General features: G+C 41.1%; 1 protein-coding gene and 2 non-coding genes across 4 annotated transcripts; 1 reads left to right on the top strand and 2 right to left on the bottom strand.

The window, feature by feature from the left end:
* Positions 1–27,210: 27,210 nt before the first annotated feature.
* trnah-gug (transfer RNA histidin (anticodon GUG)) lies at positions 27,211–27,282 on the bottom strand. Its single transcript has one exon. It is a non-coding gene; the product is annotated as a tRNA-His (tRNA).
* A 1,378-nt stretch (positions 27,283–28,660) lies between these two features.
* On the top strand, positions 28,661–28,732 carry trnae-cuc (transfer RNA glutamic acid (anticodon CUC)). The gene has a single exon. It is a non-coding gene; the product is annotated as a tRNA-Glu (tRNA).
* Positions 28,733–34,806: 6,074 nt separating this feature from the next.
* LOC133398680 (zinc finger protein OZF-like) lies at positions 34,807–38,785 on the bottom strand. Of its 2 annotated transcripts, none has more exons than XM_061670014.1 (3): positions 38,504–38,785; positions 37,928–38,084; positions 34,807–37,155 (listed from the first exon to the last, which is right to left on the bottom strand). In XM_061670014.1, exons 2-3 carry the CDS (start codon positions 38,052–38,054, stop codon positions 35,882–35,884), a joined length of 1,401 nt encoding a protein of 466 aa, XP_061525998.1. In that variant the 5' UTR covers positions 38,055–38,084; positions 38,504–38,785; the 3' UTR covers positions 34,807–35,881. The 2 variants fall into 2 exon arrangements, with proteins under 2 accessions (XP_061525998.1, XP_061525999.1); XM_061670015.1 differs by having other exon boundaries at positions 37,928–38,079.
* Between the last annotated feature and the right edge of the window lie 14,379 nt (positions 38,786–53,164).

Below are 53,164 nucleotides of genomic sequence, written 5' to 3'. Positions count from 1 at the left end.
TACAGGCAGTTTTTTGAATCCAAAAGCTTTGGTTGGAGTTTTACACACATTTGCAGTTTTTTATTGCTTAAAAACGCTTCCCAGCGCCTGCTGTACACGTTTTCTATTTTGACTCATAACTTCAAAAAGGATGCTTTCCCAGTAAAATCTCTGGCTATTTAGAGTAGAACTCTGCCCTTTATACTAGTTACAGGCAGTTTTTTGAATCCAAAAGCTTTGGTTGGAGTTTTACACACATTTGCAGTTTTTTATTGCTTAAAAACGCTTCCCAGCGCCTGCTGTACACGTTTTCTATTTTGACTCATAACTTCAAAAAGGATGCTTTCCCAGTAAAATCTCTGGCTATTTAGAGTAGAACTCTGCCCTTTATACTAGTTACAGGCAGTTTTTTGAATCCAAAAGCTTTGGTTGGAGTTTTACACACATTTGCAGTTTTTTATTGCTTAAAAACGCTTCCCAGCGCCTGCTGTACACGTTTTCTATTTTGACTCATAACTTCAAAAAGGATGCTTTCCCAGTAAAATCTCTGGCTATTTAGAGTAGAACTCTGCCCTTTATACTAGTTACAGGCAGTTTTTTGAATCCAAAAGCTTTGGTTGGAGTTTTACACACATTTGCAGTTTTTTATTGCTTAAAAACGCTTCCCAGCGCCTGCTGTACACGTTTTTCTATTTTGACTCATAACTTCAAAAAGGATGCTTTCCCAGTAAAATCTCTGGCTATTTAGAGTAGAACTCTGCCCTTTATACTAGTTACAGGCAGTTTTTTGAATCCAAAAGCTTTGGTTGGAGTTTTACACACATTTGCAGTTTTTTATTGCTTAAAAACGCTTCCCAGCGCCTGCTGTACACGTTTTTCTATTTTGACTCATAACTTCACAAAGGATGCTTTCCCAGTAAAATCTCTGGCTATTTAGAGTAGAACTCTGCCCTTTATACTAGTTACAGGCAGTTTTTTGAATCCAAAAGCTTTGGTTGGAGTTTTACACACATTTGCAGTTTTTTATTGCTTAAAAACGCTTCCCAGCGCCTGCTGTACACGTTTTCTATTTTGACTCATAACTTCAAAAAGGATGCTTTCCCAGTAAAATCTCTGGCTATTTAGAGTAGAACTCTGCCCTTTATACTAGTTACAGGCAGTTTTTTGAATCCAAAAGCTTTGGTTGGAGTTTTACACACATTTGCAGTTTTTTATTGCTTAAAAACGCTTCCCAGCGCCTGCTGTACACGTTTTCTATTTTGACTCATAACTTCAAAAAGGATGCTTTCCCAGTAAAATCTCTGGCTATTTAGAGTAGAACTCTGCCCTTTATACTAGTTACAGGCAGTTTTTTGAATCCAAAAGCTTTGGTTGGAGTTTTACACACATTTGCAGTTTTTTATTGCTTAAAAACGCTTCCCAGCGCCTGCTGTACACGTTTTCTATTTTGACTCATAACTTCAAAAAGGATGCTTTCCCAGTAAAATCTCTGGCTATTTAGAGTAGAACTCTGCCCTTTATACTAGTTACAGGCAGTTTTTTGAATCCAAAAGCTTTGGTTGGAGTTTTACACACATTTGCAGTTTTTTATTGCTTAAAAACGCTTCCCAGCGCCTGCTGTACACGTTTTCTATTTTGACTCATAACTTCAAAAAGGATGCTTTCCCAGTAAAATCTCTGGCTATTTAGAGTAGAACTCTGCCCTTTATACTAGTTACAGGCAGTTTTTTGAATCCAAAAGCTTTGGTTGGAGTTTTACACACATTTGCAGTTTTTTATTGCTTAAAAACGCTTCCCAGCGCCTGGCTGTACACGTTTTTTTATTTTGACTCATAACTTCACAAAGGATGCTTTCCCAGTAAAATCTCTGGCTATTTAGAGTAGAACTCTGCCCTTTATACTAGTTACAGGCAGTTTTTTGAATCCAAAAGCTTTGGTTGGAGTTTTACACACATTTGCAGTTTTTTATTGCTTAAAAACGCTTCCCAGCGCCTGCTGTACACGTTTTCTATTTTGACTCATAACTTCAAAAAGGATGCTTTCCCAGTAAAATCTCTGGCTATTTAGAGTAGAACTCTGCCCTTTATACTAGTTACAGGCAGTTTTTTGAATCCAAAAGCTTTGGTTGGAGTTTTACACACATTTGCAGTTTTTTATTGCTTAAAAACGCTTCCCAGCGCCTGCTGTACACGTTTTCTATTTTGACTCATAACTTCAAAAAGGATGCTTTCCCAGTAAAATCTCTGGCTATTTAGAGTAGAACTCTGCCCTTTATACTAGTTACAGGCAGTTTTTTGAATCCAAAAGCTTTGGTTGGAGTTTTACACACATTTGCAGTTTTTTATTGCTTAAAAACGCTTCCCAGCGCCTGCTGTACACGTTTTCTATTTTGACTCATAACTTCACAAAAGGATGCTTTCCCAGTAAAATCTCTGGCTATTTAGAGTAGAACTCTGCCCTTTATACTAGTTACAGGCAGTTTTTTGAATCCAAAAGCTTTGGTTGGAGTTTTACACACATTTGCAGTTTTTTATTGCTTAAAAACGCTTCCCAGCGCCTGCTGTACACGTTTTTCTATTTTGACTCATAACTTCAAAAAGGATGCTTTCCCAGTAAAATCTCTGGCTATTTAGAGTAGAACTCTGCCCTTTATACTAGTTACAGGCAGTTTTTTGAATCCAAAAGCTTTGGTTGGAGTTTTACACACATTTGCAGTTTTTTATTGCTTAAAAACGCTTCCCAGCGCCTGCTGTACACGTTTTTCTATTTTGACTCATAACTTCAAAAAGGATGCTTTCCCAGTAAAATCTCTGGCTATTTAGAGTAGAACTCTGCCCTTTATACTAGTTACAGGCAGTTTTTTGAATCCAAAAGCTTTGGTTGGAGTTTTACACACATTTGCAGTTTTTTATTGCTTAAAAACGCTTCCCAGCGCCTGCTGTACACGTTTTCTATTTTGACTCATAACTTCACAAAAGGATGCTTTCCCAGTAAAATCTCTGGCTATTTAGAGTAGAACTCTGCCCTTTATACTAGTTACAGGCAGTTTTTTGAATCCAAAAGCTTTGGTTGGAGTTTTACACACATTTGCAGTTTTTTATTGCTTAAAAACGCTTCCCAGCGCCTGCTGTACACGTTTTTCTATTTTGACTCATAACTTCAAAAAGGATGCTTTCCCAGTAAAATCTCTGGCTATTTAGAGTAGAACTCTGCCCTTTATACTAGTTACAGGCAGTTTTTTGAATCCAAAAGCTTTGGTTGGAGTTTTACACACATTTGCAGTTTTTTATTGCTTAAAAACGCTTCCCAGCGCCTGCTGTACACGTTTTCTATTTTGACTCATAACTTCAAAAGGATGCTTTCCCAGTAAAATCTCTGGCTATTTAGAGTAGAACTCTGCCCTTTATACTAGTTACAGGCAGTTTTTTGAATCCAAAAGCTTTGGTTGGAGTTTTACACACATTTGCAGTTTTTTATTGCTTAAAAACGCTTCCCAGCGCCTGCTGTACACGTTTTTCTATTTTGACTCATAACTTCAAAAAGGATGCTTTCCCAGTAAAATCTCTGGCTATTTAGAGTAGAACTCTGCCCTTTATACTAGTTACAGGCAGTTTTTTGAATCCAAAAGCTTTGGTTGGAGTTTTACACACATTTGCAGTTTTTTATTGCTTAAAAACGCTTCCCAGCGCCTGCTGTACACGTTTTCTATTTTGACTCATAACTTCAAAAAGGATGCTTTCCCAGTAAAATCTCTGGCTATTTAGAGTAGAACTCTGCCCTTTATACTAGTTACAGGCAGTTTTTTGAATCCAAAAGCTTTGGTTGGAGTTTTACACACATTTGCAGTTTTTTATTGCTTAAAAACGCTTCCCAGCGCCTGCTGTACACGTTTTCTATTTTGACTCATAACTTCAAAAAGGATGCTTTCCCAGTAAAATCTCTGGCTATTTAGAGTAGAACTCTGCCCTTTATACTAGTTACAGGCAGTTTTTTGAATCCAAAAGCTTTGGTTGGAGTTTTACACACATTTGCAGTTTTTTATTGCTTAAAAACGCTTCCCAGCGCCTGCTGTACACGTTTTCTATTTTGACTCATAACTTCAAAAAGGATGCTTTCCCAGTAAAATCTCTGGCTATTTAGAGTAGAACTCTGCCCTTTATACTAGTTACAGGCAGTTTTTTGAATCCAAAAGCTTTGGTTGGAGTTTTACACACATTTGCAGTTTTTTATTGCTTAAAAACGCTTCCCAGCGCCTGCTGTACACGTTTTTCTATTTTGACTCATAACTTCAAAAAGGATGCTTTCCCAGTAAAATCTCTGGCTATTTAGAGTAGAACTCTGCCCTTTATACTAGTTACAGGCAGTTTTTTTGAATCCAAAAGCTTTGGTTGGAGTTTTACACACATTTGCAGTTTTTTATTGCTTAAAAACGCTTCCCAGCGCCTGCTGTACACGTTTTTTATTTTGACTCATAACTTCAAAAAGGATGCTTTCCCAGTAAAATCTCTGGCTATTTAGAGTAGAACTCTGCCCTTTATACTAGTTACAGGCAGTTTTTTGAATCCAAAAGCTTTGGTTGGAGTTTTACACACATTTGCAGTTTTTTATTGCTTAAAAACGCTTCCCAGCGCCTGCTGTACACGTTTTTCTATTTTGACTCATAACTTCAAAAAGGATGCTTTCCCAGTAAAATCTCTGGCTATTTAGAGTAGAACTCTGCCCTTTATACTAGTTACAGGCAGTTTTTTTGAATCCAAAAGCTTTGGTTGGAGTTTTACACACATTTGCAGTTTTTTATTGCTTAAAAACGCTTCCCAGCGCCTGCTGTACACGTTTTTCTATTTTGACTCATAACTTCAAAAAGGATGCTTTCCCAGTAAAATCTCTGGCTATTTAGAGTAGAACTCTGCCCTTTATACTAGTTACAGGCAGTTTTTTGAATCCAAAAGCTTTGGTTGGAGTTTTACACACATTTGCAGTTTTTTATTGCTTAAAAACGCTTCCCAGCGCCTGCTGTACACGTTTTCTATTTTGACTCATAACTTCAAAAAGGATGCTTTCCCAGTAAAATCTCTGGCTATTTAGAGTAGAACTCTGCCCTTTATACTAGTTACAGGCAGTTTTTTGAATCCAAAAGCTTTGGTTGGAGTTTTACACACATTTGCAGTTTTTTATTGCTTAAAAACGCTTCCCAGCGCCTGGCTGTACACGTTTTTCTATTTTGACTCATAACTTCAAAAAGGATGCTTTCCCAGTAAAATCTCTGGCTATTTAGAGTAGAACTCTGCCCTTTATACTAGTTACAGGCAGTTTTTTGAATCCAAAAGCTTTGGTTGGAGTTTTACACACATTTGCAGTTTTTTATTGCTTAAAAACGCTTCCCAGCGCCTGCTGTACACGTTTTCTATTTTGACTCATAACTTCAAAAAGGATGCTTTCCCAGTAAAATCTCTGGCTATTTAGAGTAGAACTCTGCCCTTTATACTAGTTACAGGCAGTTTTTTGAATCCAAAAGCTTTGGTTGGAGTTTTACACACATTTGCAGTTTTTTATTGCTTAAAAACGCTTCCCAGCGCCTGCTGTACACGTTTTCTATTTTGACTCATAACTTCAAAAAGGATGCTTTCCCAGTAAAATCTCTGGCTATTTAGAGTAGAACTCTGCCCTTTATACTAGTTACAGGCAGTTTTTTTGAATCCAAAAGCTTTGGTTGGAGTTTTACACACATTTGCAGTTTTTTATTGCTTAAAAACGCTTCCCAGCGCCTGCTGTACACGTTTTCTATTTTGACTCATAACTTCAAAAAGGATGCTTTCCCAGTAAAATCTCTGGCTATTTAGAGTAGAACTCTGCCCTTTATACTAGTTACAGGCAGTTTTTTGAATCCAAAAGCTTTGGTTGGAGTTTTACACACATTTGCAGTTTTTTATTGCTTAAAAACGCTTCCCAGCGCCTGCTGTACACGTTTTCTATTTTGACTCATAACTTCAAAAAGGATGCTTTCCCAGTAAAATCTCTGGCTATTTAGAGTAGAACTCTGCCCTTTATACTAGTTACAGGCAGTTTTTTTGAATCCAAAAGCTTTGGTTGGAGTTTTACACACATTTGCAGTTTTTTATTGCTTAAAAACGCTTCCCAGCGCCTGCTGTACACGTTTTTCTATTTTGACTCATAACTTCAAAAAGGATGCTTTCCCAGTAAAATCTCTGGCTATTTAGAGTAGAACTCTGCCCTTTATACTAGTTACAGGCAGTTTTTTGAATCCAAAAGCTTTGGTTGGAGTTTTACACACATTTGCAGTTTTTTATTGCTTAAAAACGCTTCCCAGCGCCTGCTGTACACGTTTTCTATTTTGACTCATAACTTCAAAAAGGATGCTTTCCCAGTAAAATCTCTGGCTATTTAGAGTAGAACTCTGCCCTTTATACTAGTTACAGGCAGTTTTTTGAATCCAAAAGCTTTGGTTGGAGTTTTACACACATTTGCAGTTTTTTATTGCTTAAAAACGCTTCCCAGCGCCTGCTGTACACGTTTTCTATTTTGACTCATAACTTCAAAAAGGATGCTTTCCCAGTAAAATCTCTGGCTATTTAGAGTAGAACTCTGCCCTTTATACTAGTTACAGGCAGTTTTTTGAATCCAAAAGCTTTGGTTGGAGTTTTACACACATTTGCAGTTTTTTATTGCTTAAAAACGCTTCCCAGCGCCTGCTGTACACTTTTTTCTATTTTGACTCATAACTTCAAAAAGGATGCTTTCCCAGTAAAATCTCTGGCTATTTAGAGTAGAACTCTGCCCTTTATACTAGTTACAGGCAGTTTTTTGAATCCAAAAGCTTTGGTTGGAGTTTTACACACATTTGCAGTTTTTTATTGCTTAAAAACGCTTCCCAGCGCCTGCTGTACACGTTTTTCTATTTTGACTCATAACTTCAAAAAGGATGCTTTCCCAGTAAAATCTCTGGCTATTTAGAGTAGAACTCTGCCCTTTATACTAGTTACAGGCAGTTTTTTTGAATCCAAAAGCTTTGGTTGGAGTTTTACACACATTTGCAGTTTTTTATTGCTTAAAAACGCTTCCCAGCGCCTGCTGTACACGTTTTCTATTTTGACTCATAACTTCAAAAAGGATGCTTTCCCAGTAAAATCTCTGGCTATTTAGAGTAGAACTCTGCCCTTTATACTAGTTACAGGCAGTTTTTTGAATCCAAAAGCTTTGGTTGGAGTTTTACACACATTTGCAGTTTTTTATTGCTTAAAAACGCTTCCCAGCGCCTGCTGTACACGTTTTCTATTTTGACTCATAACTTCAAAAAGGATGCTTTCCCAGTAAAATCTCTGGCTATTTAGAGTAGAACTCTGCCCTTTATACTAGTTACAGGCAGTTTTTTTGAATCCAAAAGCTTTGGTTGGAGTTTTACACACATTTGCAGTTTTTTATTGCTTAAAAACGCTTCCCAGCGCCTGCTGTACACGTTTTCTATTTTGACTCATAACTTCAAAAAGGATGCTTTCCCAGTAAAATCTCTGGCTATTTAGAGTAGAACTCTGCCCTTTATACTAGTTACAGGCAGTTTTTTGAATCCAAAAGCTTTGGTTGGAGTTTTACACACATTTGCAGTTTTTTATTGCTTAAAAACGCTTCCCAGCGCCTGCTGTACACGTTTTTCTATTTTGACTCATAACTTCACAAAAGGATGCTTTCCCAGTAAAATCTCTGGCTATTTAGAGTAGAACTCTGCCCTTTATACTAGTTACAGGCAGTTTTTTGAATCCAAAAGCTTTGGTTGGAGTTTTACACACATTTGCAGTTTTTTATTGCTTAAAAACGCTTCCCAGCGCCTGCTGTACACGTTTTCTATTTTGACTCATAACTTCAAAAAGGATGCTTTCCCAGTAAAATCTCTGGCTATTTAGAGTAGAACTCTGCCCTTTATACTAGTTACAGGCAGTTTTTTGAATCCAAAAGCTTTGGTTGGAGTTTTACACACATTTGCAGTTTTTTATTGCTTAAAAACGCTTCCCAGCGCCTGCTGTACACTTTTTCTATTTTGACTCATAACTTCAAAAAGGATGCTTTCCCAGTAAAATCTCTGGCTATTTAGAGTAGAACTCTGCCCTTTATACTAGTTACAGGCAGTTTTTTGAATCCAAAAGCTTTGGTTGGAGTTTTACACACATTTGCAGTTTTTTATTGCTTAAAAACGCTTCCCAGCGCCTGCTGTACACGTTTTCTATTTTGACTCATAACTTCAAAAAGGATGCTTTCCCAGTAAAATCTCTGGCTATTTAGAGTAGAACTCTGCCCTTTATACTAGTTACAGGCAGTTTTTTGAATCCAAAAGCTTTGGTTGGAGTTTTACACACATTTGCAGTTTTTTATTGCTTAAAAACGCTTCCCAGCGCCTGCTGTACACGTTTTTCTATTTTGACTCATAACTTCAAAAAGGATGCTTTCCCAGTAAAATCTCTGGCTATTTAGAGTAGAACTCTGCCCTTTATACTAGTTACAGGCAGTTTTTTGAATCCAAAAGCTTTGGTTGGAGTTTTACACACATTTGCAGTTTTTTATTGCTTAAAAACGCTTCCCAGCGCCTGCTGTACACGTTTTTCTATTTTGACTCATAACTTCAAAAAGGATGCTTTCCCAGTAAAATCTCTGGCTATTTAGAGTAGAACTCTGCCCTTTATACTAGTTACAGGCAGTTTTTTTGAATCCAAAAGCTTTGGTTGGAGTTTTACACACATTTGCAGTTTTTTATTGCTTAAAAACGCTTCCCAGCGCCTGCTGTACACGTTTTTCTATTTTGACTCATAACTTCAAAAAGGATGCTTTCCCAGTAAAATCTCTGGCTATTTAGAGTAGAACTCTGCCCTTTATACTAGTTACAGGCAGTTTTTTGAATCCAAAAGCTTTGGTTGGAGTTTTACACACATTTGCAGTTTTTTATTGCTTAAAAACGCTTCCCAGCGCCTGCTGTACACGTTTTCTATTTTGACTCATAACTTCAAAAAGGATGCTTTCCCAGTAAAATCTCTGGCTATTTAGAGTAGAACTCTGCCCTTTATACTAGTTACAGGCAGTTTTTTTGAATCCAAAAGCTTTGGTTGGAGTTTTACACACATTTGCAGTTTTTTATTGCTTAAAAACGCTTCCCAGCGCCTGCTGTACACGTTTTTCTATTTTGACTCATAACTTCAAAAAGGATGCTTTCCCAGTAAAATCTCTGGCTATTTAGAGTAGAACTCTGCCCTTTATACTAGTTACAGGCAGTTTTTTTGAATCCAAAAGCTTTGGTTGGAGTTTTACACACATTTGCAGTTTTTTATTGCTTAAAAACGCTTCCCAGCGCCTGCTGTACACGTTTTCTATTTTGACTCATAACTTCAAAAAGGATGCTTTCCCAGTAAAATCTCTGGCTATTTAGAGTAGAACTCTGCCCTTTATACTAGTTACAGGCAGTTTTTTTGAATCCAAAAGCTTTGGTTGGAGTTTTACACACATTTGCAGTTTTTTATTGCTTAAAAACGCTTCCCAGCGCCTGCTGTACACGTTTTCTATTTTGACTCATAACTTCAAAAAGGATGCTTTCCCAGTAAAATCTCTGGCTATTTAGAGTAGAACTCTGCCCTTTATACTAGTTACAGGCAGTTTTTTTGAATCCAAAAGCTTTGGTTGGAGTTTTACACACATTTGCAGTTTTTTATTGCTTAAAAACGCTTCCCAGCGCCTGCTGTACACGTTTTCTATTTTGACTCATAACTTCAAAAAGGATGCTTTCCCAGTAAAATCTCTGGCTATTTAGAGTAGAACTCTGCCCTTTATACTAGTTACAGGCAGTTTTTTGAATCCAAAAGCTTTGGTTGGAGTTTTACACACATTTGCAGTTTTTTATTGCTTAAAAACGCTTCCCAGCGCCTGCTGTACACGTTTTCTATTTTGACTCATAACTTCAAAAAGGATGCTTTCCCAGTAAAATCTCTGGCTATTTAGAGTAGAACTCTGCCCTTTATACTAGTTACAGGCAGTTTTTTGAATCCAAAAGCTTTGGTTGGAGTTTTACACACATTTGCAGTTTTTTATTGCTTAAAAACGCTTCCCAGCGCCTGCTGTACACGTTTTCTATTTTGACTCATAACTTCAAAAAGGATGCTTTCCCAGTAAAATCTCTGGCTATTTAGAGTAGAACTCTGCCCTTTATACTAGTTACAGGCAGTTTTTTGAATCCAAAAGCTTTGGTTGGAGTTTTACACACATTTGCAGTTTTTTATTGCTTAAAAACGCTTCCCAGCGCCTGCTGTACACGTTTTCTATTTTGACTCATAACTTCAAAAAGGATGCTTTCCCAGTAAAATCTCTGGCTATTTAGAGTAGAACTCTGCCCTTTATACTAGTTACAGGCAGTTTTTTGAATCCAAAAGCTTTGGTTGGAGTTTTACACACATTTGCAGTTTTTTATTGCTTAAAAACGCTTCCCAGCGCCTGCTGTACACGTTTTCTATTTTGACTCATAACTTCAAAAAGGATGCTTTCCCAGTAAAATCTCTGGCTATTTAGAGTAGAACTCTGCCCTTTATACTAGTTACAGGCAGTTTTTTTGAATCCAAAAGCTTTGGTTGGAGTTTTACACACATTTGCAGTTTTTTATTGCTTAAAAACGCTTCCCAGCGCCTGCTGTACACGTTTTTCTATTTTGACTCATAACTTCAAAAAGGATGCTTTCCCAGTAAAATCTCTGGCTATTTAGAGTAGAACTCTGCCCTTTATACTAGTTACAGGCAGTTTTTTGAATCCAAAAGCTTTGGTTGGAGTTTTACACACATTTGCAGTTTTTTATTGCTTAAAAACGCTTCCCAGCGCCTGCTGTACACGTTTTCTATTTTGACTCATAACTTCAAAAAGGATGCTTTCCCAGTAAAATCTCTGGCTATTTAGAGTAGAACTCTGCCCTTTATACTAGTTACAGGCAGTTTTTTGAATCCAAAAGCTTTGGTTGGAGTTTTACACACATTTGCAGTTTTTTATTGCTTAAAAACGCTTCCCAGCGCCTGCTGTACACGTTTTCTATTTTGACTCATAACTTCAAAAAGGATGCTTTCCCAGTAAAATCTCTGGCTATTTAGAGTAGAACTCTGCCCTTTATACTAGTTACAGGCAGTTTTTTGAATCCAAAAGCTTTGGTTGGAGTTTTACACACATTTGCAGTTTTTTATTGCTTAAAAACGCTTCCCAGCGCCTGCTGTACACGTTTTCTATTTTGACTCATAACTTCAAAAAGGATGCTTTCCCAGTAAAATCTCTGGCTATTTAGAGTAGAACTCTGCCCTTTATACTAGTTACAGGCAGTTTTTTGAATCCAAAAGCTTTGGTTGGAGTTTTACACACATTTGCAGTTTTTTATTGCTTAAAAACGCTTCCCAGCGCCTGCTGTACACGTTTTCTATTTTGACTCATAACTTCAAAAAGGATGCTTTCCCAGTAAAATCTCTGGCTATTTAGAGTAGAACTCTGCCCTTTATACTAGTTACAGGCAGTTTTTTGAATCCAAAAGCTTTGGTTGGAGTTTTACACACATTTGCAGTTTTTTATTGCTTAAAAACGCTTCCCAGCGCCTGCTGTACACGTTTTCTATTTTGACTCATAACTTCAAAAAGGATGCTTTCCCAGTAAAATCTCTGGCTATTTAGAGTAGAACTCTGCCCTTTATACTAGTTACAGGCAGTTTTTTGAATCCAAAAGCTTTGGTTGGAGTTTTACACACATTTGCAGTTTTTTATTGCTTAAAAACGCTTCCCAGCGCCTGCTGTACACGTTTTCTATTTTGACTCATAACTTCAAAAAGGATGCTTTCCCAGTAAAATCTCTGGCTATTTAGAGTAGAACTCTGCCCTTTATACTAGTTACAGGCAGTTTTTTGAATCCAAAAGCTTTGGTTGGAGTTTTACACACATTTGCAGTTTTTTATTGCTTAAAAACGCTTCCCAGCGCCTGCTGTACACGTTTTCTATTTTGACTCATAACTTCAAAAAGGATGCTTTCCCAGTAAAATCTCTGGCTATTTAGAGTAGAACTCTGCCCTTTATACTAGTTACAGGCAGTTTTTTTGAATCCAAAAGCTTTGGTTGGAGTTTTACACACATTTGCAGTTTTTTATTGCTTAAAAACGCTTCCCAGCGCCTGCTGTACACGTTTTCTATTTTGACTCATAACTTCAAAAAGGATGCTTTCCCAGTAAAATCTCTGGCTATTTAGAGTAGAACTCTGCCCTTTATACTAGTTACAGGCAGTTTTTTGAATCCAAAAGCTTTGGTTGGAGTTTTACACACATTTGCAGTTTTTTATTGCTTAAAAACGCTTCCCAGCGCCTGCTGTACACGTTTTCTATTTTGACTCATAACTTCAAAAAGGATGCTTTCCCAGTAAAATCTCTGGCTATTTAGAGTAGAACTCTGCCCTTTATACTAGTTACAGGCAGTTTTTTGAATCCAAAAGCTTTGGTTGGAGTTTTACACACATTTGCAGTTTTTTATTGCTTAAAAACGCTTCCCAGCGCCTGCTGTACACGTTTTCTATTTTGACTCATAACTTCAAAAAGGATGCTTTCCCAGTAAAATCTCTGGCTATTTAGAGTAGAACTCTGCCCTTTATACTAGTTACAGGCAGTTTTTTGAATCCAAAAGCTTTGGTTGGAGTTTTACACACATTTGCAGTTTTTTATTGCTTAAAAACGCTTCCCAGCGCCTGCTGTACACGTTTTCTATTTTGACTCATAACTTCAAAAAGGATGCTTTCCCAGTAAAATCTCTGGCTATTTAGAGTAGAACTCTGCCCTTTATACTAGTTACAGGCAGTTTTTTGAATCCAAAAGCTTTGGTTGGAGTTTTACACACATTTGCAGTTTTTTATTGCTTAAAAACGCTTCCCAGCGCCTGCTGTACACGTTTTTCTATTTTGACTCATAACTTCAAAAAGGATGCTTTCCCAGTAAAATCTCTGGCTATTTAGAGTAGAACTCTGCCCTTTATACTAGTTACAGGCAGTTTTTTTGAATCCAAAAGCTTTGGTTGGAGTTTTACACACATTTGCAGTTTTTTATTGCTTAAAAACGCTTCCCAGCGCCTGCTGTACACGTTTTCTATTTTGACTCATAACTTCAAAAAGGATGCTTTCCCAGTAAAATCTCTGGCTATTTAGAGTAGAACTCTGCCCTTTATACTAGTTACAGGCAGTTTTTTGAATCCAAAAGCTTTGGTTGGAGTTTTACACACATTTGCAGTTTTTTATTGCTTAAAAACGCTTCCCAGCGCCTGCTGTACACGTTTTTCTATTTTGACTCATAACTTCAAAAAGGATGCTTTCCCAGTAAAATCTCTGGCTATTTAGAGTAGAACTCTGCCCTTTATACTAGTTACAGGCAGTTTTTTTGAATCCAAAAGCTTTGGTTGGAGTTTTACACACATTTGCAGTTTTTTATTGCTTAAAAACGCTTCCCAGCGCCTGCTGTACACGTTTTCTATTTTGACTCATAACTTCAAAAAGGATGCTTTCCCAGTAAAATCTCTGGCTATTTAGAGTAGAACTCTGCCCTTTATACTAGTTACAGGCAGTTTTTTGAATCCAAAAGCTTTGGTTGGAGTTTTACACACATTTGCAGTTTTTTATTGCTTAAAAACGCTTCCCAGCGCCTGCTGTACACGTTTTCTATTTTGACTCATAACTTCAAAAAGGATGCTTTCCCAGTAAAATCTCTGGCTATTTAGAGTAGAACTCTGCCCTTTATACTAGTTACAGGCAGTTTTTTGAATCCAAAAGCTTTGGTTGGAGTTTTACACACATTTGCAGTTTTTTATTGCTTAAAAACGCTTCCCAGCGCCTGCTGTACACGTTTTCTATTTTGACTCATAACTTCAAAAAGGATGCTTTCCCAGTAAAATCTCTGGCTATTTAGAGTAGAACTCTGCCCTTTATACTAGTTACAGGCAGTTTTTTTGAATCCAAAAGCTTTGGTTGGAGTTTTACACACATTTGCAGTTTTTTATTGCTTAAAAACGCTTCCCAGCGCCTGGCTGTACACGTTTTTCTATTTTGACTCATAACTTCAAAAGGATGCTTTCCCAGTAAAATCTCTGGCTATTTAGAGTAGAACTCTGCCCTTTATACTAGTTACAGGCAGTTTTTTTGAATCCAAAAGCTTTGGTTGGAGTTTTACACACATTTGCAGTTTTTTATTGCTTAAAAACGCTTCCCAGCGCCTGCTGTACACGTTTTCTATTTTGACTCATAACTTCAAAAAGGATGCTTTCCCAGTAAAATCTCTGGCTATTTAGAGTAGAACTCTGCCCTTTATACTAGTTACAGGCAGTTTTTTGAATCCAAAAGCTTTGGTTGGAGTTTTACACACATTTGCAGTTTTTTATTGCTTAAAAACGCTTCCCAGCGCCTGGCTGTACACGTTTTTTATTTTGACTCATAACTTCACAAAGGATGCTTTCCCAGTAAAATCTCTGGCTATTTAGAGTAGAACTCTGCCCTTTATACTAGTTACAGGCAGTTTTTTGAATCCAAAAGCTTTGGTTGGAGTTTTACACACATTTGCAGTTTTTTATTGCTTAAAAACGCTTCCCAGCGCCTGCTGTACACGTTTTCTATTTTGACTCATAACTTCAAAAAGGATGCTTTCCCAGTAAAATCTCTGGCTATTTAGAGTAGAACTCTGCCCTTTATACTAGTTACAGGCAGTTTTTTTGAATCCAAAAGCTTTGGTTGGAGTTTTACACACATTTGCAGTTTTTTATTGCTTAAAAACGCTTCCCAGCGCCTGCTGTACACGTTTTTCTATTTTGACTCATAACTTCAAAAAGGATGCTTTCCCAGTAAAATCTCTGGCTATAGCCAGAGAATTTTACTGGGAAAGCATCCTTTTTGAAGTTATGAGTCAAAATAGAAAAACGTGTACAGCAGGCGCTGGGAAGCGTTTTTAAGCAATAAAAAACTGCAAATGTGTGTAAAACTCCAACCAAAGCTTTTGGATTCAAAAAACTGCCTGTAACTAGTATAAAGGGCAGAGTTCTACTCTAAATAGCCAGAGATTTTACTGGGAAAGCATCCTTTTTGAAGTTATGAGTCAAAATAGAAAACGTGTACAGCAGGCGCTGGGAAGCGTTTTTAAGCAATAAAAAACTGCAAATGTGTGTAAAACTCCAACCAAAGCTTTTGGATTCAAAAAAACTGCCTGTAACTAGTATAAAGGGCAGAGTTCTACTCTAAATAGCCAGAGATTTTACTGGGAAAGCATCCTTTTTGAAGTTATGAGTCAAAATAGAAAAAGTGTACAGCCAAGGCGCTGGGAAGCGTTTTTAAGCAATAAAAAACTGCAAATGTGTGTAAAACTCCAACCAAAGCTTTTGGATTCAAAAAACTGCCTGTAACTAGTATAAAGGGCAGAGTTCTACTCTAAATAGCCAGAGATTTTACTGGGAAAGCATCCTTTTTGAAGTTATGAGTCAAAATAGAAAACGTGTACAGCAGGCGCTGGGAAGCGTTTTTAAGCAATAAAAAACTGCAAATGTGTGTAAAACTCCAACCAAAGCTTTTGGATTCAAAAAACTGCCTGTAACTAGTATAAAGGGCAGAGTTCTACTCTAAATAGCCAGAGATTTTACTGGGAAAGCATCCTTTTTGAAGTTATGAGTCAAAATAGAAAACGTGTACAGCAGGCGCTGGGAAGCGTTTTTAAGCAATAAAAAACTGCAAATGTGTGTAAAACTCCAACCAAAGCTTTTGGATTCAAAAAACTGCCTGTAACTAGTATAAAGGGCAGAGTTCTACTCTAAATAGCCAGAGATTTTACTGGGAAAGCATCCTTTTTGAAGTTATGAGTCAAAATAGAAAAACGTGTACAGCAGGCGCTGGGAAGCGTTTTTAAGCAATAAAAAACTGCAAATGTGTGTAAAACTCCAACCAAAGCTTTTGGATTCAAAAAACTGCCTGTAACTAGTATAAAGGGCAGAGTTCTACTCTAAATAGCCAGAGATTTTACTGGGAAAGCATCCTTTTTGAAGTTATGAGTCAAAATAAAAAACGTGTACAGCCAAGGCGCTGGGAAGCGTTTTTAAGCAATAAAAAACTGCAAATGTGTGTAAAACTCCAACCAAAGCTTTTGGATTCAAAAAACTGCCTGTAACTAGTATAAAGGGCAGAGTTCTACTCTAAATAGCCAGAGATTTTACTGGGAAAGCATCCTTTTTGAAGTTATGAGTCAAAATAGAAAACGTGTACAGCAGGCGCTGGGAAGCGTTTTTAAGCAATAAAAAACTGCAAATGTGTGTAAAACTCCAACCAAAGCTTTTGGATTCAAAAAACTGCCTGTAACTAGTATAAAGGGCAGAGTTCTACTCTAAATAGCCAGAGATTTTACTGGGAAAGCATCCTTTTTGAAGTTATGAGTCAAAATAGAAAACGTGTACAGCAGGCGCTGGGAAGCGTTTTTAAGCAATAAAAAACTGCAAATGTGTGTAAAACTCCAACCAAAGCTTTTGGATTCAAAAAAACTGCCTGTAACTAGTATAAAGGGCAGAGTTCTACTCTAAATAGCCAGAGATTTTACTGGGAAAGCATCCTTTTTGAAGTTATGAGTCAAAATAGAAAACGTGTACAGCAGGCGCTGGGAAGCGTTTTTAAGCAATAAAAAACTGCAAATGTGTGTAAAACTCCAACCAAAGCTTTTGGATTCAAAAAAACTGCCTGTAACTAGTATAAAGGGCAGAGTTCTACTCTAAATAGCCAGAGATTTTACTGGGAAAGCATCCTTTTTGAAGTTATGAGTCAAAATAGAAAACGTGTACAGCAGGCGCTGGGAAGCGTTTTTAAGCAATAAAAAACTGCAAATGTGTGTAAAACTCCAACCAAAGCTTTTGGATTCAAAAAACTGCCTGTAACTAGTATAAAGGGCAGAGTTCTACTCTAAATAGCCAGAGATTTTACTGGGAAAGCATCCTTTTTGAAGTTATGAGTCAAAATAGAAAACGTGTACAGCAGGCGCTGGGAAGCGTTTTTAAGCAATAAAAAACTGCAAATGTGTGTAAAACTCCAACCAAAGCTTTTGGATTCAAAAAACTGCCTGTAACTAGTATAAAGGGCAGAGTTCTACTCTAAATAGCCAGAGATTTTACTGGGAAAGCATCCTTTTTGAAGTTATGAGTCAAAATAGAAAACGTGTACAGCAGGCGCTGGGAAGCGTTTTTAAGCAATAAAAAACTGCAAATGTGTGTAAAACTCCAACCAAAGCTTTTGGATTCAAAAAACTGCCTGTAACTAGTATAAAGGGCAGAGTTCTACTCTAAATAGCCAGAGATTTTACTGGGAAAGCATCCTTTTTGAAGTTATGAGTCAAAATAGAAAACGTGTACAGCAGGCGCTGGGAAGCGTTTTTAAGCAATAAAAAACTGCAAATGTGTGTAAAACTCCAACCAAAGCTTTTGGATTCAAAAAACTGCCTGTAACTAGTATAAAGGGCAGAGTTCTACTCTAAATAGCCAGAGATTTTACTGGGAAAGCATCCTTTTTGAAGTTATGAGTCAAAATAGAAAAACGTGTACAGCAGGCGCTGGGAAGCGTTTTTAAGCAATAAAAAACTGCAAATGTGTGTAAAACTCCAACCAAAGCTTTTGGATTCAAAAAACTGCCTGTAACTAGTATAAAGGGCAGAGTTCTACTCTAAATAGCCAGAGATTTTACTGGGAAAGCATCCTTTTTGAAGTTATGAGTCAAAATAGAAAACGTGTACAGCAGGCGCTGGGAAGCGTTTTTAAGCAATAAAAAACTGCAAATGTGTGTAAAACTCCAACCAAAGCTTTTGGATTCAAAAAAACTGCCTGTAACTAGTATAAAGGGCAGAGTTCTACTCTAAATAGCCAGAGATTTTACTGGGAAAGCATCCTTTTGTGAAGTTATGAGTCAAAATAGAAAACGTGTACAGCAGGCGCTGGGAAGCGTTTTTAAGCAATAAAAAACTGCAAATGTGTGTAAAACTCCAACCAAAGCTTTTGGATTCAAAAAACTGCCTGTAACTAGTATAAAGGGCAGAGTTCTACTCTAAATAGCCAGAGATTTTACTGGGAAAGCATCCTTTTTGAAGTTATGAGTCAAAATAGAAAACGTGTACAGCAGGCGCTGGGAAGCGTTTTTAAGCAATAAAAAACTGCAAATGTGTGTAAAACTCCAACCAAAGCTTTTGGATTCAAAAAAACTGCCTGTAACTAGTATAAAGGGCAGAGTTCTACTCTAAATAGCCAGAGATTTTACTGGGAAAGCATCCTTTTTGAAGTTATGAGTCAAAATAGAAAACGTGTACAGCAGGCGCTGGGAAGCGTTTTTAAGCAATAAAAAACTGCAAATGTGTGTAAAACTCCAACCAAAGCTTTTGGATTCAAAAAAACTGCCTGTAACTAGTATAAAGGGCAGAGTTCTACTCTAAATAGCCAGAGATTTTACTGGGAAAGCATCCTTTTTGAAGTTATGAGTCAAAATAGAAAACGTGTACAGCAGGCGCTGGGAAGCGTTTTTAAGCAATAAAAAACTGCAAATGTGTGTAAAACTCCAACCAAAGCTTTTGGATTCAAAAAACTGCCTGTAACTAGTATAAAGGGCAGAGTTCTACTCTAAATAGCCAGAGATTTTACTGGGAAAGCATCCTTTTTGAAGTTATGAGTCAAAATAGAAAAACGTGTACAGCAGGCGCTGGGAAGCGTTTTTAAGCAATAAAAAACTGCAAATGTGTGTAAAACTCCAACCAAAGCTTTTGGATTCAAAAAAACTGCCTGTAACTAGTATAAAGGGCAGAGTTCTACTCTAAATAGCCAGAGATTTTACTGGGAAAGCATCCTTTTTGAAGTTATGAGTCAAAATAGAAAACGTGTACAGCAGGCGCTGGGAAGCGTTTTTAAGCAATAAAAAACTGCAAATGTGTGTAAAACTCCAACCAAAGCTTTTGGATTCAAAAAACTGCCTGTAACTAGTATAAAGGGCAGAGTTCTACTCTAAATAGCCAGAGATTTTACTGGGAAAGCATCCTTTTTGAAGTTATGAGTCAAAATAGAAAAACGTGTACAGCCAGGCGCTGGGAAGCGTTTTTAAGCAATAAAAAACTGCAAATGTGTGTAAAACTCCAACCAAAGCTTTTGGATTCAAAAAAACTGCCTGTAACTAGTATAAAGGGCAGAGTTCTACTCTAAATAGCCAGAGATTTTACTGGGAAAGCATCCTTTTTGAAGTTATGAGTCAAAATAGAAAACGTGTACAGCAGGCGCTGGGAAGCGTTTTTAAGCAATAAAAAACTGCAAATGTGTGTAAAACTCCAACCAAAGCTTTTGGATTCAAAAAACTGCCTGTAACTAGTATAAAGGGCAGAGTTCTACTCTAAATAGCCAGAGATTTTACTGGGAAAGCATCCTTTTTGAAGTTATGAGTCAAAATAGAAAACGTGTACAGCAGGCGCTGGGAAGCGTTTTTAAGCAATAAAAAACTGCAAATGTGTGTAAAACTCCAACCAAAGCTTTTGGATTCAAAAAAACTGCCTGTAACTAGTATAAAGGGCAGAGTTCTACTCTAAATAGCCAGAGATTTTAGTGGGAAAGCATCCTTTTTGAAGTTATGAGTCAAAATAGAAAAACGTGTACAGCAGGCGCTGGGAAGCGTTTTTAAGCAATAAAAAACTGCAAATGTGTGTAAAACTCCAACCAAAGCTTTTGGATTCAAAAAAACTGCCTGTAACTAGTATAAAGGGCAGAGTTCTACTCTAAATAGCCAGAGATTTTAGTGGGAATGCATCCTTTTTGAAGTTATGAGTCAAAAATAGAAAACGTGTACAGCAAGGCGCTGGGAAGCGTTTTTAAACAATAAAAAACTGCAAATGTGTGTAAAACTCCAACCAAAGCTTTTGGATTAAAAAAACTGCCTGTAACTAGTATAAAGGGCAGAGTTCTACTCGACATAGCCAGAGATTTTAGTGGGAAAGCATCCTTTTTGAAGTTATGAGTCAAAATAGAAAACGTGTACAGCAGGCGCTGGGAAGCGTTTTTAAGCAATAAAAAACTGCAAATGTGTGTAAAGCTCCAACCAAAGCTTTTGGATGCAAAAAAACTGCCTGTAACTAGTATAAAGGGCAGAGTTCTACTCTAAATAGCCAGAGATTTAAGTGGGAAAGCATCCTTTTTGAAGTTATGAGTCAAAAAAAAAAAACTGTACAGCCAAGGCGCTGGGAAGCGTTTTTAAGCAATAAAAATCTGCAAATGTGTGTAAAACTCCAACCAAATCTTTTGGATGCAAAAAACTGCCTGTAACTAGTATAAAGGGCAGAGTTCTACTCTAAATAGCCAGAGATTTTAGTGGGAAAGCATCCTTTTTGAAGTTATGAGTCAAAAAAAAAAAAGGGTACAGCCAAGGCGCTGGGAAGCGTTTTTAAACAATAAAAAACTGCAAATGTGTGTAAAACTCCAACCAAAGCTTTTGGATTAAAAAAACTGCTTGTAACTAGTATAAAGGGCAGAGTTCTACTCGACATAGCCAGAGATTTTAGTGGGAAAGCATCCTTTTTGAAGTTATGAGTCAAAATAGAAAACGTGTACAGCAGGCGCTGGGAAGCGTTTTTAAGCAATAAAAAACTGCAAATGTGTGTAAAGCTCCAACCAAAGCTTTTGGATGCAAAAAACTGCCTGTAACTAGTATAAAGGGCAGAGTTCTACTCTAAATAGCCAGAGATTTAAGTGGGAAAGCATCCTTTTTGAAGTTATGAGTCAAAAAAAAAAAACTGTACAGCCAAGGCGCTGGGAAGCGTTTTTAAGCAATAAAAATCTGCAAATGTGTGTAAAACTCCAACCAAAGCTTTTGGATGAAAAAAACTGCCTGTAACTAGTATAAAGGGCAGAGTTCTACTCTAAATAGCCAGAGATTTAAGTGGGAAAGCATCCTTTTTGAAGTTATGAGTCAAAATAAAAAAAGTGTACAGCCAAGGCGCTGGGAAGCGTTTTTAAGCAATAAGAAAACTGCAAATGTGTGTAAAACTCCAACCAAAGCTTTTGGATGAAAAAAACTGCCTGTAACTAGTATAAAGGGCAGAGTTCTACTCTAAATAGCCAGAGATTTTAGTGGGAAAGCATCCTTTTTGAAGTTATGAGTCAAAATAAAAAAAGTGTACAGCCAAGGCGCTGGGAAGCGTTTTTAAGCAATAAAAAACTGCAAATGTGTGTAAAACTCCAACCAAAGCTTTTGGATGCAAAAAACTGCCTGTAACTAAGTATAAAGGGCAGAGTTCTACTCGAAATAGCCAGAGATTTTAGTGGGAAAGCATCCTTTTTGAAGTTATGAGTCAAAATAGAAAAACGTGTACAGCCAAGGCGCTGGGAAGCGTTTTTAAGCAATAAAAAACTGCAAATGTGTGTAAAACTCCAACCAAAGCTTTTGGATGCAAAAAACTGCCTGTAACTAAGTATAAAGGGCAGAGTTCTACTCGAAATAGCCAGAGATTTTAGTGGGAAAGCATCCTTTTTGAAGTTATGAGTCAAAATAGAAAACGTGTACAGCAGGCGCTGGGAAGCGTTTTTAAGCAATAAAAAACTGCAAATGTGTGTAAAACTCCAACCAAAGCTTTTGGATGCAAAAAACTGCCTGTAACTAGTATAAAGGGCAGAGTTCTACTCTAAATAGCCAGAGATTTTAGTGGGAAAGCATCCTTTTTGAAGTTATGAGTCAAAATAGAAAACGTGTACAGCAGGCGCTGGGAAGCGTTTTTAAGCAATAAAAAACTGCAAATGTGTGTAAAACTCCAACCAAAGCTTTTGGATGAAAAAAACTGCCTGTAACTAGTATAAAGGGCAGAGTTCTACTCTAAATAGCCAGAGATTTTAGTGGGAAAGCATCCTTTTTGAAGTTATGAGTCAAAATAGAAAACGTGTACAGCAGGCGCTGGGAAGCGTTTTTAAGCAATAAAAAACTGCAAATGTGTGTAAAACTCCAACCAAAGCTTTTGGATGCAAAAAACTGCCTGTAACTAGTATAAAGGGCAGAGTTCTACTCTAAATAGCCAGAGATTTTAGTGGGAAAGCATCCTTTTTGAAGTTATGAGTCAAAATAGAAAACGTGTACAGCAAGGCGCTGGGAAGCGTTTTTAAGCAATAAAAAACTGCAAATGTGTGTAAAACTCCAACCAAAGCTTTTGGATGCAAAAAACTGCCTGTAACTAGTATAAAGGGCAGAGTTCTACTCTAAATAGCCAGAGATTTTAGTGGGAAAGCATCCTTTTTGAAGTTATGAGTCAAAATAGAAAAAGTGTACAGCCAAGGCGCTGGGAAGCGTTTTTAAGCAATAAAAAACTGCAAATGTGTGTAAAACTCCAACCAAAGCTTTTGGATGAAAAAAACTGCCTGTAACTAGTATAAAGGGCAGAGTTCTACTCTAAATAGCCAGAGATTTTAGTGGGAAAGCATCCTTTTTGAAGTTATGAGTCAAAATAAAAAAAGTGTACAGCCAAGGCGCTGGGAAGCGTTTTTAAGCAATAAAAAACTGCAAATGTGTGTAAAACTCCAACCAAAGCTTTTGGATGCAAAAAACTGCCTGTAACTAGTATAAAGGGCAGAGTTCTACTCTAAATAGCCAGAGATTTTAGTGGGAAAGCATCCTTTTTGAAGTTATGAGTCAAAATAAAAAACGTGTACAGCCAAGGCGCTGGGAAGCGTTTTTAAGCAATAAAAAACTGCAAATGTGTGTAAAACTCCAACCAAAGCTTTTGGATGAAAAAAACTGCCTGTAACTAGTATAAAGGGCAGAGTTCTACTCTAAATAGCCAGAGATTTAAGTGGGAAAGCATCCTTTTTGAAGTTATGAGTCAAAATAGAAAAAGTGTACAGCCAAGGCGCTGGGAAGCGTTTTTAAGCAATAAAAAACTGCAAATGTGTGTAAAACTCCAACCAAAGCTTTTGGATGAAAAAAACTGCCTGTAACTAGTATAAAGGGCAGAGTTCTACTCTAAATAGCCAGAGATTTTAGTGGGAAAGCATCCTTTTTGAAGTTATGAGTCAAAATAGAAAACGTGTACAGCAGGCGCTGGGAAGCGTTTTTAAGCAATAAAAAACTGCAAATGTGTGTAAAACTCCAACCAAAGCTTTTGGATGCAAAAAAACTGCCTGTAACTAGTATAAAGGGCAGAGTTCTACTCTAAATAGCCAGAGATTTTAGTGGGAAAGCATCCTTTTTGAAGTTATGAGTCAAAATAGAAAAAGTGTACAGCCAAGGCGCTGGGAAGCGTTTTTAAGCAATAAAAAACTGCAAATGTGTGTAAAACTCCAACCAAAGCTTTTGGATTAAAAAAACTGCCTGTAACTAGTATAAAGGGCAGAGTTCTACTCTAAATAGCCAGAGATTTTAGTGGGAAAGCATCCTTTTTGAAGTTATGAGTCAAAATAGAAAACGTGTACAGCAGGCGCTGGGAAGCGTTTTTAAGCAATAAAAAACTGCAAATGTGTGTAAAACTCCAACCAAAGCTTTTGGATGCAAAAAACTGCCTGTAACTAGTATAAAGGGCAGAGTTCTACTCTAAATAGCCAGAGATTTTAGTGGGAAAGCATCCTTTTTGAAGTTATGAGTCAAAATAGAAAAACGTGTACAGCAAGGCGCTGGGAAGCGTTTTTAAGCAATAAAAAACTGCAAATGTGTGTAAAACTCCAACCAAAGCTTTTGGATGCAAAAAACTGCCTGTAACTAGTATAAAGGGCAGAGTTCTACTCTAAATAGCCAGAGATTTTAGTGGGAAAGCATCCTTTTTGAAGTTATGAGTCAAAATAAAAAAAGTGTACAGCCAAGGCGCTGGGAAGCGTTTTTAAGCAATAAAAAACTGCAAATGTGTGTAAAACTCCAACCAAAGCTTTTGGATGCAAAAAACTGCCTGTAACTAGTATAAAGGGCAGAGTTCTACTCTAAATAGCCAGAGATTTTAGTGGGAAAGCATCCTTTTTGAAGTTATGAGTCAAAATAAAAAAGTGTACAGCCAAGGCGCTGGGAAGCGTTTTTAAGCAATAAAAAACTGCAAATGTGTGTAAAACTCCAACCAAAGCTTTTGGATGAAAAAAACTGCCTGTAACTAGTATAAAGGGCAGAGTTCTACTCTAAATAGCCAGAGATTTTAGTGGGAAAGCATCCTTTTTGAAGTTATGAGTCAAAATAGAAAACGTGTACAGCAGGCGCTGGGAAGCGTTTTTAAGCAATAAAAAACTGCAAATGTGTGTAAAACTCCAACCAAAGCTTTTGGATGAAAAAAACTGCCTGTAACTAGTATAAAGGGCAGAGTTCTACTCTAAATAGCCAGAGATTTTAGTGGGAAAGCATCCTTTTTGAAGTTATGAGTCAAAATAAAAAAAGTGTACAGCCAAGGCGCTGGGAAGCGTTTTTAAGCAATAAAAAACTGCAAATGTGTGTAAAACTCCAACCAAAGCTTTTGGATTAAAAAAACTGCCTGTAACTAGTATAAAGGGCAGAGTTCTACTCTAAATAGCCAGAGATTTTAGTGGGAAAGCATCCTTTTTGAAGTTATGAGTCAAAATAGAAAACGTGTACAGCAGGCGCTGGGAAGCGTTTTTAAGCAATAAAAAACTGCAAATGTGTGTAAAACTCCAACCAAAGCTTTTGGATTGAAAAAAACTGCCTGTAACTAGTATAAAGGGCAGAGTTCTACTCTAAATAGCCAGAAATTTTAGTGGGAAAGCATCCTTTTTGAAGTGATGAGTCAAAATAAAAAAAGTGTACAGCCAAGGCGCTGGGAAGCGTTTTTAAACAATAAAAAACTGCAAATGTGTGTAAAACTCCAACCAAAGCTTTTGGATTGCAAAAAACTGCCTGTAACTAGTATAAAGGGCAGAGTTCTACTCGAAATAGCCAGAGATTTTAGTGGGAAAGCATCCTTTTTGAAGTTATGAGTCAAAATAGAAAACGTGTACAGCAAGGCGCTGGGAAGCGTTTTTAAGCAATAAAAAACTGCAAATGTGTGTAAAACTCCAACCAAAGCTTTTGGATTCAAAAAACTGCCTGTAACTAGTATAAAGGGCAGAGTTCTACTCTAAATAGCCAGAGATTTTAGTGGGAAAGCATCCTTTTTGAAGTTATGAGTCAAAATAAAAAAAGTGTACAGCCAAGGCGCTGGGAAGCGTTTTTAAGCAATAAAAAACTGCAAATGTGTGTAAAACTCCAACCAAAGCTTTTGGATTAAAAAAACTGCCTGTAACTAGTATAAAGGGCAGAGTTCTACTCTAAATAGCCAGAGATTTTAGTGGGAAAGCATCCTTTTTGAAGTTATGAGTCAAAATAGAAAACGTGTACAGCAGGCGCTGGGAAGCGTTTTTAAGCAATAAAAAACTGCAAATGTGTGTAAAACTCCAACCAAAGCTTTTGGATGCAAAAAACTGCCTGTAACTAGTATAAAGGGCAGAGTTCTACTCGAAATAGCCAGAGATTTTAGTGGGAAAGCATCCTTTTTGAAGTTATGAGTCAAAATAGAAAACGTGTACAGCAGGCGCTGGGAAGCGTTTTTAAGCAATAAAAAACTGCAAATGTGTGTAAAACTCCAACCAAAGCTTTTGGATGAAAAAAACTGCCTGTAACTAGTATAAAGGGCAGAGTTCTACTCGAAATAGCCAGAGATTTTAGTGGGAAAGCATCCTTTTTGAAGTTATGAGTCAAAATAGAAAAAGTGTACAGCAGGCGCTGGGAAGCGTTTTTAAGCAATAAAAAACTGCAAATGTGTGTAAAACTCCAACCAAAGCTTTTGGATGCAAAAAACTGCCTGTAACTAGTATAAAGGGCAGAGTTCTACTCGAAATAGCCAGAGATTTTAGTGGGAAAGCATCCTTTTTGAAGTTATGAGTCAAAATAAAAAAAGTGTACAGCCAAGGCGCTGGGAAGCTGTTTTTAAGCAATAAAAAACTGCAAATGTGTGTAAAACTCCAACCAAAGCTTTTGGATGCAAAAAACTGCCTGTAACTAGTATAAAGGGCAGAGTTCTACTCTAAATAGCCAGAGATTTTAGTGGGAAAGCATCCTTTTTGAAGTTATGAGTCAAAATAGAAAACATGTACAGCAGGCGCTGGGAAGCGTTTTTAAGCAATAAAAAACTGCAAATGTGTGTAAAACTCCAACCAAAGCTTTTGGATGCAAAAAACTGCCTGTAACTAGTATAAAGGGCAGAGTTCTACTCTAAATAGCCAGAGATTTAAGTGGGAAAGCATCCTTTTTGAAGTTATGAGTCAAAATAAAACAAATTGTACAGCCAAGGCGCTGGGAAGCGTTTTTAAGCAATAAAAAACTGCAAATGTGTGTAAAACTCCAACCAAAGCTTTTGGATTAAAAAAACTGCCTGTAACTAGTATAAAGGGCAGAGTTCTACTCGAAATAGCCAGAGATTTTAGTGGGAAAGCATCCTTTTTGAAGTTATGAGTCAAAATAGAAAACGTGTACAGCAGGCGCTGGGAAGCGTTTTTAAGCAATAAAAAACTGCAAATGTGTGTAAAACTCCAACCAAAGCTTTTGGATGCAAAAAACTGCCTGTAACTAGTATAAAGGGCAGAGTTCTACTCGAAATAGCCAGAGATTTTAGTGGGAAAGCATCCTTTTTGAAGTTATGAGTCAAAATAGAAAACGTGTACAGCAGGCGCTGGGAAGCGTTTTTAAGCAATAAAAAACTGCAAATGTGTGTAAAGCTCCAACCAAAGCTTTTGGATGCAAAAAACTGCCTGTAACTAGTATAAAGGGCAGAGTTCTACTCTAAATAGCCAGAGATTTTAGTGGGAAAGCATCCTTTTTGAAGTTATGAGTCAAAATAAAAAATGTGTACAGTAAAAGTAAAAGTGTGTTTTTTAGTTATTAACATGAGGGGTTTCCCTGATGTTGGATAGTGTCATGGAAAGACCTGACCGCATTGACAGTGTTGTATGAGTTAGCGTAACGCAGGCATTTAAGGTGAAAGTAACAAAGACAGAATTCTGAATTGGGTTTAATACCACATGCAAAACTGCACACGAGCTAGCCAGGAGTTGAACCTCGACTCTTCTGATCTGAAGTCAGATACGTTATCCATTGCGCCACGAGCCCCACGAAAATGTTGGGCCCTCTACAAGCCCCTGTGGATGATTTTCACTGTCCCACGTAAACTATTCAAACAGCACTAAAAAAGCAATTGGAGGGATTCATTCCTGCCGTGACCCGGATTCGAACCGGGGTTGCTGCGGCCACAACGCAGAGTACTAACCGCTATACGATCACGGCTTGGGTTGGTAGAACTTGGCACAAAAGTTGTCTGTCTAAAACTGTTGGCTCCAGCAAGGCTGAAAGGAAAACCTGCAGGATGCTGGGGGTGTTCACCGAAGCTCCCGGTGAACACAACCGAAGAACACATTTTGTTCCTCCTGCCTTGAAACAAAGCCCCGAATACTAACCAGTGAGCGGTGACCGTGATTTCATCATTTTTGCTGTTTACACTGTATGCATCATACAATTGCCTCCCCAGTACGGTAGCCTTACACACGGCATCTCTACCGGTCGGGTTATTGCTGCTTCCTGTTCCATTCTCTTCCTTCTTCCCCAATAAGAGCACCACATCTTCCTCCTCCTCCTTGTTCTTGTAGTATATTTCAATAGTACTGAAACCAGTCCTCCTTTGAGAGGGTCAAAGGGTGGGAGACCGCCGGTATTCACTCCAACAATCTTTTGTTTGCACGTCTAAATCACAGGACATCCTTAAATCAGTTATATGGATAGTGGGGTTTCCGGCTAATCCTTGACCGAAACCTGACCGGGAGTTACAACCGGGGTCAGGTCATCAGAGAGGACTGGTTTTCATTATCGCAACCAAGGGCCCCAGGGAGGGGGGAAATTGACAGAGTAAAAGAGACACCCGCAGGGGAGTGCAAGTCCAAATATGGTCATGAGGAATGGCCCTCTCACGGGTGCCCCAAGGAGGGGCTAATTCCACGCCCAGAGAATTAAACCTTGATAAACTGAGATCCAGGGGTTTTTCGGGGGCTTTTTCGTCGTTCTGACAATGAAGCAGCTGCTAAGGCCTGTTCAATAAATCGAATTAGCCCAAACGCCAAGTGTCTCGAAGTCTTCATTCAACCCATGCCAGACGGAAGTCGAAGTTCTCCCGGGAGATCAATCGACTCGGAAGCACAGGTGCAAGAAAATTAACCACATTCTCCAAGACCAGCACCACCTCTTCACTGCCACCATGGGGTCACCCAGTCCCTCAATAACCCCTCTGCTAGTGACCTCAACCCCTGATGCTGCTGCTAATCACAGCAAAACAATAATAATCACAGCAAGAGTTATGTTCTTAATACACAAAGACATTCCATGTAAGAAAATGCCATAAATTACACACCTACACACACCCACTTTGAGGGTTTACGCTTTCTTATATCAAAGTAAACCCGCTCATTTGTTCACATATCAAATAATATGTAAGTATTCCGACATTGCTTAAAGTGTAATTCACAAAGTCACATTTGTTCACATATCAAATAATATGTAAGTATTCCGACATTGCTTAAAGTGTAATTCACAAAGTCAGGTCACAGAGACAAGAATCAACCCATCCAAAGAAAAGATATGTCAATCTTTGCACAATTGTTGAATACAAAAGAAGTCCCTGGTGGTCTAGTGGTTAAGATTCGGCGCTCTCACCGCCGTGGCCCGGGTTCGATTCCCGGTCAGGGAAACTTAATCCTTAATCCTTAAACCTGTTTGGTCATGTGTTGTTCAACATTGACTATGATTTGCATTGACCTGGGTTTGGTCCTCTCTTGATGCAGCCCAACGGGGGGCACAAGCCAGTGCAAACTGGAGGCTGGTCCAAGCCTGGATAAATGCAGAGGGTTGTGGCATGAAGGGCATCTGTCTTAAAACTTTGCCAATCAAGTGGAAGTGTTCATCCAAAGAATTCCGAACTGGATCAGTTGTGGCCAGGTTTAGGAACGTCTGAAATTCAGCAACTGTGGGTCGAAGATGGCTTAAGTTATATTACCATAGTGTAGATGGGAAGAGAAATGGAGTAGGGGTTATTTGAAAGGAAGAGTTAGCTGAGGATGTGAAAAGAATATCAGATCGAGTGATGAGGCAGAAACTTGAAATTGAGGGTGTTATGTATAATGTGATTAGTGGCTATGCCCCACAGGTCGGATGTGAACTAGAGGTGAAAGAGAAATTCTGGAAAGAGCTAGACAAAGTAGTTCTGAGTATCCCAGACAGAGAGAGTCGTGATTGGTGCAGATTGTAATGGACATGTTTGTGAAGGAAATAGGGGTGATGAAGAAGTGATGGGTAAGTACGGCATCCAGGAAAGGAACTTGGAGGGACAGATGGTGGTAGACTTTGCAAAAAGGATGGAAATGGCTGTTGTGAACGCTTTTTTCAGAAGAGGCAGGAACATTGGGTGACCTACAAGAGCGGAGGTAGAAAGGGATTCAAGAGAATGAAAAATGGAAAGGCAGTTGGTCCTGGTGACATTCCTGTGGAGGTATGGAAGCATCTTGGAGAGGTGGCTGTGGAGTTTTTGACCAGCTTGTTCAATAGAATTTTAGAGCGTGAGAAGATGCCTGAGGAATGGAGGAAAAGTGTGCTGCTGCCCATTTTTAAGAACGAGGGTGATGTGCAGAGCTGTGAGAACTATAGAGGAATAAAATTGAGTTCTGGGAAAGAGTTGTGGAGGCTTGACTCAGGACAGAAGTGAGTATTTGTGAGCAACAGTATGGTTGCATGCCCAGAAAGAGTACCACAGATGCATTACTTGCCTTGAGGATGTTGATGTTTTAGTGGATCTAGAGAAAGCTTATGACAGAGTAACCAGAGATTTGGTTTTGCTTGCGGAAGTCTGGAGTGGCAGAGAAGTATGTTAGAATAATACAGGACATGTATGAGGGCAACAGAACAGTGGTGAGGTGTGCTGTAGGTGTGACAGAAGAGACTCTGCTCGGATGAAGGGCAAAGTTTATAAGACCGTGGTGAGGCCAGCCATGATGTACGGATTAGAGACAGTGGCACTGAAGAGACGAAGCAGAGCTGGAGATGGTGGAAATGAAGATTTGCTCTTTGTTATTGTGACCAGGTTGGATAAAATTAGAAAAGAGCTCATCAGAGGGACAGCCAAGGTTCAATGTTTTGGAGACAAAGTTAGAGAGAGCAGACTTCGATGGTTTGGACACGTCCAGAGGAGAGAGAGTGGGTATATTGGTAGAAGGATGATGAGGATGGAGCTGCCAGGCAAGAGAGCGAGAGGAAGACCAAAGAGAAGGTTGATGGATGTCATGAGGGAAGACCAGAGGGCAGTTGGTGTTCGAGAGGAGGATGCAGGAGATAGGCTTCCATGGAAAAGGATGACGCGCTGTGGCGACCCCTAACAGGACAAGCCCAAAGGAAAAGAAGAAGAGGCGCACACACACGCACGCACACACACATGCACACACACACACACACACACAGAGATTGAGTCCAGTGGTTAGGATTCAGCGCTCTCACCGCCGTGGCCCGGGTTCGATTCCCGGTCAGGGAAGCTTAATCCTTCAACCTGTTTGGTCATGTGTTGTTCAGCATTGACCTGGGTTTGATCCTCTCTTAATGCAGCCCAATGCGGGGCACAAGCCAGTGCAAACTGTAGACTGGTCCCAAACCCAGATAAATGCAGTGGACATGGAGTTATTGACAGACCGGGCAACCAAGCAATTTCATATTTTCAAATGATAAATCATGACAAATGCACACACAACACAATTAAAAGAAAAAAAACGAGTAAATCCCAGATATATTTGCGTCAATAATTTTGAAACAAATATCTCGCCTTAGTTTTTTATGTCATATTAAAAAAGAAAAAAAAACAGCTTTGTTTCTACCCATGGACTTTTTCATATGAAGGGAACATGATAGCCACGCCACTACAAAACTGCTACTTATGCCGCATTCACACAGGATGCGACAACGACTTGTCGCTTTGCGTCACTCGTAGACGTTTGATCGCGGGTGGTCATCGCGCACGTAGCCTACCAGAGAAGAGGGGGAGGGGCCTTACCTGTTGGAGGCGTAAACAACTGAAGAACAACCACACAGGCTCATTATGCAAGTGATGGGCACGTATACACATTTATAATTAATTTACATTTATTTTCAATATGTGTGCTTGTTTTCATGTACGAGTACATCGCTCCTTAGCGGATCACAAATGAAGTTTCAACGAGTGATTCACGAACGAATCAGTCGTGTCTTACGGATCGCGAACGAAGATCAACGAATGAATCACGCATCAGTTCTTCAGTCCAGCAGTCTATTCAGTTGACTTAAGTCCCTCCCCCGCCTGCACGCCGCTGCCTGACGGAGGTGACGGATTGGAATGTAAAGGTAACTGTGTTTCTTGCTTCGGTAATAATGGCATTCATCCTCAAATATGGGGAAAGCCTCTGTCTCTTCTTTTATGCCACACATAGTTCTACATGTGTTGCATTTTTGCACATTATTTTTGCCACGTGACGGTGTTATTAAGAGGTGGATTAGGTCACTGAAGGCCCAGGTCCCAAACTCAGCCTGCCACTGGAATTTTTCAAGATAACCACTCCGTTGTGTCACCACCTTGCCAGATGTCCTCCCACCAACAGCTTTTGCTACAAATGAAACGACACCGGTTGGTGTGTGTATTGTGATGCTTACAGTCAGACCACATCTGTTCATATCCTGTTTATGGACCAGGACTTTGAATACTGTAAATACTTCAAAACAGTCAATTATGCTGGTGCACTCAGGGTAGGATTGTTTGAATACAGTTGGCATATTGCTTCGTAAGCAATCCTTTACTGGCCACTGAATTAAGAAAGCTAGTTTCTCTGCTAATTTTTAAAGTCCCTGGTTTAGAATGTCTGAAATAGTTGTTTTTGATGCGTTATGCGAGATCTTTGTGACACAGATAGATGCTATTTGGTGTCATTACTTTCCATGTTGGCAACACACAACAACAGAATGAAGAACAACCACACGTCTTGAGCTCTAGATGGTAACCCAGTATAAAATTGCAGCTTGCGGTCACTTGAGGTGATCTTCCTAACTGCAAACTCCTTTCAGCAGGGATGCGAGATGTATCGTTTTTTTTGTGAAGTCTACCAAGTTCTTCTTAAACTTGTTGGTTTTCTACATTCATTTCTGCTATTTTTTCATGCAAAGATCATGAGAGTGAATGTCGTCATTGGTTTTCATCTGTAAAGATTCACTCACAGTCTCAAAATGGGTCCTAAAAACACTGTACACTTTTCAAATGTCAAACATGAATTCAATATTTACCTGGTACTGAGGAAACATTCCCACAGTTTGACATGTCAAGAAGTGCTGAAGCTGCATCGGCTCTCTTCTTCTGGGTCTCCCTCTGCTCTTTTGAATCTTGCATACTGCACACTGTTTTTTATTTCGCGATAATTTCAAGTTGTGCGTCTTACCAAATATAAAGTCTCGAAAGCAAACGCGTTGGCTGTTGTTGCATTATCAGCTGTACTAACGAATTGGATAAGAAGGATCCCTTGCGCTTTGAACGCATTTTCTCCCAAAAACCCGAAGCGTGTCGTAAACTTTGGATTGCAGCAATTAAGCGAGACAAGAGGACACATACTGACAACCAGAGGCGTCAAACATATTCACGTTCATTACTCAAGTAGAAGTAGATATTAGGGTTTAAAGAAGACTTCTGTCGAATTTGTCATATCAATTCAAGCTTTTTAGTCAAGTATATGTGTAAAAGTATAATTTTCAAAATGACTTGAAGTATAAAAGTAATGTGTGGGGGGGAAAAAAATAAATTAAGCACAGTGCATTCAAAAGGAGTTCTTTTAGCAACACAGCCATTTGGAAAAAATCTTCCAGGTCCGGCCACAGGATGTACAAGGGTTGGCTGGCTATCAACCTCCTTGCTGCTGGGACTCGGTTGGGACTTTTGGTGTGAGTTCTCTGCCACGGACATTTTCAGGCCTCGGCTGCACATCTGCTCTCGATGTCCTCGTGTGACCATTTGTCTTCGATTTGTTAGATTTGTTACTTGCGCAGGTGCGATGGATCGCGTACAAACCAATAAGGTGTCGGAATGGTATATTGAGCTGCCAACCTATAGAAAGTCACTTGCAGAACAATTTGTCCCAATTTTGTCAGAATTTACATATTTTTAAAACTTTGTCAATAGCATGACTGCAGGACAATTATTGCAGTACAGGATAAAAATAATTCTGCATATTGTTAACTTGGACAACATAATGATGACTCTATAATCATAATCTTGAATAAATTAGTTTCAAGCTTTATCACATAAAACATTATGACAAAGAGGAGAGTGACACGAGTGATGCTTTTCATCACCAAAAGGTGAGTATAAAAGTGGTTGAAATGGTAAACAAGATTAAATGTTGATTCATGTTCGAGTCAATTACAGTAAAAGTGTTGAGATAATGGCTTCTTAGATCCTAATCCTCAAGAAGGATTTTAAGGACTTTATCATGCTCAGGAATTTTAAGAATATTTTCAAATAAACACTTTTATTATTATTCAGTTTAATAATGAGTAAATATGAGTGAAAAATGAGTGATTTCCGTCACAAAATACAGATGATCCATTAACATTCGACAGCTCTCATCCAACCACAATCAAAAGCACTCTATCAAGGCACAATTTATCCGGATTGTTTTTTTTGTTTTTGTTTGCCATTTTGAATCAATGACAAGCCGGAAACAACACAATCCAAAATGAAAAAGAACAAGGCTTTTTGTGTAAGGAGTCGAAAGTACACATATTTGCCTGAAAATCTAAGGAGTCAAGGTAAAAAAATATGCTGAAAAATAAATATTCCAGTGAAGTATAGACCCCAAACTTGTACTGAAGTAAAGTAATGAAATAGAGTGCGTCCCAGGGGAGGAGCGGGCGGAGGCCGCCCAGGAGCCAAAGTCAGCCAAGTACAGCGCTACCTTGACGTACCAGTGCCCCACCTGAGCAGTTTTCGCACTTAGGCCTTGTCGCTTGGGCCATTTCTTGCTTTGTGTTGCCAGCATTTTGCTTTTGGAGGCTTTCCAATGCATGAAAGACATTTCAATTCTTTTCAATTGGGACAATGGATTTGATTTCCAAACAAATTGAGTTACTGTCACTGTCTGAAGCGTGTTTTATCATTGATCACTCTTTTATCATGGATCACATACTGTATACACTTTACAGTTTACCACCAAAACGTCAATGCTTCTTTACAGTCTAGTCTTTATAGCTTCTTGACCACTGCGATTCTCACCAGCACACTTGTGTTTCTTTGCCCAATACTTAGTAGAGAATTTCAAACTGAGCAGGAAAAAGATTTCTCACCAGTGTCTTGTCATGCGTCGTTTGCTCTTACAAGCAAACGTTTTCCCACACTGAGAACATTTCCATCGTTTGTTCTCAGTGTGACATGTCAGATCACCTTCGGACTGTTTATCATCATCATCATCATCAGTGTGAGGAGAGTGTGACGTCATGTCGTCACTATCTGATAGTGGAGCTAAGAGGCCGTCTGCTTGTGATCCTCCGCAGTGCCCGCTTTTGCGGTTTTTTCACTTATGCCTCATCTCTTGGGCCAGTTTTTGCTTTCAGTTGCGAGCATTTTGTTTTTGGAGGCTTTCCAATGGATATAGACATTTCAATTACTTTTAATGGGGAAAATGGATTTGATGTACAAGTAAATGGAGTCACCCTCACTGTTTCAAGCAGTGTACTTTATTCATCATCATATACACATTACAGTTTAGCACCAAAAGTCAGTTTTTTTCCAGTCTATTTCAATCAATCATTCACTTATTTGAGATTGACATCACTAAAAATTTGACATAATGCATGCATGCTCAAGAAAATGAAACTGGCACTCATTTCCAATAATATCAATACATTTTGGAGCAATTGGTAAATAACTAATTCCCTTTTGAACGCCCCTTTTTCATCAACAAAATTGAAAAGCACTGGCATAGCTGGTGTGGGGAAAGGAATGTACCGTACTATGAAGTGGCAGTCATTGGTCATATTTGTATATCGCAGCTGTCAGGTAGAATCCCCTCACCTTCAAAATGACAACTTTTCAGGAAATTGCTTGGGTTTCCAAACACCGCCTTGTTCAAGCTGGTATTACGTTGTATATCTTACATTGCTGTCATATACCATTGCATCACATGAACAACAGCTCGTACCCCGAAATTATGTTCAATCACGACTTTAATGTGCTTGACAAACAAAAAAAATAAAAAACGCAAACTTATGGATTGGGATGGATAAGGACGCCATCATTAAAATGACACAAACACGCCGGGCGAGCACCACATCCTTGCAAGGCTCATGCATGAACCCAAGAAACGTGGCTTCATGTCCCACAACTGTCAACAATCATCACCAAAATATATGCAGACATTTCTACCCATGACAGCTTCAAACTTTAGCTTTTATGGATCATATAAGCTCAAATCAGATCAGCCGCAGTTTCGGGACAGGAGACCTTCGTTATGGGTCGTGCGACATTGGGACAGTCCACATCTGTCACTCAATGCCATCTGCAGAAACAAATTTGTGATCTATACATATATTTGATCGATACATACAGTGGGTACGGAAAGTATTTGGACCCCCCTTAAATTTTATATGTGTTATATTGCAGCCATTTGCTAAAATCACTTATTTTTTTCCCTCATTAATGTACACACAGCACCCCATATTGACAGAAAAAAAAAATGGTTGAAATTTTTGCTGATTTATGAAAAAAGAAGAAGTGAAATATCACACAGCCATCAGTATTCAGACCCTTTGCTGTGGTCTGAATACTTATGGCTGTGTGATATTTCAGTTATTCTTCTTGATCACTGCTTGTCTCACCAGGACACTTGTGTGTCTTAACCAGAGCCTTACGAGAGAATCTTTGACCACAACCTGAGCAGGAAAAAGGCTTCTCTCCAGTGTGTGTTCTTGCGTGATGTGTCAAATGTCCCTTTCGAGAGAACCTTTGCCCACAAACTGAGCATGCAAAAGGTTTCTCACCAGTATGTGTTCTTGCGTGAAGTGTCAAATGTCCCTTTCGAGAGAACCTTTGCCCACAAACTGAGCATGCAAAAGGTTTCTCACCAGTGTGTGTTCTTGTGTGACCTTTTAAGGTTCCCTTCAGAGAGAAAGTTTGACCACAAACTGTGCAGGGAAAAGGTTTCTCACCAGTGTGTGTTCTTGTGTGTAATTTTAAGCTTCCCCTTCGGGAGAATCTTTGACCACAAACTGAGCATGCAAAAGGTTTCTCACCGGTGTGGGTTCTTTTGTGACCTTTTAAGGTTCCCTTCTGAGAGAACCTTTCCCCACAAACTGAGCATCCAAAAGGTTTCTCACCAGTGTGGGTTCTTGTGTGTATTTTTAAGCTTTTCTTTAGGGAGAACCTTTGACCACAAACTGAGCATGCAAAAGGCTTCTCACCAGAGTGGGTTCTTTTGTGACCTTTTAAGGTTCCCTTCTGAGAGAACCGTTGACCACAAACTGTGCAGGCAAAAGGTTTCTCACCAGTGTGTGTTCTTGTGTGTATTTTTAAGCTTTTCTTTATGGAGAATCTTTGACCACAAACTGAGCATGCAAAAGGTTTCTCACCAGAGTGCGTTCTTTTGTGACCTTTTAAGGTTCCCTTCTGAGAGAACCTTTGCCCACAAACTGAGCATCCAAAAGATTTCTGACCAGTGTGTATTTTCATGTGTTGTTTGAAATTGCTCTTAGAAGGAAAGGTTTTCCTACATTTAGAACATTTCCAGCATTTGCTGGTAGTGTGACATGTCATATCACCTTCCAACTGTTCATCAACATCATCATCACCGTCTGTTTGTGATCCTCCACAGTGGTCTCCATTACTTGAGCTGTTGCTGTTTGATGGCTCCGCCCCTCGTCTCTCCTCACTTCGACCTTCATCTTCACTCTTCAAAGGGACACCAGTCGATGGAACCTTGATGATTCCCTCCTGCGCTTCCTCTTTAATGTGAAGGAACTCTTCCTCCTCCTCTTTGATGTGTTGAACCTCTTCATCCTCCTCTTCCTCTTTGATGTGAGGGGACACTGACTGCTGCCGCTCTGGATGAAGATTTTCACTGACGTCTGCAAGACAAAAGAAGACAAACACAAATGGGTCAAATCTAATTTGTTTACAATATTGACAACCACCTTGGTCCTCGATCCTGTTTACACGTTAGCGCCTTCAACCAGAGAGCCTAATGGGACTAATGGGGTGACGCAAAATAGTAGAACAGCGGAACGTAGCAAAGTTGGGCGACCCTTCAATGTGCATGCACCGTTTTTTTGTTTTTTACACGTCATCGTCCATTGAAGTTGAAAAAAGTAATGCTATTTGTGACAAAGTAAGGAAGAGAATCACAGGTTTCAAATTTAAAGAGTGAACGAAAATTGTTGACAGTAAAAAAAAAAAGTATAGACACCTAAAAATTTACTTAGGTACAGTAATAAAACTGTGATAGATGAACCGCGATATAGCGGAGGGTTTACCGTACTTGGTTACTTCCCACCATTGAAGACTGATTTGACTTGGCATGAACAAATGTTGACTCAACTTGCCTACAAGACACAAAAAGGGCAAAAATCTTGCTGGCAATTTTCCAAACATGTCGTGTAGGTTGTGTAACACTGTTACACTTTGATCATGCAACAATGGCCACAAGCCTTTCGGATCTTCAGAAATTTGGCCTACAACCCTCAATCCACATCATCATGAGGGGATGCCATCAGACTACACCTTATTGGATATTATAAAAAAAAGATATGTAACGTCAGACAGTGCTCATCAGAAAAACCCGGGAATAATATTAACATTAGAATGCATTTCATAAAACAAGTGAGAGAGAAGTGAACCCACCTGCTCTGTGTAGCACAATTCGAGGCTGCAGATTGAACGCAGCGTCCAGCAGTTGACGTTGTGGCTCCTTCTCCCCTTTTGGGCCACAAAGTTCCTCCCCGTTCTCTGCTGTCCTCCTTGCACACATTTTCACACGACGATCGCAACACTTTCTGCTCTAAATTGGAGGGGTGAGAAAAGCAAGTAATAATCGAACATGTGAAACATTGAACTAAAGATTCAGATTTGGACATTGTGGGTTAAACAGTACGTTAGTTAAAACGGCAAAGCACCAAAGTCAACAAAAGGAAACTTTTTAAACATAATTATGTATTGGAAGAGATAACAGAGATTAAGAAGACAGCTAACTTTAGATTTCAGGAGAAACAATGATGAAACATGATAGACATTATTCAACAAAAGGATCCAGATGAAGATAATATTAGCAAATAACGATTCAGAAAAGAATTGTTCGAGGATATTATTTTAGTATCTCAGACAAAGCTTACAGAATGTAGTAGTTGGTGTGTGTTATTTTCACTCAATTTAAGTGTTACCATTAGATACTCGTTGGTGACGGAAAGAAGAACACTTTACCTCACGCTTGATCTCTGCTTAGCGAAGTGTTGCTCACAAACGCGTTTCTTTGTTAGCAAGCTAAGCTAAACTAAGCTAGGCCGAGAAGCTTCAACGTGCACGAGACGACTCCAACCGGACACGAAGATTGTACGAATGATGTTTTAGTCCACTAAAGTCGCGATCAGGGGCGTCAAGCGTCGAGGATTCACAACATTCGGTCCAAATTCAGGAGGATTTGCTGAAGCACGATCGTCCCTCCTCCCGCATGGCGAGAAGGGAAGGGAGATGTATTACCCATGATCCTTTACGGCAGGCCACCGGTTTGAGCCAAATGAAGTCAAACCAGCCGCCCCTAATTTTGCTCATACTCGGCATTCCGGTAATAAGCCGCCAACGAGCGGCACCTTCAAAATAAAATCGCCCGACAGGGACGTCAATGCTTCGGATTTAAAATTATTATATTAAATATATATTTATATATGAGAGAAAGTAAACTATGCCAGGACTACAACCAGCAAGGATCATTCTAATCTTGAGATACATTAAAAATTCAAGTTTATTTGAAATCTGCATCCATGACTGTAAGTATATCTTTTTTCACAAAATATGAAAAAAAATTTGTATCCTATTATGATAGCAAGACAAGTCCAGATGTGTGGGACATTAGAGCAACCGTGGACTCCACTGAACGAGGATTGATAAAGATCTGATATTGTATTTCTAAATAAAAGTCCGCTGAAATCTACATATTTCACTGTCATTACGCGTGATTTAAAAAAAATATGTTGATTGAAAAAAATATATTCAGTATCGCACCACCGGATACCCCCCCTCCCCCCCAAAAAAAAACAAAACAAAACATAAATAAGTTATTTTGCAAATGACGAGCCATACCATCATTCAAACTTGCACTTTATTAATGTGCACGTTTTCACTTCACATTTTATTGTTGTTGTTGACCTGGCTGTTTTTTATTTATTATTATTTCAAATGAATCTTAACTCCTCTGGCTCCCCAAATAACCTCGGGGGCTTTTCCACCAACCAGCCCAGGAACTTTGAGTTCCCGGTAGCAAAAGGTTCCTGTGGCCCATGTGGTTTGTGTTTCCATCGCACTTATGAGTTCAGGGGAGCTGAAGCAAATGAGGCTGATGTTGATCATCACTGACACAAACTGGATCAATACAAAAATGCTGTGATTTCAAGCTTTCAAGTTAGGCTTATTTTATATCTTTGTGTAAGTTTCAAATATTTTTGATATCTTTAAAAGCTAACCCTTTATCCAGGTGAGGCAACTGAGAACTGATTCTCATTTGCAATGCCAACCTGGCTGCAGAGTCTTTGAGGCAGAGTGTTTTATTTCATACAGGTACCACTGTATAAATTAGCATAGATTTATTCAAATTTATTGAGATGATAGAATATTCATCTTCCGTACACAAATAGGCACAGGGAGAACATGCAAACTCCACACAGGCGAGGCCGGATTTGAATTTTCTGAGTTTTCATGTGAAAAGAATTGCCCAGGTCCGCTCGAACCCGAACCCGAACCCGAGGATTCAGATATTGATGTTTGGAGAATTGGTATCTCTAATTATCTCAATAAAAGGGCAATGAACATTGTTTCGATGTGGGAAACACCTGAACTGGACTCCAGGTCGTTGTGATTGAGACATTGAATGCAAGTCGGCCTAAGCTAATAAGTGTCAATCAAAGCCTGCACAGCTATCAGCAGCAATGAAATTGACTGCGTTCATTTTGCCTCATCAATCGTATTTGCAATATTTTTCAATCAGTGTTGTACATCATCCTTTAAACTTCAGTTGTTCAAAGAAATTAACTTGGAAGGAAGTGGGAACATCTCTTCTGGTTATGGTGTATGGCCGAAGCTTTTATCCAAATTAACATTTTTGTGTTGGAAGAGTTAATTTTGGAACGATCGTTGTATATATGGACAAACAAATGTTATGTTTACTTGACAAATTCTGATGTATTCATAGTTGATCCAAACTTCAGTTTGTGCCAGTCCTACTTCTGAAGTCCATTGCCCCAGACTCAAATGATCCAGCTGGGTGATAGGCTGACACATCCCAATGAGCTCATCTGCATCCATCCATCCATCCATTTCCTGAGCCGCTTCTCCTCACTCGGGTCGCGGGCGTGTTGGAGCCTATCCCACCTATCATCGGTCAGGAGGCGGGGTACACCCTGAACTGGTTGCCAGCCAATCGCAGGGCACATACAAACTGAAGGAACCTGTGTTTTAAAATCTCCTAACTTCCGTGGTTCCAAGCGTGTTCGTTTTCGTGAAAGAACGTCGTTCACAACAATGTATAAAAAGCAACCAATTTATTCCTGACAGAGGAGTCTATACATTTTGCAGAGCTCTGGGTTCGTAACTACCCTAACTTATTCTTAGCAGATACAGTAGTAGAACAAAAACTATCTGGCTCTCCCCCAGACTTATACAATGTTTCAAACAGGCCGGTGTGGAATCGCTGTCGTCCGATTGGTCCGTAATCTGACGTCATCGTTGTTCGGCCAAATGATGACTATTTGATCTGGGTCCAGACGTCGCCTGCCGATGTCTCCTGCATTCAATGTTTATAGTGGCTCCCCGCAGTTCCTTTCTTCTTTGCCATCTGTCTCCAAATACCCCCTGATGAAGGCCACATACCCCCCGCTGGGGGCCTTCCTGCAATATACTCCTATACTCCAATACACATTCTCTTCCAAACTAGTTAGAATTACATATTAGAATATAAAGTATTCTATATTCCCTTCAATCCCCCAAGTTGATCTTCTGATAATCAGAAGATCAACAACCCCTATACCTACTAACTATTTCACTACAATACTCATTATTCTATTCTAAGCACATCAAAACTAAACAATTCAGAGGATATACCGGTATCGTTCAATGGAGCGAGCGATTCCATGGCCACCCTGTCCTCGTCCAGGCACAGCAGCTGATCAGAATCAGAATCATCAGAATCATCTTTATTTGCCAAGTATGTCCAAAACACACAAGGAATTTGTCTCCGGTAGTTGGAGCCGCTCTAGTACAACAAACAGTCAATTTACAGAACACTTTGGGGACATAAAGACATTGACATAAAACAATTGTGCAAAAAGATGCAGAGTCCTCTAGCACTTAGAGCAGTTCGAACGACTAATATTGCAATAGTCCGGTGCAATGACCATTGTGCAAAGGGCGCTGACACTTCAAGGAGTGTATGCGGTTTAAAGTGACAAGTAGTGCGATCATCTGGGACAATGTCGGTTGTGCAAATGTTACAGATACTCCTCAATCAGTGTGCAAATGGAGCAGATGCTACTCTGGCATGAGTGGCCAATATATGCAAATAGTGCAGCATGGCGAGACAACTACAGTGAGTGCACAAGTAATAAATAATTGGCCCCACAGAAATGTGACAACGAACTCAAGTCAAAAAATTGCCAGCTTGTTGTAATGGAATTATAGGTTAGGTGTTTAAGAAGTTGATCGCAAGAGGGAAGAAGCTGTTGGAATGTCTACTAGTTCTAGTTAGCGTTGATCGGTAGCGCCTACCTGAGGGAAGGAGCTGGAAGAGCTGGTGACCGGGGTGCAGACGGTCCGAGAGGATTTTGCACGCCCTTGTCTTAGTTCTGGCAGCGTGCAAGTCCTCAATGGTGGGTAGGGGGTTACCGACAATCCTTTCAGCAGTTTTGATTGTCCGTTGCAGTCGGAGCTTGTCCTTTTTTGTAGCAGCACCAAACCAGACTGTGATGGAAGAACACAGGACCGATTCGATGACCGCTGTGTAGAACTGTCTCAGCAGCTCCGGTGGCAGGCCGTGCTTTCTCAGAAGCCGCAGGAAGTACATCCTCTGCTGGGCCTTTTTGAGGACGGAGTTGATGTTGTTCGCCCACTTCAGGTCCTGAGAGATTGTAATTCCCAGGAACTTGAAGGTCTCGACGGTTGACACAAGGCAGCTGGACAACGTGAGGGGCAGCTGTGGCGAAGGATGCCTCCTGAAGTCCACGATCATCTCTACCGTCTTGAGCGTGTTCAGCTCCAGGTTGTGTCGCCCGCACCACAGCTCCAGCCGCTCCGCTTCCTGTCGATATGCAGACTCGTCACCGTCCTTGATGAGGCCGATGACAGTGGTGTCATCTGCAAACTTCAGGAGCTTGACAGTCGGGTTCGCTGAGGTGCAGTCGTTCGTGTAGAGAGAGAAGAGCAGCGGAGAGAGGACACAACCTTGGGGCGCCCCAGTGCTGATGCTGCGTGTGGATGAGGTTGCCTCCCCCAGCCTGACCTGCTGTGTCCTGCCCGTCAGAAAGCTGTAAATCCACTGGCAGATGGCAGGTGAGACGCTGAGCTGGAGAAGCTTGGTTGAAAGGAGTTCAGGGATGATGGTGTTGAACGCTGAGCTAAAGTCCACGAACAGGATCCTCGCGTAGGTCCCTGCACTGTCGAGGTGTTCTAGGATGAAGTGCAGTCCCATGTTGACTGCATCATCCGCAGACCTGTTCGCTTGGTAGGCAAACTGCAGGGGGTCCAGCAGGGGACCTGTGACACTCTTGAGGTGGTCCAGCACGAGACGTTCAAAGGACTTCTGTCTACACAAGACCTTACAGCTCACAGTACATGTCAGAGCAAATGAGAATCATGAGGTCAATAAATCTGCAAAGGTTTCAACAATTCAGTTTTTTCTGTCAATATGGGATGCTGTGAGTACATTAATGAGGGAAATATCAGCTGACTTCGGAGGAGAGGCGAGTATACCCTGAACTGGTCGCCAGCCAATCACAGGGCACATATAGACAAACAACCATTTGCACTCACATTCACACCTATGGACAATTTACAGTCTTCAATCAACCTACCATGCATGATTTTGGGAGGTGGGAGGAAACCGGAGTACCTGGAGAAAACCGGTAGGAAAGTAATTCCACAAAATGGAAAGTACAATAATTGCTACTTTCAAAAGCTTCTGAAGACACTTAAATTGATTCACAATAAAGGGTTTATTAACCATTTGATCCTGAAAACTTAATGTACAGAAATAGAATACATCCATCCATCCAACCATTATCTGAGCCGCTTATCCTCACAAGGGTCGCGGGAGCGCTGGACCCCGGCGGCTGAGGACCCCACCCAATCAATTGAGGGCCGGGATAAGGCCCAGGGGTCCACCCAAGAGCAGCCCGGCGGACGGGACACGTCACACACCGAGGGACCCAGGGTGGTCCGCCGGCACCACCAAGGCGCCCCGGCAACCCAATGGGGGGACAAAAAAGCAAAGGAATGAGGCAAATTTTATTTTAATCTTAAATTTTTAGATCAACATTTACTTGAGCGGTGTAAATAAGTTGCTGAGCCGGAACATTTGGGGTGCCAAGCCTGTGAGCCCGTCCAGCAGGGGACCCAAACATGGGGACGCCCCCCCACCCCCTAAGGAGGTCCTGAGCCCGCCCGAACCGCTCCGACCAATCCCAAACAAAGGGGCATGGGCCCTGGACCACTGCCCCCTCCCCCCACACCCAGCCCCCACAACCCACAGAGAGCATCGGGGCCCCAGCCACCAACAGGGCCCAACGCAAGAACCAGCAGCCACCCAAACATGGTCATAGCCCACCAAAGCGAGCCCTTGTTAAGCGCCCGTTGTGACCAAGGACGGGCGAGGGCGCGAAGAGAGGGTAGAGGAAGGCGAGGCCCAATGGGGGAGAGAGTACACATACCCCCACCCCTCTGTGGCCTGACAACTGAAGGGGGAGAGCCCTCAAGCCCCAGGAGTCAAGCCAAGAGAAATGTGAAAACCCACCACCCACCCTATTACTATGCTTACCAGGTCCCCGACTGGCAACCATTATCCCTGTACCGTGACTGTGTGTGCTCGGGTGTAGTGCATTAAAATTGGAGAAACTGGTGGGGGAGAGGCGACACGGTTGCAGGTCAATACTGACCTGCAACCGTCACCCCCACCCACCCAAACCAACCAGCACCCCAAGGATGTGGGACTGTATGTAGTGTCATGAATGGAACAGAGGACAGGACCCAAAAATGCACGACTCCAAAACAAATGGACAGTTTCAAAAAAGAGAGGTTTAATATACGGGCAGAGGTCGGTACACAGGCAGGCAATCCAAAAAAGGCAACAGTATCCAAAAACATGAGGCAAAAAGGCGAGGTAGATAATCCGAACAGTGTCTAGTCTTACTGTGAGTCTTTGATGTGGAAACAAGGAATGCTGGAACGCGACGACAATGTACAACGAACTGGCGACGAGAAAGAATGAGACACGAGGTTAAATGCGGGGTAATTAGGGTAAACGAGGCACAGGTGGGCGGCACGGTGGACGACTGGTTAGAGCGTCAGCCTCACAGTTCTAAGGACCCGGGTTCAATCCCCGGCCCTGCCTGTGTGGAGTTTGCATGTTCTCCACATGCCTGCGTGGGTTTTCTCCGGGCACTCCGGTTTCCTCCCTCATCCCAAAAACATGCATTAAGTGGAGACTCTAAATTGCCCGTAGGCATGACTGTGAGTGCGAATGGTTGTTTGTTTCTATGTGCCCTGCGATTGGCTGTCAACCAGTTCAGGGTGTAGCCTTCCTCCTGCCCGATGACAGCTGGGATAGGCTCCAGCACGCCCGCGACCCTAGTGAGGAGAAGCGGCTCAGAAAATGGATGGATGGATAGAGGCACAGGTGGTGAATATGCTCTCAGGAGCAGGTGTGTATGAAACAGGGGGAAGACAAAAAACAGAACACACACCCATGACAGTACCCCCCCTTAACGGCCGGCCCCAGATGGCCGCATCGACCTTGGGAGCCTCAGCTTCACGGTGACAGGGTTGATGATCTTTGTGATGGGGAAGGGCCCAACGAACCTGGAAGTGAGCTTCTTGGACTCCACCCGGAGCGGAATATGTTTGGTCGAGAGCCAAACTCGCTGACCCACTTTGTAGTTCGGGGCCGGTGTCCTCCGACGGTCAGCAGCGGTTTTGTAGGACCGTCCCTGGCGCAGCAGCATCTGGCGGGCTCGCTCCCAGGTCCTCCTGTAGCCTCTCACCAAGGTCAATGCCGCTGGAACTGTGGATGGACTCTGGGGCTATGGCAGGAAACAGAGATGGTTGGTAACCATGCACAACGTGAAAAGGCGATAGACCAGTGGATGCAGAGGGGAGGGAATTGTGAGAGAATTCAACCCAAAGCAGTTTCTGTGAAGCGGGACATCGGAGCCCAGTCTCCAGGTCCTGGTTCAGCCTCTCGGTTTGGCCTTTGGTTTCAGGGTGAAACCCAGATGACAGACTCACGGTAGCACCTATGAACTTGAATACCTGGTGTATCATTAACTCTGCAGTATCTTTAGTTGAGGGGAGTTTCGGGAGGGCAATGAAGTGAGCCATTTTAGAGAACCTGTCAACAACTGTGAGAATTGTGGTATTTCCTTTCGGGGCCGGTAATCCCGTAACAAAGTCTACGGAGATGTCTGACCAAGGACGTGGTATTGGCAGAGGTCGCAACTCCCCAGAAGGATGTTTACGAGAGGACTTGTTAGCAGCACATACCTGGCAAGCGTTGACATCATTGGTAACATCCCTTCTAACATTGGGCCATCAAAAGCGCTGTTCGACCACAGATTGAGTCTCGGCAATGCCTGGGTGACATACAGTCCGGTTAGTGTGAGCCCAGTGGATGACTCTTCCCCTTAAGGTCAGAAACACATAAAGCCTGTTTTCAGGGCAATTTTCTGGGCTAAGAGTGTTCTCCAGAGCCTCCTTTACCGCAGTCTCAATGTCCCAAACAAAAGCAGAAACAAAACATGACTTGTGCAAAATGGTTTTAGGGTCGGACAAAGAATTCTCTGCGCAGAAAATGCGCGATAATGCATCAGGTTTACCATTTTTAGAACCAGGTCGGTAGGATAACGTGAAATTGAATATAGTGAAAAACAGAGCCCATCAAGCCTGCCTCGCATTTAATCTCTTAGCAATTTTAAGATATTCCCGGTTCTTGTGATCTGTCCATACTAAAAATGGAGTATGTGCCCCCTCTAGCCAGTGACTCCACTCCACCAAAGCCACCTTGACTGCCAGCAGTTCATGGTCACCAATGTCATAATTTCTCTCGGCTCGGGTCAGTTTTTTGGAAAGATAAGCACAAGGATGTAATTTACCATCCTTGAGAGATTTCTGGGAGAGCACTGCTCCTATTCCGGCATCAGACCCATCGACTTCTACCACAAACTGCTCTTTGAGATCTGGCAAAGTAAGGATGGGAGTGGAGGTAAAGCTCGATTTGAGTTTCTGGAAAGCTGCCTGACAAAGCAGGTTCCATACAAAAGGTCTGTGTGACGAGATGAGATCATGCAAAGGAGAGGCTATAGAACTGAAATTTCTAAAGAACTTTCTGTAGAAATTAGTAAACCCTAAGAACCTTTGTACGTCTGTGCGTGACGTGGGAGTGGGCCAATTAGTCACGGCATCAACTTTGCAAGGGTCCATCTTGATTTCACCTGGAGCCAGCACGAACCCCAGAAAAGAAACGGACGCCTTGTGGAACTCACATTTCTCAGCCTTGACATATAGTTGATTCTGCAGTAACCGCTGCAATCCAGAGCGGACATGAATAATGTGAGTCTCCTCATCCGGGGAGAATATCAAAATGTCGTCCAAATAGACAAAAACATAAACATTCAACATGTCACGCAGGACATCATTGACAAGGTTTTGGAAAACAGCTGGAGCGTTAGTAAGCCCAAAAGGCATGACCAAATACTCATAATGTCCCGTTGGTGTGTTGAATACTGTTTTCCATTCATCCCCCTCCCTTATCCTAACAAAATGATATGCATTTCTTAAGTCTAGTTTGGTGAAAATCTTGGCTCCGTCCAACAACTCAAAGGCAGTGGAGATGAGAGTAAGAGGATACCTATTTTTCACCGTTATGTCGTTGACATATAATATATATATATATAATATTATATATATATATATATATATATATATATATATATTATATATATTATATATATAATAGATATAGGGTCGCAGAGTCTTGTCCTTCTTGTCCACAAAGAAAAATCCTGCTCCCGCAGGGGATGAAGATGGGCGAATAATCCCGGCTGCCAGGGATTCATCCACATACTCCTTCATAGCCTTGTGTTCTGGCTCTGAAAGAGAGAATAACCTCCCTCGTGGGGGTGTGGTTCCAGGCAGCAAATCAACAGCACAGTCATAAGGTCTGTGGGTTGGAAGGGATTTGGCCTTGGACTTGGAAAAATATCTTTAATATCCTGGTAACAGGTGGGCACTTGAGATAAATCAGGATACCCAGGTGGGGTCTGTGGATTGTCATTAGAAACATAGCCCTGAAAATCACATGGCGGCTTGAAACAGTTCTGGGCGCAATTGCTGCCCCATGACATAACCTGCCCAGAGGACCAGTCAATGTGGGGGTTATGTAATTTCAAATATGTGTTCCCTAAAATAAGGTCATGATTCATGGCGTCAAAAACATGAAAATGAATGCGTTCCGAGTGAGAATCAGGAAATGTCAATGTGAGTTTGATTTTCAATTAATACAGGTGTATGAATTTCTTGATCACGAGAGCATAGTGTCACATTAGGAAGAACCCGTGTAGGGTCTTCCTTAATAAAATCCAGACTCACCTCTCCCGTGCCCTTGCTACCGGCACCGGCAACTTTGACGTGACAGTTGCTCACGGAATGACCCAACTGACCGCAGTCGAAGCACCGCCCTTCCCTCAGCCGGCATTGACGTTCCTCAGGGGAGAGACGTAACCTGCCCAGTTGCATGGGTTCATCCATGGTGACGCTAGTCAGTGGGTTGAGACCGGAAACAGGGGATCTGCCTTGGTTTGGCTGGTCACCGAGGCTTGTCCTCAAAGTGCGCGGTGACGCAGCCCTCCGCCGAACTCCATCCGGCTCGCGATCCAAAAGCCTCATGTCGATCCTAATGGCGACAGCGAGGAGAGTGTCCAAGTCGGTCGGCAGGTCTAGCGTGACTAAATGATCCTTGACGGCGGGGGATAGTCCTTGAAAAAAGGCATCTAGTAGCGTCCTATTATTCCACAGACTCTCAGCTGCTAGAATGCAAAACTCAATCGCGTAATCTGACACCCTGCCCTCCTTTGTGTTAGGTGACAAGGGAGCGAGCTGCCTCACGATCTGGTGTGGAAAACTGAAAAATTTGCTCCATAGTCTTTACGAAAAAAGCCCACGAATGACACGCGGCGGAATTGCGGCTCCATTCAGCAGTAGCCCACGCCTCCGCACGACCAATCAGGTGGGAAATAACAAAAGCGATTTTTGCCCGCTCGGTGGGGAAGGCAGCTCCCTGAAGCTCAAAGTGGAGTTTGCACTGAGTGATGAATGGCTTAAAGTTCCCAGAATCTCCAGAGAACCTCTCCGGTCGAGAGAGCTTTGGGCAGACAGCAGTGGAGGTGGCAGGTGGCTGCATGGTGACTGCTTCACATGGAAATGTTGGTACCGTGGCGGTATCGAGTGTGGTGCCAACTGGTTCCTTCTTTTGAATCATTTTCATAAGAAGTTCAAACTGTGAGGCCACCTGTCTCATCATATTGTCCTGACAGTCCCTCTAGATGAAGGTGGAGGGCAGCAAGCTGCTCATCATGCTTCGAGAGGCGTTGACCCTGCGCTTGAAGGGCTTTGCGCACTGGGTCTGAGTCTGCTGGGTCCATGTTATGGCCAGTTCGTTCTGTCATGAACGGAACAGAGGACAGGACCCAAAAATGCACGACTCCAAAACAAATGGACAGTTTAAAAAAAGAGAGGTTTAATATACGGGCAGAGGTCGGTACACAGGCAGGCAATCCAAAAAAGGCAACAGTATCCAAAAACATGAGGCAAAAAGGCGAGGTCGATAATCGGAACAGGGTCTAGTCTTACTGTGAGTCACGTGGAAACAAGGAATGCTGGAACGCGACGACAAGGTACAACGAACTGGCGACGAGAAAGAATGAGACACGAGATTGAATGCAAGGGGTAATTCGGGTGAACGAGGCACAGGTGGTGAAAATGCTCTCAGGAGCAGGTGTATATGAAACAGGGGGAAGACAAAAAACAGAACACACACTCATGACATGTAGTGCGTTAAAAAGGAGCCGGAGTGCCAGGACACCTGGCCGAGCGTCCTCCCCACCCCAGAGTACAGTAGTGGGGGGCAGACTGTAAACCAGCACTGATGTGCCAGCACTCGGCCCAGTGCCCGCCCCACCATGCCTGGTGCCAGTCTCCCATGGGCCTCTAAATGAGATATGAGTGCTCAATGTGCAGCGTATGAACACCGTGAGTGCTAAAAATGTGCAGTGTGTGTGAAGTAAGAGGCTTGACTCCGTTGGATCCGGACCGGCCAGACCAGCCGGCAGACCACAGAGAAAAGAGTGGAAGCCCCCCATAAGCCCCGAGTCAGCTGGGGACGCCACAAAGCCCAAGGGAGAAAAGGGCGACGATCACGGCGGCGCACCCCGGGAAGGGGGAAGAGGAGGGCACAGGCCCGGGACGTAGCTGCGTGGTCTCCAAGCCCCCACTTGAAGACCAGGACAAGAGCCCCGGATTGGACGGAGAGCAGCCCCAGGATCGGCATCCCCCAGGAGGGCAACATGGACATAACCATGCCCCAAAGGAGGGGGGGGGGGAAACAGGCCCATCATATTGCGTAATGTGTGATCTATGGAGTATTTTGAACTGGATTAGATGCAAATTACTGTTTTTTGTCATTGAGAATGTGTTTCTACAGATTTGTGCCCAGTCATCAGTGTTGGTAGACACTGAGACGTCTTTTTCCCATTTTACAACCCCGATTCCAATGAAGTTGGGACGTTGTGTTTAACATAAATAAAAACCGAATACAATGATTTGCAAATCTTGTTCAACCAATAGTTAATTGAATACACTACAAAGACAAGATATTTAATGTTCAAACTGATGAACTTGATAGTTTTTTAGCAAATAATCATTAACTTAGAATTTTATGGCTGCAACACGGGACAGGTGGCAAAAAAGACTGAGAAAGTTGAGGAATGCTCATCAAACACCTGTTTGTAACATCCCACAGGTGAACAGGCTAATTGGGAACAGGTGGGTGCCATGATTGGGTATAAAAGGAGCTTACCTGAATTGCTCAGTCATTCTCAAGCAAAGATGGGGCGAGGCTCACCTCTTTGTGAACAAGTGCCTGGGAAAATAGTCCAACAGTTTAAGGACAATGTTCCTCAACGTACAATTGCAAGGAATTTAGGGATTTCATCATCTACGGTCCATAATATCATCAAAAGGTTCCGAGAATATGGAGAAATCACTGCATGTAAGCGGCAAGGCGAAAACCAACATTGAATATACTTGACATACTGAAGTGTAAAATTGTTATAAGTGATTGTGGGACAATCTGTGTGTGTATCATTTTTACACGTGTGGGAAAGGTAGATAACTCTCAGAAATATGTCTAATGGGAACTTTCATACTGTATAGCTGGTAATATGAAGTTGTGTTCGGAGGTATTATGTATTGAGGTATTGAACGTGTTGTATATGAGTTCAGCATCGAAAAAAAACAGAAACGGAAGATAAGGGACTATATCATGAGTTAAACATATAATTAGCATTCGAATGCAAATGCATATGAGGGGGCAGGGAGGGGGGAGTGAGCATTTGGTAAGTGGCGGAGCGGGGAGTGCCATAAAGAAGGAAAAAGAAGCACCAAAGAGAAAGATAAGTAAAACAGAAACAACGGAAATGACCCATGTCAGTGAGTGGAGGGTGCAATAGCATGTGCGCAATTCCCTTTTTTTTCCGAAACAAATTACTCCACGGGTTTTCTACACTATATACCAAATATTAAAGCATATTTGAAAGGAATACTCGTCTATTAAAAGAGCCAAGGGGGGACTTGGGAATGACGGAACAGTTGACCGTCTTTGTATAGTTAGTGAGGCGCGTTTCCTTGTTGCCGGTAATTCTTCATTAGAGGGCACAAGAGTTTGCATCGCTCGTTGATTTCGCGTGGGAACTGGTCATTCATCCCAAACTGTGTACCCTCCCGTCCTTTTGACTTTACAAAGACTTTCTGCTCTAAGTGGTTGAATTTGGCGATGATTGGACGGGGACGACTCCCTGCTCGCGGTCCTCCTAGCCTGTGTACTCGGTGGAAGGTGATGTTAGCGAGAGTATCCTTCGCGATTTTCGGCACTGTCGAAAGGTTTTTACCCGAGCCTCTGGAATATCATGTGTACGCTCAGAAATGTCAGAAAAGATGAGGTTATCCTGCATCCTTCCTGACTGTAAGTCCAGCATTGGTTCTTTGATTTTTTCTTTTGTTTTTGTTTTCTTTCTTGAGAACTTCTCCTTCTGTTGTCATCACTTTCATGACTGATTTAAGTATGGCATTGTCTTCTTGCAGCTATCTCACTTGTTGAGCTCCTTCATCTCCTGGTGTAATAGCTCGAGAACTGATAGCTATTTGTCAATGGAGGAGAGGACTTGACTGACGAGTTAGTCTTTCGTCTTTTTAGCAGATTGCTGTGGTCGTCATGGTGGGCTCCGCTACCTTGCATGATGAAGCGATCGAAAGATCCGTCAATGAAATCTTCTAGTGGCTCCACGATGGCATCTTGACATCGGCAGGGATTGGAAAAAAACATCAATAATAATCAGTCCCCTTAATAAAAGAAAACAAAAATTGATGAGGAGGAAATTAAGTATTGGGGTTGCTAATCTGATTTTGCAGCATAGCTGCCAAAATTTCGTCTGGGAAATCTTGCAGTCTCTCGCTGTGTCAGACCAACTGTCAACCTGGTGGTTTGTGAGGGTCAGAAGGAGTTTCAACTCCCACCTCCGACAGAACTTTGTTCATGTTCTGGGGTAGGCGGGGGACATCGAGTCCATGCGGACCATGTTCCGCGCCTCCATTGCTGTGGCGGCCGTCCGGAGCTGTGGCCGTAAGGTGGTCGCTGCCTGTCGTGGCGGCAATCCCCGAACCTGTTGGTGGACACCCCTTCCTGTGCAGTGAGCAGGTTTTCTTCAAAGTCCAGTGAGTTCAAGCTTGCAGCGCACTCAGCAAAGACTTTGTAAACGCTTCAGGGTTATTTTTGTAGCAGCAGACCCGCAGATGAACAGGAGATGGTCTCGGGCGATGTTGTGACCCAGGCGGGGATTCGAAGTCAGAGTATCGGTGAGCATCCGGCTCTTTGTAGCACAGAGGCTGTAATCGAGCCCCCATTTGCAGGTGGCTCCAGCTCCTTCCGAGGGAAGGTTAGAGTCGATTCTATGATCTTCTCCACCAGGGGCTCAGTAACATGGTAGAACAAGGAGAATTTCAGTTTTTGTGTCCTGGGCATTTTGGTGCTGCTCAATGACATCTGAAGCTCATTGAATAAACTCTGGAGGAAGAGCTTGGTGTCCTGCTCAGCTTGGGGGCACACTATTATTGATAGGTACCTGTAGAGGCCTTCTAGTGTGACCTTATGTGAGAAAAAATATATATACAAGTGAGTGAATTGTTGCAGATGGAGGAAATATTTTCCTGACCTTCCTCCCGAGTAAGCGCGAAAGCGCTGATTTCAACAGAGGATCCTCGCCTTTGTCCAGGCCTGTACACAAGTTAACAATAGGCATAGTCACAGTGCTACATGTCTTCAATTGACATCTTGGTTCT

This window comes from Phycodurus eques, unplaced genomic scaffold, assembly GCF_024500275.1.
Source record: "Phycodurus eques isolate BA_2022a unplaced genomic scaffold, UOR_Pequ_1.1 contig_266, whole genome shotgun sequence".
Classification (NCBI taxonomy): Eukaryota; Metazoa; Chordata; class Actinopteri; order Syngnathiformes; family Syngnathidae; genus Phycodurus; species Phycodurus eques.
The sequence above is the reverse complement of the archived record's forward strand: the minus strand, read 5'-3'. Positions and strand labels throughout refer to the sequence as shown.

Bases quoted from the DNA above. Each gene is read 5' to 3' on its own strand.
- LOC133398680 (XM_061670014.1), bottom strand. From the start codon at position 38,054: ATGTGTGCAAGGAGGACAGCAGAGAACGGGGAGGAACTTTGTGGCCCA. The intron at 37,156-37,927 runs GTGGGTTCACTT...TTTGTCTTGCAG, and splicing joins AATTGTGCTACACAGAGCAG to ACGTCAGTGAAAATCTTCAT.